General features: G+C 37.4%; 1 non-coding gene across 1 annotated transcript; it reads right to left on the reverse strand.

The window, feature by feature from the left end:
* Positions 1–485: 485 nt before the first annotated feature.
* TRNAK-CUU lies at positions 486–558 on the reverse strand. The gene has a single exon. It is a non-coding gene; the product is annotated as a tRNA-Lys (tRNA).
* Positions 559–72,089: the final 71,531 nt, after the last annotated feature.

Raw genomic sequence — 72,089 nt, forward strand, 5'->3', positions numbered from 1 at the left:
GAGAAAATGTATGTCAAGTTTGTCTGTGCTTATCTTGTTTGCATGAAGCTTAGCAGTGCACAAACTAAACTAGTGGCCCACCCAGAAAGCAGACAGAACACCTGCAGAACACCTGCAGACAGGGCATCTGTAAAAGTGCAAAGGTCAAAAATGATACATTGTTGCAATTTATGATTTCCATCATGCAACTTAGTTTAGCAGCATTGTGCGGCAGTTAGCAAGGTTCCCCAACACCTGAAGTCATTGAGCACCTGCAGACAGGACTCAGAAAGCCAATAATTGAAAACAGATGCATTCAATTAATTCTGTTTGGCACTGCACAAACACACTAAGTGGCATTGCACTGTGGTTAACACACAGAACTTCAGAATGATTAGGAAATTATGGAAATGATGGTGAGTCAAATGTTTTTTTTCAGTTTTTTATTGTCTGAGGGAGAGTTCTGAGCTTTGCTTAATGTGGATGGTTTCCCCTTAAAAGGAACATGCCCAACATGGGTCTTGAACCCATGACCCTGAGATTAAGAGTCTCATGTTCTACTGACTGAGCTAGCCAGGCTATGGCTAGCTCAGTCATGTAACTAGTCCTGTGGCAGCAGGTGTAAGTGTAGGGCTGCAGTACAGATGATCCTGGGTTTTAGTGCAGGTTGTGCAACCTATTTTTACAGTCGTGACAGTGTAGTTTATATCAATGAACTGAAAAATAGATGTGTTATTTCAACATTCTTGTGGCAACAGGTGTAAGTGTCAGATTCCCATATACATGGTCCCAGGTTATAATACAGGATATCCCAGATATTTTTACTGTTGTTCCACTTCCCTTTATATTCACTTTCACTTATAACACTTTAGATAGTGGAGCTAATATGAATTATATGTATGAAGGGATAAGACACCCTTATTGTGTTTTCAGATCTATGATAGAGAGTATACTGTCTACTATAGTTAAGTATAATTCTGCTATCTGGACTTGCATGGCCTTCACAATTACATAACACACATGTACAACTGGCACTATATACAAGAACCTTATCAGGTCAGACACATACATGTGTAACACTTCAAATTGTCACCTGTATTTATGAATGATTCCTGACTATGTCTGAGCAGCACTTCATCTGTGGCAAAGATGAAAATTCAATGCTGTGGAAGAAAATGTTTTGCCCCTTATGTCTAGATTTGAATCCCACACTTTAAAAATCAATTTTATCTGTGTATAAAGCCAAAAACAAATGTTTCAGATCATGACATTTATGACCCAGTTACCTTCAAATTTTCAGTACATATTTCCAAGCTACATCCCCAGACACTCCTCAAACTAAGACCAAGTGTCAGATTAACCTTCCAGTTTCAAGGATTTATTTTCTCCCTACTTGGCACTGCTGTACTCTGCTTACCATCTGGCAAATGTGGTTGGTATCACTTCTTGGGTTTGGGCACTACCAGTAAATGCGATAACTGGAATTGGCAGGAAAGTATCAGCTGCCATTGCTCTAGTTTGGGTGTTAGACATGTCTGGCATTAGAGGGGAAGGTGCTCAATTTAGGGCACAGAGCTGGGTTGTCCAGGAGTCCAGTATATTTTATTGGACTCTTGGTAAAGCACCACAGCCAACGGTTTATGCAGGTGGACTATTCTGGCTCCCACTACAAGTCTGAAGCATGGAATAGTTTGGCTCAGGCTGTATCCAGTGCTATTGAAATCCCACACACTGGAGAGCAGTGTATGCATCATTTTAATAACCTACAGAGGCACAAAAGGGATACCCTCAACTATTGTTTGATTGAATTTGAGACTGTGGACAACCCACAGCTGTGTAAGTATGATAATAAGAGAGTACTTGTACTAGTTAGAAAGCTAAACATAGGCAAGACTGGTATACATAATGCTCTTCTGTTCTTTTCTGTTCTTTTCCCAGCTAATACCAAACTTGAGTTCAATAGACAGGCTCATGCTGCTTGAGTGGAGTGACTTAGGGAAGAAAGTGATATGTATGCAGCACAAGGAAAGTGTTACTGTAGCTTTAAAAGATAGATTTTTGTTTTTTATAGAGTTGTAGCAAATTAAGCATGCATATCCTAACTGTAAAACCAAGAATGCATCCATTACTGTGTAGCACAAACCAACTTTAGGAGTCAAATATTAGACTGTAGCCAGATATTGTGGGTTCAACTACCACAAATCACAACTATACAATACTGAATTTCTTTAGTAATATTTACATTAAATTAAACTCTATACAAATTGCACAAATGCCCTGCTGTTAACCAAAAGCATATGTGTAATATATGCACATTTCAATGATTACTGTCAGCAATCTGTAGTTATAGTGTGAATTTGTTAGGACGTATACTTAAATGTCATACTTCAGATAAAATAGTTGTATAATTATGTTATGCATTGTATGTCACATATGATGGTGCTAATTTTATTTCTTTTTTTTCTCTTACCCCAACCTTTACCTATCTTTTTATTTTCTGTTATGTGTATTCAAAATGTCTCCATGTCATCCATATGTACCACATCACTAAGTGCTACATAGCACAGCAAGGTAGAAATGCCTCAGTGGATCATCCTGCCCCCACTCCACTGGCTCCAGCACCAATGCCCAGCACATCTGAAACCCAGCCTGGCAGCACTGCCTCTGCTGTCTTGCAATACGTGCACCCTCAGGTAGTACTGCCTCAGCAGCTGGTGCAGTGGTTCCCTCTGGGAGCAGTGTGGGAGGTGGGGATTTCATCACCTGCCAAGAGATGCCAGGGGGTGGTACGTATGGTCATGCACCACATCATTGGTGTACAGCTATGCCAGATGGAGAAGCTGCTCTCCCTCATGGTACATAGGAGGAGAAGGCATCAAGCACTATAGCTGTGAGTGGAGTAAGGGGACAGTGATGACAGTCCAGTGGGTGAGGACTTGATTTGTCACTGTCTCCAAGTTTGATGGGCATGAGCCTGTGCTGTCCTCTTCCTCACCCCAATCATGTTTTTTCCAACTTTTTGTGACTTTCGCCATCTCTCTCTTTTGTCTTGTTTGTTTGCATTTCCTTCCTCACCTACTCAGCTTACCTGACCCAGACATACCTACATGCCTTACACAGCATTCCTCTCTTACTGAATTAAAGGATACTTGTCCCACAAAGAAAAAAAATTGTCCCATACATAGCTCTCCATTTTGCACACATGTCTTCTTGACACACTTGATTCAGTCTAATTGGCTATACAACATGATTATGTTGTTGTCACCCCTCTCTCTAGAGATGACAGTCCAAATTCAGCTAATATTCTACATATATTATCAGTTTTTACTACTGAAGAAATGAATAGTTATGGTTCTTTCCTACCTCCCTCCTGCACATTCCTATACTGCTTTCCATTTAATCATCCCCTGCTTCTTCCCATTTCTCCACTTTCCTAGCTACCTGATTTTAACCCCTATATTGTGGTCAAAAAAATAGAATCACATACAACACACATAAGTACCAGAAAAAGCAATGGATCCCTTTACTTTTTGGCCTCTGTGTTTGTGAAGAGTTTGGCAATGTGCACCAATGCCAAGTGATGGTGAGCAACTCTACAGTGATGCAAAGCAAAGCCACTTAACCCTGCAGTGCTATGCTAACACACACACAATGACATATGCTGAATGTACTATAAAGAGTAATGTCATTGCATTATCAGTGTTTATTTAAAAGCATTATATACACCTGGATTTGAGCCCAGTATCATATGGGCTCAACAGGAAATGTGTCAGTTCATTTACACCTGCTGCCACAGAATCAGCTAAGCAGTTGGTGCGTTTCATAGACTCAATACTAACTCTCAGACTTTTAGTAATGCGGCTAACATTTGCACACAGCTTAACTGTGCAAACAAGGAAATTAATTTAAATGTGTATCTTGCATGCGCAAACACTTTGCCAACCATTGCACAAACCTGCTACTTGCTGCGCTATGCAAAGTCACTATTAGCATGTATTAATGCTGTTTACTGTCCATTTACTCTTTATGCCATGAAACTACATGTGGAAACATAACAAACTGAAGGCCCTAACAGTATGTCACATATTTACAATTTAGCCATGTGTTGCCTCCCCCCATGTAGTGCAACCCTCATGTCTTAGTACTTTTTCACACATATATCAACTATACTACATAAATTAATATCAAATGTTGTGTGATATGTAATGCATATCAATCTGGTAACATGCAGAACTAGAACTATCTTCACAGTTGAACATGCCTACACATCCATCAACTGGCCCTGGGAACTATTGACCCATAAGCCTAACCAGCCTTATTTGCAAGGCTATGGAAATCACCATCATAGACATCATCGACAGGGACATAGATGACCTTCAACACACTTGACCTGACCCATTTTGATTTTGTCAAGGGTAAATCTTGCTTATTAAATCTAGTTTACTTATTTGATAATGTCCCTAAAGCCCTGGATGAGGGATAACAGGACATACTTTCACTGTTGATCCTTTGACACAATCCCCCCTTCAGATATCATAGAAAAAATCTCACATCTGGGGATTAACCTATACATTACTAGATGGAAAGTCAGCTGGTTCATTGACAGAACTCACACTGTCAAAGTTGAGGAATCCCTCTCCACCAGTAGACCAGTTACCAGAGGAATGCCACAAGGATCTGTGCTGGACCGTCATCTGTTTGGAAACTATTTTTCTCAAGTCCAGGTGAAAGTAGATGGCCTGTGGCTTACCAGGTTTGCAGATGACTGTCAACTGGGCACAATCATATTCAGTCCCTCAACAATGTTAACATATTACAGAAAGGGCTGACACAAATAATTGATGACAAACTCACAGACTGAAGCTTAAAGCAAAAAATGCCTCACTGTCCCCTTTGGCAAACAACTACCCCTGCTAATTATGATATAAATAGCACCCCTCTAAGCTCAAACTCAGTTGGTGAGACTTGGAAACACATGTTGATAGCAATCTAATCTTCAATCACTATGTGTCTATAGTGGTAAGACATGCATTCTACATTGCACACTTCATAAATAATGACATTGCATCCAAGACCAGGGAGGTCATAGATCCACTATAATTAATCTTTTTCAGACCATTAATTAATACAATGCTCCCTTCTCTATGTACCTCACCAGACACCTGCAGCAACTGGAGAAAACACAGAGGTTTCTGACCAGTAGAATACAGGGCCTCCAAACCATGACCTACATGGAAAGACTGAAAGAACTGTTACTATACTCAGTATCATGCAGGTTTCTGAGAAACAATCTATTTCTGGCCTACAAAGCAGTCTCAGACCCTGCCCTACTGAAATGATGGACATTTGCAAATCAAATGGGACAAGACTAACTTGCTCCTGGGATCTCAAACTAGTCTGTGGTATAAACAGAATATACTGGAAAGACAGCTAAATCTCCCAGTGATGACCATTTCTCTGTAATAGGCTCCCACTGCATGTGAAGCATTATTCCTCAATTACCTTATTCAAGTGCAACCTTGACATCTGGATGGGTGATTGTAAATTCACCCCGAGGTCGCACCTACCTCCCTCATGGACAGGAGCAGTAAGTGCTGATCACAAAATCTCTTGGCTAACAAAGACCATCTAACTATGGTCAATAAGGGTACTTGGTGTTTACACAGCTAGGCTTGTAAATGACCTAGGGCCATTAGCCTAGTAACCTCCTATGAACCTATGAAGCTATGAACCTTTGCAGGCCTCCCAACATCTTCTATCCAACATGCACTGCTGATGTCATTAACTATAAGTTGTCCTGCAGCCTTGTAAAAGTCATACTTGTGCTGTGGTGCTGGCATAAAGTATTGAGCTCTGTAGTCTTTATACCTAGATAAGTAGGAGTTCTGTTCTTACTGTAGTCAAGTGTGTGTGTGTGTGTGTGTGTGTGTGTGTGTGTGTGTGTGTGTGTGTGTGTGTGTGTGTGTGTGTGTGTGTGTGTCTAACCAGAAGAGCATAGGTGTGTGTCTTAGAGTTATTTATTTTTTATTTTATTTTACATGTATTTACTGGGAAAGTCTGACTGGACACAGGTCCTTTTTCAGCAGAGGCCCAGGGAGAAAAGCTCTAGTAATACATAATACATAGAACTTGCAAGGACATTACATGAGCATACAAATAGCATTTATACATTGATGGGAAATACAGCTCAATAGAGGTAACATCAACATAATATGTGGTACAAAAGGATGACATTTGAGAAGAGTGATTCCCCAGCTGAGTTGATAGGTTTAGTGGTATCCAGAAGGAGTTTGTTACTGGAACAGAGGACTCTGAAAGTGGAATATGGTTATATAAGATTTTGGAGAGCATGGACTTTATCAGGTTGATGTAGGATTTTGTGGGTAAAGTTTAATTGTTTATAGTAGAGGGTTGAGGAAGTTCTAGCCAATTTAGTTGTTTAAGAGCTGCACAGTGGTGAGACCTATGTGTGGCATCAGTGGCAAATTTGGCAATTTTATTGTAGCAGGATTCCATCTTGGTTAGATCAGTTTTACAGAGGATGGCAAGAACTGAAGAGGCATTCAGGAGAGCTGAAAAGAGGTGTATGTGGGAGATGGTAGCTTTTGTGGTTCTAATAAGAAATTGTTTCTGTGAAGTAGACCTAGTTTCTTATGAACTTTCTTAGTGGTCTGAGCAATGTGAATGTCAAATTTCAAGTAGTTGTGAATTTCAATGCCTAGCAGTTTCGTATGAGTTATTGAGGTGATAACAGTTTTGTTTTTGGGTTCCCTATTAAAAGCTAGGTAGGATGAGGGGGATCTTATAGGGTGGAAGACAATGAGCTTAGTTTTGTTGGGGATTCAGAATGAGTTGGGAATTGGTGAACCATGTTTCTAAAGATAGAAATGACTCCTGAGTTATGGTGTTGATGTGTTTTAGGGAGGGGGTTGCACATATTAGCATAGAGTAGTCTGCATATTGTATAAAAGATGCATGAAAAGTGGAGGTGTGTAGTTGATTAGTGAATAGATAGAAAAGTAGAGGCCCAAGGATGGAACCTTGTGGGACCCCTAAGGCAACTGAGAGAAGAGTGGAAATGTGGTGTTGCCACTGTATGGCCTGCTAGCATTCTGATAGCTAGCTTTGGAAGCAGGTGATAAAGGAGCTACTAAGATTAAAGGGAGAGCACATTGATGAGTTTATTGTGATTTACCATATCAAAGGCTGTAGACAAGTCCAGAAATATGGAAGATACATATTGTCCATGGTTTCTAAAGTGGTTAACTGTATTTGTAAAGACCATTAGGGCTGTGGTGGTGCTGTGATAGTGGCAAAAACTGTGTTGTGTATTTGATAATAGTTTATGTGTCTGAAGGTAGTCCATGAGGTGGGTATAGATGGCTCTTTCTAGGATTTTAGACAAGAGTGACAGGTTGGCAATTAGATGATAATTAGTAAATTTGGTGGAATTGCCTCATTTGTGTAAAGTAATAATGTGGGAGATATTTCTAATAGTAGGTATTAAGCACTCAGATATTGATCTATCTATGGGTATAACTACTGGGTATGCAGTTGCATCTGCTGCAATTTTCAGAAAGTTGGCCAGGAGGTTGTCAGCAGCTAGGGTGGTTGGTTTAAGTTTTGGGGTAGTTTTATGGTATCTACAGACACTAGCTGTAGTGTAAATTGGTTGGGGCTATTTTCTAAGGTGTTGCTGTCCTGGGGTGCAAGAGGGACAGTGCTGTTGGAGATGTTCTGAGAATTGGCAAGGGCTTAGATAGTATCTGTAAAGTATTTATTAAATTGTGTTGCTATATTATCAGAGGAGCTGGTTGAGGTTGGAGTGGGGGTAGTTGATTTTCCTGGTAGAACTATATTATTAACTGCAGGTGAGAATTTTTGAGGGGCATTTTGGTGTTTCTTTTGAATATTGTGGTAGTAGTTGATTTTGTCCAATTGTAGCTTTGTTTCTGAGTTCTAAGAATGTTTGTCTTGTGATTTGGTTCTTGTTTTTGTGAAATAGTTCCCAGGCCTTATCTCCAGCTTTCAGTAAGGGTCTACATTCTTTACTTAGCCAGGGTGCAAAGTTAGATTTCACTCTAATTGTTCTGGGGAGTGCATGACAGTTTAATAAGTCTAAGAAAGTGGTGTTAAAGGAGTTTACAGACTCTTCAATTGGTAGCTCTGTGAGTGGCTCCCAGTTACAGCTTCTTAGAGCAGAGATGAATCTATTTTTGCTAAAGCATTTTTATTTCTGATTTTATGGTAGGTGTGTTATTTTTTATTGACTATGGGTTTGAAGAAGAAAGGCAGGCTGATGACCATTAGGAAGACAACCTGCTTGAGATGAAAGGGAGGGCTTATTATTTAGAATCCAGTGAAGGATAAACTGACATTTGGAAGATTTGTCGGTCCTTGTGGGATATGATGAGTTGGGTGAACCCATGTAGGTTAACACTGGCTGTTGGATTTACCACTCCACTCCATTCCCATGAATTGACAGTATTTTGATGGCACTTGCACATGCCTACACATCCATTTCATGCAGGCTTCCCATCTTCTCTCCAACATGCACTGCTGATGTTATCCACTATAAATTGTTCCACAATGTTGTAAAAGTCAGACTTGTGCTGTGTGCTTGTGTAAAGTACTTAGCTCTGTAGTCTGTGTACTTAGATAGGCAGGGGTTTGTTCTCACTGCAGTCAACTGTGTGTGTGTTCGTAGCCAGAAGAGCATAAGCATGTATCCTAGAGTTATCACTCCAATCCCATGAAGTGACAGTATTTTCACACTTGCACATGCCTACAAATGGATTTCATGCAGGCTTTCCAACATTCAATGCTGATGTCATCCACTATAAATTGTCCTACAGCCTTATAAAAGTCAGACTTGTGCTATGGTGCTTGTGTAAAGTACTAAGCTCTGTATTCTGTATAATTAGATAGGCATGGGTTCTATTCTCACAGCAGCCAGCTGGGATTTGTGCTTATCCTCTTGCTTAACATTACAGAGAGCCTTTTGCACCAGCATGTGGGACACTGTTATTACCATATTCTCATAACTAGACACTGCTAATGTCATCAGCTATAAAGTGTTGTCTGGGACCCTCCAAGTCAGACGTGAGCTGTGGCACTTGCCTTAAATGCAGAGTTCTGTAGTCTGTATACCTAGAGAGATAGGGGTTCTATTCTCACTGTTGTCAACTGGTGTGTGTGTGTGTGTGTGTGTGTGTGTGTGTGTGTGTGTGTGTGTGTGTGTGTGTGTGTGTGTGTGTGTGCGTGTGTTTGTGCTCTTGACATGAGCCTTTTATACCAGGATGTGGGACACTGTTATTACTATATTCTCCTCACCAGACACTGCTGCTGTCATCTACTATATCTGATTTGTGGATGTGCACTATTCCCACCAGAGCAGGGTCAGAGACTGGCCTGGAGGCCATGCAGAGGTCACCTCATTGTAAATGATACAGATTACAGTGACATGGCTTTCAGTCTATCCACATACATTGTGGCATGGTTTGTAGGCTCTGTTTTTTCATGTTGAGATCCCCTGTGGTCTCTCCAGCTAATGCATGTGTCTGGTGAGGTACATGCAAAAGAGAGCATTATATTCTATTAGTGTTCTGATGAGGTTTGAGTACAGTGTTGTAATATAATCCTCAGATCTGAATATGATGGCATGATGTATGATGTACAACATAGGTTTGCAATGCCAGTGTGAACACTTGGTGATTGAATTTCAGATTGATATCTATGTGTATTCTCAGTGCTTGTATCACTGAGTTTCAGCACAGTGGGACTGTTGTCAATGCTGTAATTAGCAGGAAATTACCACTTTTCAGAAGGACAACATAAAGACACATTTTTACATTCATTTGTAGACCATGTGGCTTTGCCACCAATCATTTGTCTGTATTAGCCCTCCTGTGGTATGTTATCATCATAGGTGGACTCAATGATTGCACCCAGTATGCAAAAATCAGCCAAAGGCTGTATACTTTAGTCTAAACTGTCGAGAAATAGATTTGGCAGTATGTGTTCTGTCAGTGAGCCAATTAGTTACTCATCTAATGATGTAATGGTTAATCCCCAGCTGGGAGAGTTTCTGCATGATACCTGCACTGGGAATTGTGTCCAAACCCTTGGCCAGATCAGGATAGCCAGTATGCACTGTTTTACCTTTACCCAGGCCTATCACATGGAATCAATGGGCTGTGACAACATCACAGATCACATATCATGTGACTCAGCACATACACCTATGTACCTGTAGAATGGTGTACAATTGAACATCAACATGCATCCATATGAGTTGGGGAGACAGCATCCAATGTATGCATGCATAGATGCATGCTGACTCTCCTCATCTGTGAGGTAGGCCAACATGTCATCATGGATCTTTTCTAAATAGACACTAGTAATATCCTGGCTGTGTACAACAGACCTGTGTAAGTTGTTAATGCTACATCATGTCTGTTACATGTATTAGATATCCTCAAAGATATCACTGAGAGCATGCATGACAACAACACTATCATCCTTTTGAACTTGACAAGCCCAAGGCATTTGATACAAGTATTCACTGAACACTGTGTGTTTGTTTAACTGACATAAGAAATCCCCCCGTCGTTTTGTGTCATTGACTGTGTTGTCATGGCTGTGGCATCTAAATATGTTGAAATGTGTGAAGTGAACTATATCTCAGGTCCAGTGATCAGGTCCATACATCAGGGCTGTCTCCTAAGCCCTTTCCTGTCCTATATCACCAAGTGGGGAGAGAACCATATCACATATGTGGCATCTAAATATGTTGAAATGTGTGAAAAGAACTATATCTCAGGTCTAGTGATCAGGCCCGTACATCAGGGCTGTCTGCTAAGCCCTTTCCTGTCCATTATTTAAGTCACAAACATCATGAATGACATACACATCCTGTGTCCAAACAGCCGGCTGAAGGACTACAGATTGTGGACAATCATTGACTCCTGCTGTAACATTAGTATAATACAGACAGTATCAACACACACCAAAGATTGCTGCCACAGCCATGACAACACAGTCAATGACACAAAATGATGGGGGGATTTGTTATGTCAATTAAACAAACACACAACCCAAGTATAATATAGACATCACACCCTATAATCAGGCCAATAGGTATGTGATCTGTGTCCTGGGGTAGATGGTATGTGGAACGTCCACCAACATGTGGCTACAGTGCTGGCTACTCCCTTGTATGTAACTGAGTTTGTGAAGGACATCCACATCACAGGCCATAATGCTCCATATTTCACAGCCTTCATCACACCAAATAACAGCACAATGCACCCTTCTTCATGTATCTCACTACACATCTTCCAGTGATGTGTAACTAAAGTGTACCACCTTTGCCAGACTGAGCTGTCACACATCTTATTGGCCATACCTAGGTATTCTTTTGTGACATAAACATTACTGTCTGATGGTTGTTGCACCAGATGCATACGTGTGATACCCTTTCCAGTGATGCACACAGTGCATACAAAGCTGTTTGACAACATTAATGGCATGGGTAACATTTGTGACAGTGAGGATTGTGCTCTCTCTCTCTCTCTCTCTATATATATATATATATATATATATATATATATATATATATGTATCTATCTATATATATATATATATATATATATATATATATATATATATATATATATATATATATATATACCATGGACAACAGTTAACTAGCTTGTATTGATCATAATGTCGCATACAGATATAGCAGTGTCCCTCCTAACACATCCACCAGACCTTACAATGTCAGGACAGTGCATGTGATTGCCCTCATAGAGTGCAGACATATCATTATAGTGGTACAAGTGTGTTTGTGACTTTGTGCAGAACCATCCCTGATCACTCTTAATTATATATGTTATGTCAGAGACATGGGATTACTGGTGCTATTATACTGATATTGTCCATAACTGTGCATGCTTCTTTTAATCTTGTCCATGAGCTTTTACCTGTGTCCCACTTGCTGGAGACCTCTGCTGAGATTACACTTATAGACAAATCAGTTTGCACAGCTTCACAATAAGCATCCTACCCCAGTTGTATATAACATTTGTGATAGATGTGTTCTGCATTGTTCATGTAAGGATCCTTATCTCACATGGCCACCTTCCCTATTGTTATGTTACTTTATGTGACAGTCCCTACTGTACCATCTTGATATGTGATTGGTGTTGCTGCTGAAAAGTTTCCATTGACATACCGTTATCTGTTACACATTAGGTTTCACCTGTCCTCTTTCCATGTGGTCATTCCTACAATTCATCTGTGTGTCCCTATTCAAAAGACACACCTCCTGAGTGTTTATTTTACATGGCGGTCCATATACCCCTACAGATCATTTACATTGGTAGAGAATGAGATTTCACAATACTCTGCACTGTATGCACTGTCCTGTACTGTGTTTTGACCATATACATAACTATTATACCTCTCAACTGTCCAGATTTTTGTATTATGCCCAGAATTTTGACATATCTTTTGGGCTGTTCCTTATAAAATTTGTGATTTTCTACCATATCACTGGAATGATCTCAAGGGTGATGTCACTAAATAATTACATACTTTTGAGTTTTAGACTTCAAATCCTTCAGAAAATGTATCTTAACACAAACCATTTGTTATTCTAGCACATTTCTAAAGAGCAAATATGTCAGATCTGTCCCTCTTTCTGATTCATTGTCCCCCTATTATGTTGGGCTTTTTCTAGATTTCTTGCACTAAGAGACTGAGAGCTATGAGACCTATATATGTAAAGCCCTAGTAATCATTGTAGAATTCCACACAAACACTCTAACCAGCTGTGCCCTAATGTAAACAGGATTGCTATTCATGTTGCTTTACACAGTTTCCTGGCTGGCACTACTGTTGCCAACTGTTAAGCCATGCTTTTTCACGTTTAAACGTGGTACGCATCATGAATATGTAATAAGTGCTACTGCTCACAGCACATCACCATGCAAACATGTAAATTCTGTGTAGGCATCATGTGAAGCCTACATGGAGTATACTGAATCCCAGTGATTGTCATTTTGAACTTGGAAAGTCTTACTCTAGAATAAGATATATACACTGAGAGCAATTCTTTTGGAATCTGGTCCATGGTATGAACATTTTCCTGAAGGAAAACAATAAACAGTTTTAATTTAGTATGATATGTATGTAGCAATTTTGATTTATATGATTACAAGTTTATCCATGTATTACATTATGTCTACACTTAAGCATTTTAATTTGACAGTGCTGAAGATGAATTTATCATTGATGCTTTTCTGCTTCTAATTGTTGATGAAGTGTTTAAACAAGAATTAGATTATTTTAGAAACATTATTTATTCTTAGAGAATATGAACTGGTGAAGCATAAAGTCATGTTAGCAAAAAAAAAAAAAAAAACTAGATCTCAGCCTATACTTGGAAATAGTTCAGTACTTAATTTTGAGATTATGGAAGAGAAAGGTAAAAAATAGGAGCATTGATAGTTATTCCATTTGGCCCTGAAGATAATTCTATTAGACAGTTAGTAAATAAAGTGTGCAACACAACATTTTCAGCAGAAATAAAGATTATTTGGGTAATAAACCTTTAATGTTTTAAGGAAGAAAATGAATAAGAAGCATTTTTTGAAAGGAAATAGGATAGCGTATTTTTAGACAAAAGAGCAATGACAAAATGTAGTAGGTGCCATTTTTGTAGATACATTTTAGATCTACTGAATTTAATATTAGACAGTTATGAAAAGACCATACCTTATACAGAAAAAAGTAATTGTGAAACACAGAAAGTAGTTTATATAGCAACTGTCTTTCCTGTACAGCTTTTTACATTGGAAAGCTAGAATGAAAACTAAAGGAACAGGTAGCTCAACATTGTTATGATATGAGAATTAAAATGTAAATAATGCATTGTACAAATACTCTGAGATACAAATTTCAAGAAATTTTTAATTTTTATAGTGAATAAAGTAGAGGAAGATATTAAGGGTGAAGAGTGGGACTCTAGATTAGAATATAAGGAACTCAAATGGCAATTGATATTAAATCCAGCAACACTCCTGGATACATATCGATGAACATTGTATTGCAAATGAGAGCTTCTAAATTATGAATTTTAAGTAGGGTATATTAACTGATTAAGGATTTATATATAACATTCATGATTACATTGGATTTTTATGGTTAATGTAAGACAAACAGAGTCAGTGCTTACTTGTTACTGATTGGTTAAGATGTAGCATGTGATTAATAACATTACTTTCTGTTGGGTTATGTAAGAGATGAGCTTTTAGAACATTTTTATTTGAAAAAGTCTTGCAAAAATAAACGTGAAAGCACTCAAGTAATATATTCTAAATATACTTATTCGTGTCACTGTTTTTCAGCTTTTGGCTGTTGTTAAGGCTGGAATATACTGAGCGTTTTTAAGGGTTTCTAATTGTTCATTAATAATATGTCAGCTAATAGCATATGGAAGCAAATAAGAACATGACTCACTGAGCTGTTTGGGACTTTCAAATCAAAATTTGAAACTTAAAAGATAGATATTAGTGGAAATAATGCATGCTTTATTATTAGATAAATAGATTGTAAATCAAAATCAGAAAGATCTAAATGGGAGGTATACCTGCTGATAGTTTAAAAATTCAAACTGAGTTTTAAAGGAGTCAGTAAATTATTATGTAAATATCACAATGTTCTGTTTAATTATATGTGTTGTTGTATTCCAGTATTCTCCTGGTGGCTCCTTCATAGTACACTGATTTATGTTTGCTCACAATAAGTGAATACAAGATATTGTATTAAGTGTAACTAAAAATCTTAGAACATCCCATACAAGATCAGTGAAATATAAAACATCACATACATATTTGGAGTTAAAATTCATATTTGATAGATATCCAAAATAAATGAGGTGTGAAAAAAGGTGCCTATAGATCTATTCTACTCTTTTCCAGATATTTCTAGTCACTTTGCTCAAGTATGGATTTTAATAAACTGTTATTCAATGAAAATAAGTAAAGAACTGAAACAGTTCTTTTTTTCCAACATTTCCTCCAAAACTGGAAGAATGCACTATCTGAACAATTATATATTGTATCTTAGTGGTATTATTTACTGCTAAGTTTTTGAATAGCTGAGCAATATATTTATAAACATTAAGAAGAAATAGCCATTGCATAACAAATATTTTTTGTGTACAGATTTATTGCAAACTTAAAATATAGGACATATGACCCATACACAAATAATCTGTTTCTTGTGCACTTATAAACTGAATGATATAATGTTACTGTTGGAATGGCATGCTGTGGCATGGGCAGAAAGGTTAACAAAAAATGTGTGACTGTCCCATATGTAACATGGAAAGTCACCACCATCTTGTCTATATCAGGAAAATGTATCTATAAAGTCTACAAGCATGCAATATGCATCTCAACAAAGAGTACATTCACACAAAATACCACTGAAATACTACTAAATCAATTGATCCAAACTAATTACATTCAGTATTTACAGTAATAGAAACATGATGTAAAAACACCTTGGTGACCAAAACAACAGCTCCACCCAGAACATGGAAAATATTTACTGCACATCACTGTAAAAGTACAGGAAACCATCTAAGATTCATTAAAATCAGCAAATGTGGTATAGTACATCATATAATACATCATATAGCATATACTGCAAAATGTAAATAAATAAGCACACTTATTCCAGAAACACTGAACCAAGAGCATAGTCATGAAACCAAAACATAGAGGAAATTTATTCACCCAAACACAGGAAAAAAAATAACCACCCAATAAATGAAGGAATGAATATCATGGATGGTCTACTAGTCAGTGATGTACAAGTGGCCATACAACTCAGTCCCCAAAGTGCGTTGAGCAAGGAGTACATACAGTCAAGACACAATCCATTATGCACTGCATGAAAAAGAATAAGAGGTAATAAAGAAAAGAATGAGGGGGTACAAGAAAAAGAAACAGTATATATATATATATATATATATATATATATATATATATATATATATTACATAGCAGTAAAATGGGGATTTAGGGAAGTGAATGAGAACAGGATGTGAGACCAGTCTACATTCACTCTCAGAATTCCTGCAAAATTAGAACATGAGGTTTGAAACAAATATTTGTTCTGCATAAATAGTGTGCTTGTCTGGCACATTAGTGAGGACTACAGTCACTAACTAATGATTAATGACAAAGATGTGTGCTGCATAATACAACATTTTTAGTACCTCAAGCTAATGCACAAGTATTTCTATCACAGCAACAGACAGACAATGTCCCTGATTCTGGAACTTTCTTCCCCAGTACATTTGTCTGTTACTTTCATCCTGCACTATGATGTTGAGAGAATGTTGTGGATCATCATGAAAAGTGCACTACTCCAGTGATCCAACATACATAAAGAAATATATACACAATGGGAAAGTACAACAATTGCATGGAAGCCACTTTCATAGCTCCCAGCCTCCCATCTCTTCATTGTGCAACACTATTCCATGTAATGTGGAAAAAATGGACAAAATTCACAACATTGAATAGCATGTATGGTCATAGACCTCAACTGTCCAAATTTCTCAGAATGTCCCTGATTTTGCCTGGTATGTTTGATCTGTTCCTTGTGCAAGTTGTGTTTTTCTGTCAGGTTGTTCAGGATTGCCATTACTAAGTAATGACAGATTTTGAGTGTTTGATTTTACATGCTACAGATAATGCATGTTAATGTGAGACCTGTTATTCTGTAAACCATCTAAGCATGTAAGAACAACATTTAATATTTGTCCCTGAATGTCCCTTTGTCCCCCACTCTGTGTGCACAATACATTCTGTTGCGAAAGTACTGTGCTTCAATGACATCAAAGATGTTTGATAAACAATATGTTCATATTGAAGGTGTAACATGTCTGATTTCTTAGTGAGTAGCATGGTTACTTCATTCTGCACCTGCTTCTACCTCAACATATATATGATATGTTGCTTTCCTTTACATAGTCTACCACAGGTTATGCTGTGGTTCATCTTTCTTCCTCAGGGGAGAAAGATTCATCACTACCTTCTGTCTTGGTTATCTAGGTTCATATACTGTCTCCTGTACTTAGTGTAGGTCAGTGGATGGAGAGAGAAGTACGGAGCCATGGTGTATACACCTCTCTGGTGTAGGAGGCATGGCCTTACAGAACACAACACCTTCATCAATGCTATAACCTATGATTAGGCACCTCTTCATCAGTACTTTTGCAGTGTGGGGAATGCAGACTGTGTTCTTAACATGTGGACATGCAAAGGGGATTTGCTTTGGCAACTAGGAAGAGAACAGAATATTACACCTTTAAAAAGTCCTCACACAGAGTGAAAAATAGCCCTCTCAACATTATAAATGCAGATCTGAAAAAAAAAAACAAAGGAGAAAATGGTTCAAAAACATAAGTCATATATACATGCAGCATAATGCATAATGCATAAAATTCATCATCTCCCTAAACCCTAATGGAGGAAACCACTGCCAGAGATTAAAAAATAATAATTTAACCTGCTTGCATAAAAAAAAAAATTCATGTACATTTGAAAACAAAGCAGAAATACCCCTCAAAGTCCATCATGATTCTCTAAACACCCACCAAACTGACTATAAATAGCATTATTTACTGAATGCACAGAAAACCCAGTGGTACTCACTGAACCACCAGTACCTGTCACATACACACACACACACACACACACACGCACACACACGCACACACGCACACACACACACACACACACACACACACACACACACACACACACACACACACAACAGACCCTTAGACTGTACAGTAATTACCAACCCCTACCCTAAACAAACAATATGGTGGGAGTCCAAAGTATGGGGTAACATTGTGGAACACCTCTGCCGTGTTCCAGTGCTGCCTGAAACACCATATTCAAGTGTAACTCTGGAATAACATTATACTTGAAGGTGGAGTTTGCATAGGAGACTCAGGCTGATATACCAGAAATGCCTTTCTCTACAAGAACTGCTAAATCATTTGTGGATAATGGAATTCATAATCATTCTATGCCAATCAACCCACTACCTACATATGGGGTACTTTAATTCTGCATAAGCATGCCACACAGTTCCAATGATCCCTAAATGCACCTGAACTCCACAGCTCCATCTGTATGTCAGCCATGACACTACATACATGACAGGTAAATCTCTGTCATGCATTCATGATTATGCCAAGAAATAATAAATATAGTAGTGGTATGTTATGAAGCTGAGCTACTGAAGGTAACTGGGATTTCAAAAAGTAAGATTTGAATTGTCCCTCCTGCAAAATAGAGATGACTCATAAAACAGAATACCACACATGCAGGCATGCCCTCAACCTACTCACAGCCTGCACCCAGGACGATCACTGCTCAGAGAGCATGTAGTTTGGGTACTGGGCAGCATGGCTGGTTAGGTTAGCAGATTACACAAAGTAAGCACCATTCCCTTGTTTGGTTACAAACACCCTCCACTCTTGTCCCTTGCAAATACACATTAGGACTTGTAATTATGGATGGGCACTTTCCTGTTATCTCTGCATCCAGCATGGTGGACATGGTCATCCTGAGGCAATGTAGCAATCGCCTTATGTACACTGACAACCACTTAATTCTTAAACAGACAAATACAGTACATGAGAGATGTAGTTGCACATTAACACTGGAGGCAAGACTCACATATAAACACAAAAATCAGCAGGCACCCACAAAGCATCTCACACATAGACCCTCATATGTGGAGGTGCTCCCATGTAACTTACCCAAACATTAAAGGCCTTTCATGCACAGTCCTCAGAAGCACTGCATGCACACAAACAAGACAATTATCATCACAGCACATAAAGCCACATCTTATTGTGCCTCAACTACCAAGCCCATAATGTGAAACATTCCGCAACCTGATATTCTAGTCACAGGTGACTCCATTGTGAGACACACTGATTCCTCTCTTACCAGGCTGGATAAGAGGAAGGTTACAGTTGGTTGCCTTTCAGGGGCTAGGATCTGCCAGATCATGCAAGCACTCAGGTCATAGTTCATGTGGATGTGAATGACCTGAGATGTACCCCCTTGGAATATATGAAGGGAAACATGACTGAGCTCTCAGAGTATGTGCCACAGAGAGGTATGAGCCTAGCAATGAGCAGCATTCTATCATCACCAGCAGAAAATGGTTGACTTTAACAATTGGCTTAGCTACTGGTGTCATTCCAAAGAGGTCCTGTACTTGTTAGCCTGGGAGGACTTGGTTGATAGGCCATGCTGCTTTGATGAGGATGGTCTTCACTCGTCACCTCTAGGCTTTCAGATATTGACCAAAACATTATATATACATATAGTGCCTTTTTTAGGCATTGAAAAACAGACAAGCATTCCAACATAACAAAAGCTACTCAGGACAAGCTAAAGGTGTTACTGCACAATGCTTGGATTCTCAACAAGAAACTGCACTCTAGAAGGTCTCCTCACCCTGGAGAAAGCTGATGTCTGCAGTTACTGAAAAATGCTTCAAAGCCATGGAAATCACTCTGGCAGTGCATGGCTATAATGACTTTCATATGTTCTGACCACCCACTGAACATGAAAGAACAAAAGGCAGTGGTGTATGTATCTATATAAAGGATAAGCACACCTCAAGGCTGGTCAAACATTATGACATGCTTGGCTACTCCATGTCCAACTAACCATGGGAAAAATCCACTACCATATTCTTGCTAGTTACAGGTCCCCTACCATGAACCAGGAAACTCATTCATCATAGCTGAAGTTACTAGAATCACTCACCATCAAGCCCAATACTATACTCATGTGTGATTTTAGCAACCTTTCCATTAATTGGGAGGAATACACAACCACTAATGTGCATGCCTAAAGAGTTCTTGATTTTGTAAATTCAAATGCCCTGGACAGCTAGCCTGCTCTCCAACTAAGGGAACAAATATCCCCAGCTTTGGCACTCGCAAATATGGGAAAATGCTGCACAACCCCCAGTGTGATGTCCTCACTGGTAAGATTAGATCACAAAGTGGTCTCCCTTGAAATAAATGTAAAACTAGACCCCTGTCTAACCCCAATAATTTTATGAACTTCTCTTAGGTAAATTACCCCCTATTAAGGGACAGCACAGCTAGTTTCCAAGTTCCCCCAAATCCAGAAACACAGATAATTTTGCAGAGGCATATACAAAAGCCCTGTATGACCATGTAAACAACTGCATAGAAACAGCAGTACCAGACTGATATAAACCCAGGTCAATCCATAAAACCAAGCCACCCTTGTGGATCCTTGGTGTTAATATATTGTACAACAAATTAATGAAAATCCTGTTGAGAAGTAAGAGGAAATGTGTACAACAGAGCAAGAAGTCCCTCATTAGTCTAAAGTGAATCAGGGAACTAATCAAGTCTCTGAATGTAGACTTTGAGGTAAAAATAGTCTCCAAAGCTAAGAATAACCATATAAGGCATTTTTTCAGTTATGTCTGCAACCTTATGGGCAACACCCAACAATGTGCAGAATTAGTTGTAGATGGTATCATCTATACTTAGCTAGAAGATATAGCAAATCTGCTGGCTGACAAATGTAGCTCAAAGTTTACCTTCCCATCCCCTCAGTTCTCCCCAAGAAATACTATCTACCACTCCACTGCTAATTATCACCAAAAAACAGGTTGCCACTGTGGTCTTTAAAGCTAAATACAGAGTTTCAATGGGGCCTGACAATATATCAGGTTACCTCTTAATGTCCATTTTCTCTTTTGGTGTTTGCAACTAATGCAGTGCTCTGTAGATTGTGTAACTAGATATTTAAGAGGTTCAAGGCCCAACATGGGAAGCTAGTGTGTATGTGTATTTGTGCATGTCAGATTGTGTGTAGCACTTGATGCTGTATCTACTGTCCCTGAGAAGAATACATTTAACTCTTCACATAGCTACCTTATCCCACTTTTGGATGAAACATCCTCTGTGAAACACACTAATAAGGTCATCCTGACAAAAAGCATAAGATTTCTCCTGTGGAGCTTGCAATTAATATAGTACCCTTTAGATTGTGTAACTAGATAGGTAGTAGGTTTGATGCCCAACATGGAAGATGTGTGTGTGTGTGTGTGTGTGTGTGTGTGTGTGTGTGTGTGTGTGTGTGTGTGTGTGTGTGTGTGTGTGTGTGTGTGTGTGTGTGTGTACTGTGTGTAATACTTGGTGCTGTACCCACTTCCCCTGAGAAGAACATCATCAATGGATCATAGGAAGCTACTATGCTAATGGCCCTAGGGCCCTTACAAACCTAGCCAAGTTCTAACTTTATTTCCACAATCAGCACTTATTGCCCCTGTCCAAGAGGGACACAGGTGGAACCCCTGGGGTGAATTTATGGTTACCCATTCAATCATCCAGACTGTGTTTGAAGAGGGCCAATGAGGTGCTATTTTGACATTAAGTGGGAGTCTATTCCAAAGCTGTAGTAACCTCTGGGAGACAAATCTATCCCTCCAGCAGGTTCTATTAATGTCACATATCATGTTAAGGTCTTTAGAATGAGTAACCCATGTACCATTTGACTTGCAGATATGCAGCATTTCCAATAAAGCAGGGTCCAAGATTGCCTTATATGCAAGGCAAAGATTGCCTCTGAGTAGTCTGTATGAAACAGAATAAAGTGACAGTGATTTCAGATGATCTACATAGGACAGACACTGAGGATCTTGAATTTTCCTTGAGAGGAACCTTTGTGATCTCTCCAATTGCTGCAGGTACTTGGAAAGGTACGTACCAAAAGGGGCATTGTACTCGATTATTTGCTTGATAAGGGAAGAGTACAGGGAGGTTATAACTTCTTTTCTTTCTAGAGGTAATGCCCTTCTTACCACTGTAAAGACATGGTGTTTAAAAGTAAGATTGTTGTCAACCTGTGTGCCCAGGTCACTCACCTCTGAGTATGTACTTAGGGTGTTGCTATTAATGTGGTAGTTAGCAGGAACATTGCTCTTACTGAAAGGGATGATAATACATTTTTTTGCATTGAGTTTAAGGCCATAACTTTGGCACCAATCATTTGTTTGTGTAAGACCCTCTTGTAGGATGTTGACATCATTTGCAGATTCTATAACTGCTCCCAGTTTGCAGTCATCAGCAAACTTTGTTAGCCACAGGCCTTTAGTTTTTGCTTGTACTTTGGTGAAATAGATTCCAAATTAGAGGTCCCAGGACCCATCCCTGTGGAACACCACTGGTTACAGGTCTGCTGTTGGAGGTGAATTCCCCTATTTTGACTACATATGTTCTATCAGTGAGCCAGTTAGTGACCCATCTAATGATATAAGGGTTGATACCTAGCTGGGTGAGTTTGTCAATGATGTCTCATTGGAGGATAATGTCAAAAGCCTTGGCTAAGTCTAGGTAGGCTGTATGCACAGATTTCCCCTCATCCAGGGCCTTGGTGACTGTCTCAAAGAAGTACACCAGGTTTAACAGACATGATCTCCCTTTGACAAATCCAAACTGAGTAGGGTCAGGTGTTTGTAGATTACCTATATCTTTGTTGGTGAGGACCATGAAGATCCGCTCCATGGCCTTGCAGATAAGGCTAGTTAGGCTAATAGGTCTATAATTTCTGGGGTCAGTGGAAGCACCACCTTTGTGCAAGGAATAGCAATGGCCATTTTCCATTCAGCATGGAATGAAGCTGGTGCTTAGACTATGAAAAGAGCACTCAATAGTGTTGCTAATTCTTGTTGGAGCCTATGTAGGACACAGCCTGGGATGTTACGAGGTCCCATAGATGCTGTGTTTTTGGCCTTAGAGAGGGCATTAATGACCTACTCTTTAGAGATACAAGGTAGGAGACAGGTGGTGGGGATGTCATGGGGTACATGTGGTGGAGACAGGGGAGTGATTTTTTCACAGAACCTGTTGGCCAACAGGTTAGATGTGTCCACAGGCCCTGTATATGTAGTATCATTAATTACCAATTTGGCACAAATCTGGGCCTTTCCTTTTAGGTTATGAATGCAACTAAAGAATGTCTTATGGTTGTCCTTTAGTTGAAGAAGCTAATTTGGATTCATAATTTGCTTTGGAGGACTTCACAAAAAGTCTTTTTGCTTGTTTAAGCTGAGGAGGGAGTTTTTCCAGTTTAGGGCACACTCTCTCTTAGTGTTACACAGCAATTTCTTCCTCTTATTGTAAATCCTGTTAATAGCAGTTGTCCACCAGGCAGGTTTGCTCTTACTTGAGGAGCTTGTTTTGGTCCTATCAGGTATGGTTAAGTCAATGCAGTTATACAGGTGTTTGTATAAAGCACTGGTGTAGAATTTGGCATAGCTGCCAGTTTCATCTGAGTTTGGAGGTGAAGTGAAGCTATTTATACCATCCTGTAAGAGATTATAATCTGCTTTGGATAATTTTTTTAGTTTAGTTGCTGCTGAGGGGGGTCAGGTGTGAATAGTTATTTCTAATGAGACTGAATTTGGTCAGATCTCACCAGGGAGGACCGTGGGGGTGCTACAGTGGTCCCTTATATTGGTAAGCACCAGATCTAGTATGTTGGGACCCCATGTGGAGGTGTCAACCAGCTGGTCCAGGGCATTGGAGTTAATGAAGTTGAGGAATCTTTGGGCAAGTGAGTTTTAGTATGAGTAATTTACTCATACAGTGAGTGGATGGGTAGTTAAAGTTGCCCAAAACCATGGTGTGCAGATGTATCTTGATAGACTCAAGTAGATCCAAATAGGCAGAGTGGGTGTCCTGATTGATGGAGAGAGTCCTGTAGCTGGAAATTACTTGAATAGGTGTCTCATCAACAGTTAATTGCACCTGAAGTATCTCCAGGGAATCATACTATTTAACCACTCTGGAGGTATATACATATATATATATATATATATATATATATATATATATATATATATATATAAAATGAATACTGATACACCACCTCCTTTAGTTTTCAGATCTTCAGTTTTTTGTGGTCTGAAAGTGTGGAAGGAGGTGTAACCTGGTATGGTCAAGTTGCTCTCCACAGCCTTGAAGTAGGTCTCTGTGACTGCACAAATGTCTGGGTCTTCCAAGGTAAGGACTGCTTCCAGTGAGTGCAGTCTCATGTTAAGACACCTAGTGTTTAGCAGCATAAATTTTAGGATGTTTTTAGAAGGGATTTTTACATTGGGAATTTTGTCCTTGAGACACTGCCTAAAAAGGCACTATGGGAGTGACAAGAGCATTAGCCAATAGCCAAAATCCCAGGGGTGACAGATGAAGACCATCTCTGGCAAAGCATTGAGGTCTGTTGATCATGTCATCCCAGGCTGACAGATACTGTATCCCCCTAGAATGACATCAGAACCTAAGCCAATTATTGAAGTCAGTCATTTTCTGTTTGTACTGAGGCACCATCCTAAGTGAAGGTAAAATGCTGCTTAAGGCTAGGGACATATCTGCCTGAGACACATAGTCCGAGAGCTCAGTCATATCTCTCTTCATAGAGTCCAGAGAGGTATGTCTCAAATTGTTCACACCAACATGGACTATGACAGAGTCAAAACAGTACCTGTTGTTGAGAGACTTGAATGCATGTATGATATGGTGGATCCTGGCACCTAACAGACAGCTGACAGTGACCTTTTCCTACCTTTTCCTATATATTTAACTGTTCTCATGGATCCCGTATCCCACTTTTGGATGAAACATCCTCTCTGAAGCATAGTGACGAGGTCATCCTGACAAAAATGCACTCTCTCCTCTTAAGAGTCATTCTTCTCCTGTGGTGCTTGCAACTACTATATTGCTCTCTAGACTGTGTATCTAAATAGATAGGAAGCTCAGTACTCAACATGGGACATTTGTGGGTGCTATTCATGTATCCACTTCCTGTGAAGAGAATGCATTTAATGTGCACACAGTTCCCTTATCTCATTTTTACAGAAACATCCTCTATGAAACACACTGAAGAGAAAAGTGCACTCTCTACCCTTAAGAGTCAGACTTCTTCTGTGGCACTTGTGATTAATACAGTGTTTTATACATTGTGTAACTAGATAAGTAGGAATTTATTGCTCAATATGGGGAACATGTGTACATGAGTGGGTGTATTTACAGTTAGGTCAGCATGTGTTCAATCAACTTTTACTCTGGATAAATGTTTTAAACTGCTACATGACTCCACCATCCACTAATCCTGGCTTTCATATCCACAACTTCTTTGCAACAGAATGGTGTAGCTATGCATACTGTTAGTACAGTTTTCTAGATATTACTTAAAGAAAGCATGGCTTTTTAGTCCATGCTCTCTCCACAGAACTGTAAACTAATTCTTACAATAAGAGGGCCATAGAGTCCAAAAATATAGAGGGAAAGATATGCAAATATTTGTTAAGTGGGGGTGAGGATCAATGTTTCCATTTTTCAAATGACAGCTGTTTTTTGTTTTGTAGGGCAACAATAAGAGCACACAGTTGCAAAAGTATATTGTCTGCCTACACCCATGGTGCAACACATTGATGAGGTCATTCTTTCGCAAGTGAACTGTTGCTATTTAAAGGTCTAACTTCTCCTGTGGTGCTTGCTCATCTTACACTATTTTCCAAAGTGTGTAGATAGATAGGAGGTTGAAATACAAAAAATGTTTAACTTCTGCAAGTGTGACTACAAATAAATTCAGGACTGTTTTACACACATTTGCAGTGGGATCTTTTACAACCCCAGATGGCTGTAAAACTCATTTTACCACACACATCTCATTGAAAATGCACTGCTGATGACATCCCTTCATAGATGTTTATGTCTCCCTTGTACTCAGTATTCTCCTGTGGTGCTGGCTCCTGATAATGTGCTGTATAGATGGTTTTAGTGGATATGTAGGTTGTGAAGGTCAAACACTGCCTAAATAGAGTGTGTGTGATTACTGTCCTATACTGCCAGCCACCTCACAATTCCCTTTATGTATACTGTGAATTATAAGATGGATTTACAATGGCACTCTGTGACACCAGCAAATTCAAGCATCCATAGGGAAAATAACTTTTTTGCCACACAGTGATTGCATAATGCTAACATACCTGCAGTATGTCACATTTGGAGTGCAAATTTTCCTGTGTTGTGTGACTTTGATACTGTACTTTGTACATTGTGTAACTATATAATGTTTGAGGCTAGCTGTGTGTGTCTTTCACTGTCATACTGTGCATACTGCTCTTCAAAGACATGTATGATGTGTAACTGTACAGTGTTACTGTGCTCTTCAACCACTTTTTAACACACATTCAGCTAATAAACAGTGGTGCTATCATCCATTTAACTGTGAATTTTGCCATTTGTTCCCCTATATGTCATATGGGTCTTGCCATTCAGGCACTAATCCTTAGCTTGTGATCTTGGGTAGTTAGTTTAAATACAACCATTACTGCTCAGACTACATTTTGTCATTCTTATTGTTTCTGTCCATGTTGTTAACAATGTTGTCAAACACATTTGCTTTGTACATCTATAGATGTTGATCCCTCTTACAGCTATGATAATTTGATACATAGCAATGCTTTTATGCAGAGTAAAGATGACATGTGATTGCATTTTCCTTACATAACATATGTAGGAAGTGTTATTATCAGGCATGAGAGAATGAGACAACATGCTGTATGTTGTTGACTTAGTACAGCAATTACAGGTATACATATTTCTTGCAGCAATAGCATGATGTAATACCTTCACATACTAACATATCTCACAATTGTAGTGAAACTTTTAACATGTTTCATGTACAATATCCAGTATTTTCTGTTATTAAATGCTCATGTGTTCAGCATCCACCTTCAGTGCCTGTTAGCATTGTTGGGCCATATACTGTAACGCATGAATGGCATGCACCTCAGCTATAATGTGTCTACTAACAGTGGAAGAGATCACCACTATTCCTTTTATCTCAGAGATTGTTTACCGCACATAAATCTGATGTAATAAGTTAGCATATGTGGAGTGTCACAACAGTGTTAAGACTTCCACTGTGGTTCTTGTGGTTGAGCCACATACTATTAACCAGTAGAATCATATAGCTTGCTGTTCAATTACTGAAAAGGCCAACATTATATAAATGTACTTATGCTACATAAACACCATTGTATCTAGTTATTCTTATCCATTTTTTGTTGGGCAATGATATATCATCCCATGTTGTGATTGTATGGCAGGGATATGGTTATTTGGGGCATGTCTTGGTGTGAATGCTCCTGTGGTACATTCACTGAGTACTGGTTTATACAGCATACCTACATGAATAGACTGTGGTTCATTCATTTTGGGGACAGTGTGCATCCTACATGATGGATACAGCTTCCTTGTCAAAGAAACATTCATATAATAATGCGCACTGTTGTGTAGAGAGTAATATGTCTAGCTCCTTTCCAGCTGTTTGACTAAATCTTATTGTTCATATTCTATTTTTAATGCATTTAATTCATTTATTTGTGACAGCCTGTAGGTCATCCATACACTGTATATGATAGGAAAGTGCTGTAAGCCCTTCAAGGGTGTATTTCATGACATGAACGATATGCATATTTCTATATCATCAATGACTGCTATGCATCTCACTGATATCTGTCCTGGCATGTGTTTGAAAATGACTTGATATAAATGTTTCTTATGTCATTCATTGCTCACGTGCATTACCTATTCACAAGATAATTATTTTCTGCATTATATGTATTCATCCGTACATGTCTTTATTACTGCAATTGCTTTTGTCACACTATACAGCTTAATGCCAGGTGAGGGATTCCATAAATATTTCTTACTGTATGACATGCTGCCTGACTATATGAAGCTGTGATTATTCCTCCATTACAACACTTACTATTGTGCTGCTGCTATTGAAATGCTGTTATATTACTATTCACCTAAATTCCATGTCAGCATGCTCAGTATTACAATGTTGGAGATGTTTGCAAATCACCAGTGGAAAAACTAGACTTATGCATAATACTCCCTATAAACATATTCAGAACCATTACAATACTATACAACAAAACAACAAAAATCAACATGCTCTTGAAACCTTCATCCATCTCTATTTTACTATTACTACTTCTTAAACTTTCATATCTTCACTACCTCACCCAACTCTGTACCCCCCACCACACACAATTCTATCACATAACTAACCATCTTAGTTCCCCTCTAACACATTCACACTCTTCTATTTCTCCCCATCTTTACCCTATAAAACATCTCCTATTCTTCTCATACAAACTGCTCACCACTCAGAAAAACCTCATTCCCATAGCGACCAAGAACCCCTTTTCAACCACAATAAAACACAATCCTTTTATTAAACTACTACATTACCTTTCCAACCCTATCTTTCATCTGATTACCAGTCTTTTATCAGGTGATATCCATCCCAACCCAGGCCCCTCTACCCCCACCTCCACACACAAACCTATATTACTTACTGCTATAAACTCCCAAAGCATAGTCAACAAAGTCGCAACCCTCCATGCCTGGCTCACGCATAACAAACCTGACATCCTAGCTATCTCAGAAACATGGCTAAAACCCTCTATAAAAGACTCTGAAATAGTTCCAGCTAACTACTCTATTCTTAGAAAAGACAGGTCCCACAAGAAAGGAGGTGGAGTAGCCCTCCTATATTCATCTTCCTTACTAATTACTCCCTACAACAAACCTATCCCACAATTTAACAACGCTGAATTACCCATAACTCTCCTACAAGTTAATAAGCATAAAAACATATGTGTAGTATCCCTTTACATCCCCCCAGGAGAAAATATCTCCACACTTGAAGATATCCTCTCCTGGCTCTCTAACAACATCAGCAATGAAACCATAATCTTAGGAGATGTAAATATTAACTGGGCCTCCATCCAGTCACCAACTACCCCCTTAACATCAACCTATATAATTTCTCCCAGCTTATCAACTCTGTTACACACCCATCAAAAAAACTCTCTAGTGGCAGCATTCTAGATTGGATTCTAGTGTCACATCCCCATAATTTCTCAGACAGTGGTACTCTTCCCGACCCTCTAGGTGATCACATGCCCACCTTCACTCACCGACTTCCCTGTATCATACACCACACCCACAATTACATTACTACCCGTAACCACAAAAACTTTAACTCAACAACCTTTTTAAATTCTCTAAAAGCAGTAAACTGGAACAATCTACGGACACTAGCCTTAGATGATGCAGTTGCTTACTTCAACTCAACATTCTTAGAAATACTAGACTCCCAAGCCCCCCATGCGGACAAAGAGAATAAAAAATAATTCTGCCCCCTGGCTTACCAAAAACACACTATCAACCATGCGCCTCAGAGGTAAAGCCTGGGGACTATATCAGAAAAACAAAACCCCTGAACACCATATTGAGTACAAAACACTTCGAAATAAAGTAAAGAAGTTTATTATCTCTGATAGACAAAAATACTTTTTTACACTCCAAAACAATAATAAAACAAATTCTCAAAAGTTTTGGAAAGGAATTTCTACCCTCCTTAATCCCAGTAAACCACACACCCCTACCCCAGACCCAAATGTCCCTGATTTAGACTTAGCTACTCAATTCAACTACTTTTTCATTGAATCTATTAGCAAACTAACTTCCTCCTTCCTTAGTCCCACCTCACCATCTAATTCACCCCACCCTCTCCTGCAAACTCTCCGCCTTTTACTATCACTCCTCCCTCCTTACCATCTACTCACAGTCTATCCTCCAGCTCTTCTCCTACCCCAACTTCCATATCATCCTTACCTTCCTCCAACTCTCTTTCTCCACACTCAGCTCTATTTTCACTAAAACCAATACCCACTTCTACTATAAAGAAACTCCTTCAGAAATTGAAGCCATGTACAAATGCACCTGATAACATTCTCTCTTACTTCCTAAGTATAGCTGCTGAAGCAATTGCCTATCCTATAAGCATTCTAATTAACCATTCCATCCATGAATGTACAGTGCCCCAACTCTGGAAACAAGCCTTCATCATTCCTCTGCATAAAGGAGGTAACAACTGTAACGTCAACAATTTCCATCCCATTGCTATCCTGTCCCCCATTTCTAAACTCCTAGAAAAATGTGTCCAACTCCAACTCTTACCACATCTCTTAGATAATAACCTTCTAACCCCTACTCAACACGGGTTCAGACCAAATCATAGCACTATGACAGCCCTACTCTCCTATCTTGAGACTGTTAATAAAGCACGTGACTCTGGCCAAATTGTCTCCACCCTACTACTTGACCTCTCTAAAGCCTTCGATACTATCTCACACAGCCTACTCTTAACTAAACTTTCACAACTTCACCTCTCTCCCTCCTCCGTGAACTGGTTCTCTAGCTATTTATCAAACAGATTCCAAGCTGTAAAATGGAAAAGGCCACTTCCTCCTTTCTTAGTACCCCTACCGGAGTTCCCAAGGCTCCATTCTTGGTCCCCTTCTTTTCAATATATTTATAAATGACTTCCGAAATCCATTCCATTCTCTAACATCATCCAATATGCAGATGATTCTACCATTATCTGCTCAGATACATCTCCCTCTATGCTCCAAAATCTTACACAAGAAGCTTTTTCAATTACTGAACATTGGATGAAAATAAACCACCTAGCTCTCAATGCCTCCAAAACTAAACTAATGGTATTTACCCCCTCAAAAACTACCCCTTTCGATATGAACACATTCTCTATTACTAGCGAAAATAACTCATCCTTGGAACTGGTGTCTGAAACCAAGTTACTTGGTGTCCAAATTGATAACCAGTTTAACTTCAACTCCCATCTACAACTAAATATAAAAAAAAAACATCAAAAACTAGGCATGCTCTATCGTCAAAATCAATTCCTCACATGCTCCTCTAAAATCACTCTCTCCTCTTCTTTTCTTATCCCCTCCCTTCTCTATGGAGCTCCTCTGCTAACCAATCTTCAGTCCTCTCTAAAAAAAAACAACTTTCTTCATGCTATAACAAAATCGCTAAGTTCGCAAACGGCCACAGGTCCTCCACCCACCACTGCACCTCTCTCCAAAAACTAAACTGGCTTGAGTTACCTAATCAACTCAACTACACTCAGTTAACTTTAGCCCACAAGCTCATTCTCAACCCATCTCTGTCCCTCCCTGTCCTCCGCCTTCAGGATGCACCTACCCAATAGGGCTTTAAGGTCTAACAATCAAAACCTATTAGAAGTACACAAACCAACTCGTTTTCCAGGCAAAAACTTACTATCCTTTAACCTAGCTCGTCTCTGGAACTCACTCCCACCATCGATTCGCACTACTCTCAATCATAACATGTTTAAAAAATCTCTTCATATGTATCTAAGGTCCCAGTGGGAATGCTCTTGCTCCCACCCCTCATAAAAGGCCAAATGGGAATGCTCTTGCTCCCACCCCTCATAAAAATATGGTATTTACATCTTCCTTCACACTCATGTTACCTGATTGTACCTTATAAGCTTTTGTTCCTTACAAAATAACCACTCTGTATGTGTAAAGCAACATCACTCTTCTCTAAATAGTATTGTTTGAATTCCTAAAGTTTGAGTTTATTTTTTTAAATATTTTGAGTATTGTTTGTTTGTTTCCTGAAGATTCAACTCATATGTTTGTATCTTGTACTATTGTATTTATCATGATACTGTTTGTACCTAGTTTGTTATTGCTTTTTGGAGCTTTTCTCCCCAGGACTCCATTGAAAACGGGTTCTTTTTGACCCAATGGACTATCCTGGTAAACCAACTGCAAATAAATAAAATAAATAAATAAATGCCATTTCACCCAATCTGTCTTGCCATTTGCCACTTATGTATGTTGTGTGTTATTAGATTACTATTTAGCATTTACATAACTGTACAACAATTGCTTGTCTATTACATGCTCATAGGTGATGAACTCCTTTCCTATGGGTGCCACTGACATTTCTTTGCAAAAACATGTCCATTTCAAATGCACCTCAGATTACAGTTGTAAGTCCTTTTGTTTTTGTTTATAGATGCTAAGGTGGGGAATACAGCAGTCGTATCAACTTGCATACATAAATTCTCTGTATATACATCTCATTTGCAATAACTGCAGTCTATGCATTTATCCCATAATGTATCTTCTGTCCTTGTTGTTATCTCAACTCAGCATTTAATTAACAACTATATCACATTTTCATTCCTCTTTCTTATACTGCAGCTTTATGTCCCTATCACATCCTTTATTAGCATGTCCATTTTTTACTTTATGTGCATAACTGCAGGATGTCATTGACATTAATTATCATTATATCAATACTGCAGGATTATGCCAGAAATGCTGCTTATACACTTTGTCACATTTGCATGCGGTATATGCATACTCTTTAAACATTTCTCCTTCAACATTAATTTATTTTGCAGTATAAAATAATTTGTGTACAATTCCCCCATTTCACTTCCACTCCTTCTGTATTCTTTCCCTGTACTTGCCCTTAATATGTCTGGGCTACAGTGTGTGCTCATATGTGAGCATACCTATATGCAACCCATTTTGTTTACATTCTGTGCTCAAGCTTGCAAGCACCTTTCCATAGCTGGAAACACTATTGCTTGCCTTTTAAAGGTTCTTGCAAATGTGTTGGTGCAATGAGCAGCATGCATATTTAATTAGCATTACTGCTTTTCACACTAACACTTTTACATCATGTAGGCTTAGTGCAGCCCCTACACGATTGTTAATGAATCCCAGGGATAGATGTCTAAAACATACAACTGAGGATTGAGTAGTAGGTAGCAGAAGAGAGGGGTGGGGCTATAGCAACTGGAAGAAGAGAAGTAGTAAACAGAAACTAGCAGAAGATAATGAAGAAGATGAAAGCAGAAGATGCAAACCACATGCCTGCTATCATTGTTTATGGTTCTGATCTAAGTGCAGCAACAGAATATACACTGATGCCTTCCTAATGGTATCTTAAGAACAACAGAAGATAATTTGTTATTTGGTAAAGGATATGGGAAAGGAGTGGAATTAAAAACTGAAGGCACACAGGATAACACTGAGTAGAGATAAGACAGTTGTAATGGCAGCAAGTTGGGGAAATCAGAAAAAGCTGCAAAATGAGATAGAAGGTAAAATAGCTGAACATGTTAACAGCTTCAGGGACTTGGGGTGGGGGATTGAGGAGAAGAGAAGTTTGAATGAGGAGGTCACGGGTAGAATTACAGGGGCTGCAGCCAAAAGGCACAGAGTGTCAGGGGTACTGTATGACAGAAGAATGCCAAAAAAGCTGACAAGTAAGGTATATGAAACAGTGGTGTGACCAGTACTGCTGTATGATACAGAAAACTGGGCAATGAAGGCAGAGACAGAGGTTATGGAGATGAAGTGTCTGACACATGGTAGGATGCACACTGTGGGACAGATAAAGAAATGAGGACATCAGAGCAGAAGCCCAAGTAGCTCCAATTGTACAGAAAGTCAAAGAAAAGAGATTACAGTAGTTCAGACACATGTTCAGGAAAGCAGAAGACAATCTGATGTAGGCAAGAGAAAACGAGGGCATCCAGCAAAGAGATGGGTGAATGGATTGTCTGAGGGAAAACCTGCATCAGTCAGGCATGAGTGCTGAAGCAGGTAGGAGCATGGTATTTAATCATGAGAGATGGTGACAGGTGATGTAACACACCAAGCCCCATGTAGAAAAATGGGAAAAGGAGGCTGTTGATAATGATGATGTTGTTGTTGATTAATTTATTAGTGTTTAGAATGCAAACTTGGGTTATTTGACTGAAATAATTTTGTCTCTTTACCAGCTAGATCCAATAAAAGGAATGCTTTCCATAAAAAAGTGACAATGTTAAGTAACTTGATTAGGGACACATAGTATGTTTACACTGGCTGCTAAGGTCTCCAGCTTAGCAGACCTGCATCTTAATCACTTCACCATTCTAAGTTTGTGTTTATACACTTGATGGTGGGAAACAAAGCGTGAGTAGCAGAGGGTGCCGTATGCATACAATCTTCTCTGGTCTTTTGCAGATGACCTAAAATAGTACCTTTTGTTAATACCTGTAGCCCAACATCTTGTCTCTCAAGATTCTAGCATATTAGAAAGTACCTTTGCTTTCATAGGTTTCTCAGATTATACCAAAAACTGTATTCCAGTATTAAGTCAAACAGTGGATATCAAGACATCTTATAGAATAAGCTATCACAATGAAAGTGAAAGTGTTTTGTGAGCTTTTAGACAGAAAGAGGGACATTTAATAATGGGTTACTTTTATTGTTTTTCTTTAAATATTTTCAAACATGAATATTTCCATAATTTTTAATATAATTACTGCTAAATTCATATTTCTTGCAGATACACTTTCATCAGCAATACATAACCCATTTACACTAACACTGCATTATGCCACTGATTTATAAAGCAAGTCCTCATTAATATTTTTTATCTATCTATCTATCTATCTATCTATCTATCTATCTATCTATCTATCTATCTATCCATCTATCTATCCTCTGTTGACTGGGTTAGTCCCTCTTTTCGGGGAAGACTAGAGGTGGTATTTATTTGCTCATTACTTGCTTATTTGTTTTTATGTTTATTATGCTGTTTGCATTGTTCCTAGAAAACATCATCCTTCAAAGTAACAAAGGAACAATGCTTACTAGGAGCACCTAATACACTATACACAATGCTGCATAAATGGCTATAATTTACATATAGCAGACACACAGATATAACAGTCAGTATTATATAGCCTTGTCATGCACCGTGAAGCTTGTACAGACAAGAATTTACTGCCAAGTAAGAAACAAAGTGAAGTAAAGCATAGCTCATAGCCTTCACATAACTATCAGACTTCAGATGTGGAATAATGACCCCAAGATGTGGAGCAAACAGGCAAAATACATGTCAGATACTAATGGCTTAACGCATGGTTAAACTGTGCCGCTTTCAACTTTGTGGACAGAGCAGTATGACTCTCTCATCACTGACCAATGATTTTTGTTTAAAAAATCTGAACAATGAATGTGAAATGTGCCCTGAAAATTAGGAAAAGTGAATTTTTGTGAAGTAAAATGAGGGATACATACCTATGCATAACAGGCACAAGTTCAAATGGGCTTTCAATCAGAAAGCAGCCAAAAGTCCATTTAACAAAGTTTGTAAAACTGCCATTTTGAGGGAAGTGTCCTTATAGCATCACTCTTAATATAATCATCTGTAAGAACTGTGCAACTTAAGAATAAGGCAGCATCCCTTTACAGTGTCATCCATTTAATGCTGGGTTCACTGTACTGGCTGAAAAATCATATAAGTGCAAACTATTTTTCGACAGTTAAGTTACTCCCACAAAATAAGGAACTGTTCTGAAGTATGATGTACAGCTGAGGCAGAAGAGAACAGCCAAGGTAAAGGGTAAGTTATTATAATTTCTCTGTATGTATACTTCTTACAGCATTGATTGGGGAATATAGAATCACCTTAAATATCCAAATTTCCACATTAACTATAGTATGACCTATATGTTTAACATAATGCTCTATGCAAACTTCCTTTTCGAAGATACTTATCTCTTCACTTCTTGTTTTCTAGCTGAATCGTATATTGAAAAGATTTATCACAGCTCCCTATCTGGGCAGCAGACAGACACTTCATACAAAGGGATTCTTGCTGAACTCTTATTTAAAGCTGATCTCCCAAAGGATCACATTAAAGCTAATATAATAGAATTTATGGCTGGTGGAAGTGAAATGATAACCACTTTGAAATGTATTGCTTTGCCTCATACCTTAAAGTGCCTTATGTTGAATATCTGTATGCAATCACATATTTATCTCAGTGCTTTACAGTTATAAAACTGTCATTAATAGATTGTAAACAATTACAGCTGATCTGATGCTACAGAAGAAATAGCTCCTGGGAATTGCTATGAGAAGTTGTGAGACTCTTACCTCCAATTCATGCACAAAACTGGCTAATATATTAGAAAATGTCTTTGCTTTCATAGATTTCAAAATTCTTCGTACTATGTTATTGAAAAATATAATACACAGAATTTAGGGCATGCTGGCACTTAGTAAGGGAAATATTTGCATTCATGTTTCATTTGCTGTGACTTAGACCACTGACATCTTGTTACAGAATTAAGGACTTTTTTGTTGATAGTACTTGTACAAGAGACATTAGTGTAAAATACCATGGAGTATTGAAATAGCATTGTTTATACCACCTATATCACACTCAAGCATAGCTATAGCAAAGTGGATTGGAATATTATCATCTATATAAAAAACTAACACATGACATGATGCAATACTTAACTTGTATTTTATTCATTATATCATTTCATATTTATTTATTTTTATTTACAAAATGGGCCCCAAACACTAAACTCTGTCAATAGCTAACTCTAAGTATATCACTATAACAGCAAAAAACCCAAAGGAAAATATTTTCAAATCCTCATGCCTAATCAAAAACATCAATTTGTTGGAAAGATGAAATAAGCTGAAAGAAAAAGCTGTCAACCTTCTTGTTTCATTTTCTACTGACAATTTGTGACATCACTTCTGCAATGAAAGCAAAAGGATGGGTAACTGCTTTTTTCCTAGGCCTTCCCGAGTTTACTTCAGAATTTGCTTTCTGGACCCTAGTTATCAGCTACTTATTTGTTGTGTTGGTAACAGATTTCTTATTGCAGTACTGAAGTTAATCTTTACAGTCATGTATAGTCACGTTGTAAAACTTTTCTGAAATGTAGTTCTTCGGTTCTTGGGTGTTCTGACTGTGAACAGTTGGAATTGTGGAACATCCTGCCTGTAAATAATATGCACATGCATGTCTCTCTGTCATTATCCCTCTCTCTCTCTGTATATATATATATATATATATATATATATATATATATATATATATATATATATATGGGCACTTTAGAGACAGAAGTTTGACAGTGAAAAAGGATTTTACTGGCACATTGCATTTGCACACTTTTGCAGCTTAGATAAAAGATGCATTTGATCCCAGTTTAACTTCTGTCATCCCTGACATTTTCCTTGAGTCATCCATGATAACACTGACTGAGGTGTCAGTAATGTTGTGCAGTGAGCCCATATAGCTAATACAATACATTATTATACACAGCGGCTATGAGCGTATGTTTACAGATCAAGTGCTTACTAGCTGGGCTGACTGCAGTGAGATAGTATTTGTAGCATGGAGAACCACCTTTTGACTATGTCCATAGCTACATACATGAACATTTAAGTTGATAGATATTGTTTTCATATTAAACAAGTCATCCCAGGCTTGGACATCCTTTAATCTAGGAAAGCTTTTTTTCCATTTTAATTTTTGAGACATTAGCTGTTATAAGATGTCATCCAGATTTTTTTTCTCACAAACAAAAAATCAAATGCTGTCATGTGATTATGCATTCAGGTTGTACTGTCCTAAAGTTGCACAAGATAATCCTGGATGATTTTAGCAATCTTAACAATGTGTGGCAAATGTGTTGGCTAGGTGCCAGGTGTCAGTTTGTGATAGCACTACATCACACTTTTCATGAATTGGCACTCAGATGAGGTACTTGAAAATCTGGGTCTAGATATTTCAAAGACACAGTTTGTCCTACTAAAATACAGGTTTATATATTTAACTAAAGGCAATATTCAGTGAGCATTTTATTGTAGTTTTAGATGGTATGAGAGATCTGTGTGACATCTGTTTTGCTCCCGGGATCATTTCTTGGCTAGAATAGCTTATATACCACCTTTGCGTGATCTTTGCATTTGCTTTGGTTTCTATGGTTTAATTCTACATTTCAAAGACAGTCTAATTGTGAATGTAACCAGTTAAATTTGCTCATTGTGTATGTTAATGAACGTCTGTGCCTTACAGCTCTCATCTGTGGATAGTTCCAAAATTCTACCCATCAGTTACTTGTAGAATTAAAAATTCTACCCATCAGTTACTTGTAGAATTAAAAAAGATACTTTAGAAACTGGACTATCAAGAGACCAAAAGTGTATAAAGATAGCAGGACTTCATGTAATACATTTCATATAAATAAAAGGCACAGATATATAAAAAAATACAAGGACATATTTTATTCATAAATAGCTTTAAAACAAAATTAACTAAAATAGCACAAACACACACACCAGAACCATCTTATACATACAATATCCAGTTTATAAGTCGAATAAAACACTTTGATGTGTGCCTTATAATCATGATCTTAAAACAGTATGCCTATGGTGATAAGGACACTCAAGGCAAGTACTTTTAAGTCTTATTGCAAAGCAGAGGCCATACTATTATCAGAACATAAAACCACACTTTGGTTGACATTCATAGTTAAACTACAAGCACTATTCACCAAAAGGACTTCAATAACTGATGTTAAACTTAAAAGAACATGGTAGAAATCCACAGAGCTTTGATTAAAATATAACTTTTTTCCAGAAACATGGAAGAAACTAGTGCTTCTGCTAATAAGCCTTCTAGGTTTCCCAGTGCTGATAGTTAACTTTACAACAGTGCAACTCACACTGCTCAGGTAGGGTGCTTTGCATTGCTCTAAGTGGAAGAGAGTCATACACATGCACAGCCTGTAGCATGCCTCTCAACCTTTTAGTGGAAGTATTGTAGACAAAGCCAAAACCATGGGGGGATGCCCAAAATCAGAGACAGATTTTAAATATTGCTATTATAATCTCAGAAACTTGATAATGATATGAAATCTGACACTCAAACATCTGTCATTAGTTAGTGACATCAATCCTCAAGAGATTTCTCAGAAAACCACAAATTTTGTGAAAAACAGACCAAAAATATGAGCAAAAATCTGGACAGTCTGTCATATTCTGGGTATTTGAAAGATGTTGGTATGGCACTAAATCACATTAATAACTAATTTACAGAAGTAATAATCGCTAAGTTGAGCAAGTCAAAACAAACAAGCAAACTCCCAGACAAACACAGACATACACATGTATACATACAGATACAAACAGACACAAGCACACACACACACACACACACACACACACACACACACACACACACACACACACACACACACATGTACATACACAATTACACAGACAAGATTACACAAAATACTTGCTCAAGCACTTATCTAGTGAGGAAGGCAAAGTATAACAGAATCAATATAGTTCACAGCTCTGCTCTACCTAGCCTCCTCTGTCAAAGAGTATAGATGTAATTTTGTATACACGCAGAGAGAGGCACACAGCCATACACATACATACTGTTATAACAAGTAATAACAATCCCACTAAACACTCACACAGTCGTAGTATCCACATGCACAAAGATGTAATGATGCATTCACATGTAATTTGTCTCACAGATAGATAAATAAACACACACACACACACACACACACACACACACACACACACACACACACACATTCCACTGCACTATGTAACTAGAATGAAGCAAAGTAGCTTGGGAGTGCTCAGATTCTGTTAGAATGTAAAGGTCAATGCAGCTAGCAGTTATGTACACTTGCACATTTTGTGCATTGCACAGCATGGATCATGCATACTGTGTATGTCTATGAATTGTTGTACTACACAAGAATATTTTCAGAGTAGTGCACCGCAATGTCTATAAGTGTAATATGAGAATGATGTCAGTGTGCCACGTTCGGTGCCACCTTGTGTGATAGAGTAGGAGCAGTGGACACAAATATAGAGTTATCATATTCTTACCTCTGCAGAAGTTGTGGCCACAGATTTCAGACTGTATTGATAGAAATTGCATGGAGTATAGGTGACCAGCTAGCTTTTTCCCTTTTACAAGTATGAATGTTATTTATGTGGTTGAATGGTGTGTGTGTGTGTGTGTGTGTGTGTGTGTGTGTGTGTGTGTGTGTGTGTGTGTGTGTGTGTGTGTGTGTGTGTGTGTGTGGGCATATGACAGTGTCTATACATTTTTGGCTGTGTGTGTGTGTGTGTGTGTGTGTGTGTGTGTGTGTGTGTGTGTGTGTGTGTGTGTATATTTGTTCATTGGTTATGCATGTCCTTTTTTATGTCTGTGGGCAGATACAAATGAAATTGTTGCTATTGGAAGGTCATATTTTAACTTGGAGATGATGTATCCTTTGACTATAGCCTCCCTAATTGCCGGATTCAGGAATTAATAGCTGTTGTACTTTGATTCAAGCTGTTGCCAGATCTTTCTGGAGACCCAATGAATATGGTGTTTTAGGATCATGACAGAAATTAAGAAGAGTTTAGACAATTTAATTTACCTATTTTCTTAAGCTGCTTATATTCTGATCCAGCAATTATTCAGTTGTTCTCATAAGTGCAGTGAGCTTAACCTGAATTTCAGATCTGACTCTCGTTTGTCATCATTGTTGTCATCCTCAGCCCCAGCTTCCCCTTTTCACATGAGTTTGAAGTGTCAGATCAACATTAGTCAATGTGTCCAAATCATAATTTATGGATCTCATACTAGTGATACATACTGGCAAAACCTTTCAGCTTTTGTTTTCATCCTCTCACAGTATTAGTAAAAGGATCAAAACAGTACTATATCACCATCCATCAAAAAAGATTAAAGCATGGACACATGGGGACTTCTGATGTCTTAAATGATATTGTTTCGAATGACTGTGAAATCCTGTAGGTCAAGTGCTGATTTTTGAAGGAGGTATTATTTTGAATAGAGAGGAGATTAATTGATCACCATAATTCAAAACATTCTACCAGAGAAGTAGTTTCTGAACATAATACACTGGTCTATCAGTAATGAGAGTGTGCTGGGGTCTGTCATTAAGCATATGACAGTTAACTTAATCAAAGGCCTTAGCCCAAATCACAAAGACTGCTTGAGCATAAATTTGGCATGCACACTACACAATATGGTATCTCAGACACTGACATGGCAGTCATAGTACCAAAGCTGGTCCCATGGTAGAAATATATGCAGTATGTTTGGCAGAATTTGCAGCTAATTAATTAATCAATCGATTAATTAATTAATTAATGTTTTCTTGATTAAATTGCCTAACGAAGTGAAGCGCATTTACAGCAATGGCCTGGAGGAAAAGCTCCATGCAAATTACAAAACATACAGCAGATAGTAAAATTCAGAGACGACAGACAAATGTACGATGTACCTGAATGAAAAAGTACATATGGTGCAAAATCCATATGCAGCTAGTCTTTATACAGACAATAAAATTGTCACTTTGATGGCAAACATGTGTTGGACCCTTTCTAAATACAAGGAAAATCATTTTGATTTGATTACTGTTTTAGATTAGATCATGTATTCCACACCTTGTAGAAGCTAAGAAAAGTAGATGATATATTAATAATATATTCCTAAAGGCTTTGTTACTTGTATTTGGCAGGCAAGAAATTCTAAATTTTTAAACATTCAGTTGAAAAAATGCATGGCCAAATTTTTTGTGATCCCTGCCTTTTCATGAGCCAAGCATTCAATGAGGGAAGATTTCTACAAGGGATATACTAATTCAGATGTACTTGAGCTGCTTGGGTGGAACCTTACCAACTACATATTTAGATGCAGAGAGAGAGAGAGAGAGAGAGAGGTAATAATGAAATAAGTTGTTAACCAAGCTAGACTGAGCCACCCCTTTGGAGACAAGCATAACCAGTCCATGCTTCCACACTTCAAAAATAGCAGCAAAGGGCAGAGAAACTGTAACAAGAGTGAAGAGTGTGTGATAGCTAATGTTTCTACTTGAAGTTTTAGGAATCTTGGATTTAGGATCTCAAACCTAGAGGTTCAACAGAGAGAGACTATTTATAGATAGCCATCTGGAAGAAAGAGGGTGAGCCACTCACATCTATATGATGAGACAGTAGGTAATTTCCATGCTACTCCTGCCCATGAATGTTAGCCAAATCCCTACCTTGGCTGGCAAACTTGAGTTGTCTGAAGGGTTACAAACAGCATTTGGTTGTGACGGTGTTTTAAAATTCTCTGATGCTGAGATGTCTATTATGTTTAATTTTCAGCACAGTTAGTAATTTCCTTAAGAACTACATGGGAATGTGAACATGATTGAATTGCTTCCACTGTGTCTCCCCAAACTTCAAATGGCTGAATCTTCATTGAGACAAACAACTGGTCAAAGCATGTCTATCATAAGGACTGCAAAAACATTTTTGGAGGGGTGAGGCAAGTTCACATGCACATCCACTTTAACATTACTTAATACATTAACTCCACAGTAACACAACCATGGAGAAAATGGAAAAGACCACACACTTCACATCACTACTGGTACATGAATACAGCTCACACTTGCATTGCTTTTTTTTTGCAAACAATATTTCCAGAGATGAATATCAGTGAATTAAAATGAATGAGGTGAAATCTTATCCAGTGAAGCATCAGTCACTAGTAGGGTAATGGACTTGATTTGTAATTCATGAAGGCATTAAGTCATTTTGTCTTCAATTTGCTTTTATTCATTTATTTCTGAGAATAATGGATCTTGTCTTTGTTTTGCCCATGTTAACCCTTTTTAGTGGAGGCCTGGGGAGAACAGATCCATCCAGACAACGCAAACAGAAATACAAACATATATACAATATTTTCAAACAGCATCATATATAACATATAATATATTTCAGAATCAAACAAAATAGAGTACAAATGTCCCATGAATACATAAAAAGACAGTATAATACTTCATTCAAAAGGTACAGCATCACCCTTGATACACAGTTAGCAATACTAAGTGTAGAAATTAATATTTTAGCCAGGAGTGTAGCAGCAGCATAACTGAGAGTCATGAAGAAACTGTTATATTTGTTTCGATTTGAGGCTATGTGAGTTGTCAATGAATTTGACTAGGAGTGGAATGGAGTTACATGACTTGGAGATATGGCTGGAACACAGAGCATCACCAGCTCTGTTGTTGGACTTCTGTACCATGAGGCAATGTTTATTGTTAAAGTGGAGTGGTCAGCAGGGAGTGGGTGTACAGTTGTAGCATTGTGCCAATAGCAGGGCATCTTTTTGGGTGATATACTAGATTATGTACTATTTGTGGAAAGTGAGGTAATGAGGTGGTTCTAACTAGTTGAAGTGTTTAATATTGATGTATGATGAGAGGAATATGGTTTATTGGATGCAAATTTAGCTATTTATTGTAATACTGTTCCAGTTTGTTCTATGTGTAGACTGCAGATTGATGAAAATTGGAGAAGCAAATAGGAGTGTGTGAAGTAGATAGGTAGAGGCATGGGCTATTCTGCTGCTTTCACTGAGGCAGTATTTTGCTTTGTATAGTAGATAGTTTCTAGAGAATGTTTTGATTGCATGCTGAATATTAAAGTTAAGTTTCATATTATTGCCAATTGTGACACCCAGTAATCCAGTGTTTGAGACTAACTTAATTATTGTGTTATATGAGGAGGTGATGTTGCAGGCAGTATGGGTCTTAGGACTGAAAATGAGTAGTGTTGCCTTTCTTGGATTTAGCTTCCTAAGTTTTAGTCAAATAATATGAAGTCAACCAGCAAATAAGAGTGCAAGTATTATCAATCGTGTTAAGAAAATTTTCAAATCATCGGCAGTAGAACATCGAGTGAAATGAATGTTAGCAACACACCATCCACAAGAACTAAAACCGTATTTCTCAGCTGTCGACATTTTCGCAGAATGATCATATTTTTGTCTCATATTTTTGGTATGTGAATAATTAAATAATAAAATAAAATAATGTATGAATACTTTCACAGTAAAAGTCTACCACAAAAAAGTCAAAGTCCCTTGCACAGCGATCATTTTATTGATTGGGTCCAACTGTCTATATAACTGAAATAATGAAAAACAATGTAGATGACAGCAGGATTCTAACCTCAGGTACATTAGACTACTTCTGCATCTACTATACCAACAAGCAGCTTAGTAGTAGCATCTGCACAGGTCTTCCTTAACCTTTGTAAGTACAGACTCTCTGGTGCCACTGTGCTACTTTTTGTGATATAGCATTTGATGTTCTGCTGCCGTTGATTTGAATGTTCTTTTAACAGAATGATCAACCATGTTTGCTCACTTATTTGCCACTTGTCGTCATATTACTTGGCTAAAACTTAGGAATCTCTTGGATTTATGATGAGGGTGAATTTGGATACCAGGTTTCAGTGGAGATAAAAGAACCCTGTGTGAGTTATTGTTCAGTAGAATTTTGGGCTGAGCATATAACAGTAGAATCATCAACATACTGGATTAGATTGGCATCTTTTAAAGCAGAGTGCAAGTTGTTAATAAATATGTTGAACAGGAGTGACCCAAGCATAGATCCTTGGGGAACCCTGACAGAGACTGCTAGGAAGGTAGAGTTGCTTAATTTCCATTTAACTGCTTGTGATATGTCTGACAAATAGCTTTGGAACCAGGAAAATATGGAGTGGGATAGGCCAATGCTAGTCAATTGATACAGTAGCTTATCATGGGAAACTATGTCAAAGGCAATACATCTAGGAATAGTGAAGATACGCTATTGTATGTGTTCTGACTTTCACTGATGGTATTTATAAAATTTAGTAGAGCAGTTGTAATGCTATGGTTCGGTATGAAACTGTGCTGTTTAGGGGAGAAAAGGTTGTTGTCAAGGATATGTTTAAGTAATTCCATATGGATGCACTTCTCAAGAATTTTGAATATTGGGGGAAAATATGGTTATTGGTCTATAGCTAGTGAGTTCATTGGTATTTTTGCCTTTTTGAAGAGGTAGATATTTTCTTTCTTTCAAAAGCTGGTGACATAGGATTCTTGAAGAGATCTACCTATGATAACAGAGATGGAGTAGGCTATGTCATCAGCAGACATTTTCAGTTTTTCAGACAGATAGCTGTTTGGTAAGTTATCACTAGTTAAAGTGATAGGTTTTAATTTGAAGAGATATTTCTTTATTGTGGAGGTTGGGATGAAGTGAGGAAGAAAGCACTGGGATCATGGATGGGTTGGTAGTTATTACATAGTGTGTTGCTGTTATTATTAGTATTATTATAAGGGCAGCCATGGTGGTGCAGTGGTTAGCAGTAAGCAGCAGCAAAGAGGTTCTCGGTTTGAGTTTGATTTGTGTGCCTTGTGTGTGAGTGGTCTGAGTGTCCTCTGTCCCCAGTGGGATTTCCTCTGAGTTGGGTGCTTTCTCCTCCCACATCCCAAAAAGACATGCAGTAGGGTGATTGGACACTCTGGCCTCACAGCAAGCTCGAAGAGGTTGGTTCTCAGTCTCGATTGCTGCGCTGTGGGTTCTCTCATGTCCTCCTGTGGTCCTCCTGTGGCTCATGGGATTTCTCTGGGTGCTTTCCTCATCCCTCCCAAAAAAGGGACAGGTGGATTGTGGATTGGAAATTGGCCCTAGGTGTGGGGTGTGTGGTGTGTGTGTGCCTTGTGTGAAGTTTGCCGGGCTGGCAACTCAACACCGTAAAACTCCACAGCCAATCATGAGTTGACAGATGATCCACTGTGGTGACCCCTAACCGGGAAAAAGCCGAAAGAAGAAGAAGTTGCTGTTATTATTATTATTCAGTTTTGAATTTATGGTGTTTATGAAGTGTGATTTGAGTAGTGCGGCTATAATTTATAGTTGCTGATCAGGGCAGGGCCTAGGTTGTTGAAATCTACCTGGGTTTAAGAGTTTTGTAGTGGGGCCCCAGAACTTGTAGAGAGGAGTTGTGGTGAATGGTTTGTGAGTTCTAGTAGAAAGTCATTTTGTCTGTTTTGACTATATTTTTAATAAGATTCCAAAGGTATGTAAAGTTTTAATGTTGTTGCTAGGTGTGTGTTTTTTTGACAGGTTTTCCATGCCTTGTCCTTTTTATGCATGATTATTTTGGTGTCAGGAGATAGCCAGTGGGCAATATTTCACTTGGCCCCCTTTCTTCTAAGTGGCTGATAATTGTTTAGTGTATTAGGGAAGGTCATATTAAAAAGAAATACTGCATTGTCCAATGGAATTGTTTTGAATATGTACCAGTTGAAGATTTTAGGGTAGATATGAATATATTGGAATGAAAGCTGGTTAGATTATATCCATCAATAAAGCATTTTTTGGTATATGGGCATTACTTCAAATTGGAAAGAAGAAGTGATCACTGAGTCTGTTGGGTTAGATTCCTAATGATGAAATGTTGTTTGGGTTGGAGGTCAGTGTCCAGTCTAGTAAGAATTGTTTGCTGTTATTAAGCTTGTTAAATCTATTTAGGGTTTGGATCATTTGTGAGAAACCAAAACAGATTTAATGACACGGGAGAGGAATAAGTGGTTAGAGAGAGAGAGTTTATATCTGAGTCTCTGAAAATCAGTGTTGCCTGTTATCCAGTAGAGAATATCTTCCACAGTGGATATGTTGTCTCCCAATGGGATGTGTAAGGCAACTATACATAAGTTTATTTGTGTCTTTAATTTGAGGAGAGATATGAGGAATTTGGCTTTGCTAAAGGTATGGATGTTGCAAGAGATTAAAGTCAGAGTTCAAGCATGTTGGAATTTATTTTGGCAATGTCTCCTTCCTTCTTAGATGTACGATCAAGTCTATACATGTTAATTCCAGAACCAGAACACAACAGTGAGGAAACAAGCAGCTAGAAACAAACAGCTTTATTGAAAATACGTCTTTCCTTTAATGATAAGGGACTTCTTCAGTACATGTACAAAAACACAATCCCAGCCTTAAATAATAAATCAATAACACTAACTGGTATAATAAATTAATTATAGTAATTATGCTTAAAAAGACATGCCATATTTAAAAACATATATTATAAATAAGAACCTATGCCATAATTATCATATAAATATGTAAAAAGGTTTTTAAAATATATCATTAATAGCATAAATTACAAATATAAAAGTGTATATGTAATGTTGAAATGTTGAAAGCAGATGCTAAACCTAATAGGGCAATAAATTATCCAAAAATATTTTTTAGCTTTAAAATGCTGGATATACTAATAGCTTCATTTGTACCTGGGTACCGTGGCATCAAGTCTCAACTGCCATCTCAACTCACATACATCTAAATGTACATGTAGGAATCTATCTTGTGGGTCTTTGATTAACTGTTGAATCACAAAAAATCAGAAGACATGATTCCTATATTCATTAATATGTCTAGCAAGTGCATTTGTATGTCTACCATGTCGTATGTCCAATAAATGTTCACTTATCCTATTCTTAAAAGACCTAGCAGTTTTGCCTACATAAAAAATAGGGAAATCAAGACACTTAGCCACATATACTACATTTGGGGTGCTACAATTATAATGCCCATTAATCCTTAGTGTTTTCCCATTCAGAACAAATTTCTCCCGTTTCCAAAATATAGGGACAAAACTTACATCAATTACATTTGAAGTTGCCCTTACTTCTATTTGTAGTATTCTCACCATTATACTTGCACACTTCCATTATGTTCTTGAAGGACCTATCTTTTTTAAAAATAATTTTAGGTTTACCCCCAACTTTTTGCCCCATGTTAAAATCAAATTGTAATATATCCCAGTTGTTGAAAATTATATCAACAATATTCCATGCATCCTGGTTAAAGGATGTAATAAAACATAAATTAAAATTTGTCTCAATGTTATGATTATTTTCATTAATAGCATTTTTGCCATATTTTAAAATCGATTTATATATACCATTTTGCCATTTATATATCACTTCTTTACTGATTTCATCAAGTAAAACTTCAGGGTATCCCCTAGCTTTGAACATTTTTAAAATAAATTTTAATTCTTCTGAAAAAACAATGTAAGAGCTCATCATCCTGGTGGCTCAAACCAATTGTCCCTTAACTATAGACTTTTTTTGGAAATAGGGATGTGCGCTGGTAAATTCTAAATAAGAGTTTGAGAATGTTGGTTATCTATTTATTGTAGATTCCATCTTATTCTCACTGTTGATAACTAACTCCACATCTAAATATGAAATAATATCTCTACTATGTGGATGTGTAAATTTTAAAAAACTAGCTGTGTGGTTGATGTATTCATAGAACTGATCCAATTCCAACTCACTGCCCTTTCACAAGATGAATAAGTTATCCAAACACCTTGTATGAAATAAAATATTGGAATGGAAAGCGCCTTGAATTACATACTGTTGTTTCCAAAAGGACATGACGTAGTTAGCAAAAACAGGGGCACAGGCGGTGCCCATAGCAATCCCCGTTTTTTGCTTGTAATACTGACCTTCAAAATAAAGGTAATTATTCTGGTGCACCACTCCCATAAGTGTTACATATAAACTAATATTATCCTGGTCGTATAGACTGTTTGTAAGTAACTGGGTCTCCAGCCAAGCTAATCCTTCCTCATGGGGTATAACTGTGAACAAACTGACCATATCAATGGTAATCATAATCACATTCTTATCTGTACATATCTTCCCAACCTCATCCAAAAATTGCCAGGAGTCTTTACATATGTGTGAAAATGTATTTAAACCTACCTGCAATTTTTGATCCAAATATTTGCTTATAAAGCAAGTTTTTGATTGTTTTCCATCAACAATAGGCCTAAATTGCAGATCCCTTAGTCCCTTGTGGACCTTAGGAATTCCGAATATATTAGGTACCATGGGAAATTTAATGTTCATGTATGCATACTCATCCTCATTAATTCTATACATGTTAATGCCTGTGGTAATGTTTTCTGCATCTTTGATTTCTGGCTTCAAACAGGTTTCGGGGATGGTAAGAATATCTGGTGAATATATGGCTGTGGGCCTATAGTCTAAGAAATGTACGAGATTCATGAAATGCTAAGTATGATTCGATAACAGTGTGCCTCTGGGGATGACGACTTGCAGCATCATGACTTCTAGCAGCAGTTACATCCTGTTGCATATACACATTTGTTAAAACTGTAGCTAGCCCTGACATCATTTTGCTATTCCCCTGCTATAACAACAGGATTTTACAGCAGTCAAGTTTACTATAGGTGTCACTTCCAGTCACAGACTTTATAAGTTTCTGATTTGCTCTGCCATAATCTTTTTCCTCATTCATATATTCCAAGTTCCATATTAATGTTGCTCATTACCATGTCATTGTGCCATCATTAGCACATACTTCTAGCATGTTGCTTGGCCTCCTGTGCTCATGTTCATTGCGTCTGTGAATTGTACACTTGTGGTCACTTGTCATGCACTATTATCAACAGCAGTGCAGACAATGTTTCTGAATCCCCACCTGTATCTTCTTTTATTGCACCTTGACAATTTTTTTTTTTACTCATCTGCTGTGATAACAGGTGTCTTTGCCTTTCCCTTATAATCATTAATGTGTGTGTGTGTGTGTGTGTGTGTGTGTGTGTGTGTGTGTGTGTGTGTGTGTGTGTGTGTGTGTGTGTGTGTGTATTTATATATATATCTATATATGTACGCAATGTGGTAGAAGAGTCAATTGACCATGTGGAGGTCATTTTGATAGAATAAGTAACTAGTCCAATTTTACCTTGAGTGCAGTGAGCAGTATTGGGCCACTTATAAGAAATGAATTTGTCACCTAGAAATGGTATAAAGAATTGAACCAGTATGAATCAAGAAATATAAGCTATATAAAACTGATTATAGGAGCACATGTTGAACTGAAGATAAAAGAGCAAAGAATGCTCGATTGTTGCCTTCATAAGGCAAAGTTAACTTTGGTCTTTTCAGCTTTACAGTTGTGAAGACAACTATAGGAACTATATCAAGTTAGGGAAGGGGGTTCATGCCTCCTTCCTCAACTTCCTCTTGCCTTAAGCTGGCAGCACTAATCTCATTAACAATGGCTGGAGTAAAGGTATGTCTTCAACTGTATCTGTCACTAACTAGATACTCATATGAGCTTCTCTTGATGTGCTATCATGGCTTAAGACACTTAAGAAAAAACAAGACTCTTTTCCTCAGCAATCTAAATACTCACTGATACACTCTAAGAAAACAATCAAATCCATCATCCCTGAGCTTGCTGTATTTGCTCAAATTAGTACTCTTTTCACTTGATCTAATAACTGTTTCTAAAATTGTTATCAGCTGGACTAGGTTATTTCTACAGTCTGAAGCACATTAAATCAGTTGGAACTATGGTTGATGCATCATTCAAAGGCAGTATATACCTACATCTCCTCTGAAATAGGCTATTGCTGTGAGTTCACTCCTAACCAAGTTCCTCTGTTTAGCTGACTGGTTGCCCAGTGACACCCTAGCTTCACCAGATGCTAACTTATGCTATGTTAACTCAGGGTGCTCAGCTATGCTTCTTCTTTAAGAACTCAGAGTAAAAGTTTTTATGAGTGGCCCTATAGACTATCAATAATTATCAACTCATGTCAATCTTCTTTCTGTTGGTGATTATTCCTGAAAAGTGTTACTCAGTTTTGAATTTATGGTGTTTATGAAGTGGGATTTGAGTAGTGTAGCTATAATGTATGGTTGCTGATCAGGGAAGGGGCTAGGTTGTTGAAATCTACCTGGGTTTAAGAGTTTTGTGGTGGGGCCCCAGAATTTATAGAGAGGGGTTGTGAGTTCCAGTAGAAACTCATTTTGTCTGTTTTGACTATATTTTTAATAAGATTCCAAAGGTATGTAAAATTTTGATGTTGTTGCTAGGTTTGTGTTTTTTGCCAAGTTTTCGATGCCTTGTCCTTTTCATGCATGATTATTTTGGTGTCAGGAGATAGCCAGTGGGCAATGTTTCACTTGGTCCTCTTTCTTTTGAGTGGTGCATAATTGTTTAGTGTATTAGGGAAGGTCATGTTAAAAAGAAGTACTGCATTATCCAATAGAATTGTTTTGAATATGTACCAGTTGAAGATTTTAGGGTAGATATGAATATATTGAGATGAAAGCTGGTTAGATTATATCCATCAATAAAGTATTTTTTGGCATATGGGCATTACTTCAAATTGGAAAGGAGAAATGATCACTGAGTCTGTTGGGTTAGATTCCTAATGATGAAATGTTGTTTGGGTTGGAGGTCAGTGTCCAGTCTAGTAAGAATTGTTTGCTGTTATTAAGCTTGTTAAATCTATTTAGGGTTTGGATCATTTGTGAGAAACCAAAACAGATTTAATGACACGGGAGAGGAATAAGTGGTTAGAGAGAGAGAGAGAGAGAGTTTATATCTGAGTCTCTGAAAATCAGTGTTGCCTGTTATCCAGTAGAGAATATCTTCCACAGTGGACATGTTGTCTCCCAATGGGATGTGTAAGGCAACCATACATAAGTTTCTTTGTGTCTTTAATTTGAGGAGAGATATGAGGAATTTGGCTTTGCTAAAGGCAGGGATGTCACGAGAGATTAAAGACAAAGTTCGAGGATGTTGGAGTTTATTTTGGCTATGTCTCCTCCCTTCTTAGATGTATGATCAAGTCTATAGATGTTAATGCCTGTGGTAATGATTTCTGCATATTTGATTTCTGGCTTCAAACAGGTTTCGGAGATGGTAAGAATATCTGGTGAATGTATGGCTGTGGGCCTATTGTCTAGGAAATGTACGAGATTCATGAAATGCTAAGTGTGGTTCGATGACAGTGTACCTCTGAGGGTGACAACTCACAATATCATGACTTCTAGCAGCAGTTACATCCTGTTACATATACACATTTGTTAAAACTGTAGCTAACCCTGACATCATTTTGCTATTCCCCTGCAGTAACAACAGGATTTTACAGCAGTCAAGTTCACGATAGGTGTCACTTCCAGTCACAGACTTTATAAGTTTCTGATTTGCTCTGCCATAATGTTTTCCCTCATTCATATATTCCAAGTCCCATATTAATGTCGCTCATTATCATATCATTATACCATCATTAGCATATACTGCTAGCATGTTGCTTGGCCTCCTGTGCTCATGTTCGTATGTCTGTGAATTGTACACACCCTGCAAGTGGCCACTCATCATGCACAATTATGAACAGCAATGCAGACAATGTTTCTGAATCCCCACCTGTATCTTCCTTTATTGCACCTTGACAATTTTTTTTTTTTACTCACCTGCTGTGATAACAAATGTCTTTGCCTTTCCAGTATAATCATTAATGTGTGTGTGTGTGTGTGTGTGTGTGTGTGTGTGTGTGTGTGTGTGTGTGTGTGTGTGTGTGTGTGTGTGTGTGTGTGTGTGTGTGTGTGTGTGTGTGTGTGTATATATATATATATATATATATGTGTGTGTGTGTGTGTGTGTGTGTGTGTGTGTGTGTGTGTGTGTGTGTGTGTGTGTCTGTGTACACAATTTGGTAGAAGAGTCAGTTGACCAAGTACAGGCCATTTTGATAGAATAAGTAACTAGTTTGATTTTACCTTGAGTGCAGTGAGCAGTATGGGGCCACATATAAGAAATGAGTGTAAAGTAATGTCTTTTGACTTTTCCTGGTTAGGGGTCGACACAGTGGAACTCCAGTCTGCTAATGATTGGCAGTGGATTTTTACGTTGCCAGCCTGATGTCCAACCTTCAAAGAAGGCACACCCATTCATGCTCGCACCTACCTGCATGTCTTTAACGTCAGTTGACCACGGGGAGGACATGCAGACTTCACACAGAAGGTGCTCCAGCCGAGAATCGAATGGGAGAACCTCTTGCTGTGAGGGGACAACACTAACCGCTGCACCACCATGGTCCTAATTGAGTCTATCAGCTAGAAATGGTATAAAGAATTGAACCCATATGACTCAAGAAATATAAGCTATATAAAAACTGATTATAGGAGCACATGCTCAACTGAAGATAAAAGAGCAAAGAATGCTTGATTGTTGCCTTTATAAGGCAAAGTTAACTTTGGTCTTTTCAACCATATCAAGTTAGAGAAGGGGGTTCATGCCTCCCCAGTCCACTTCATCTTGCCTTAAGCTGGCAGCACTGATCTCATTAACAATGGATGGAGGTAATGGTATGTCCTCAACTGTATCTGTCACTAACTAGAGTACTCATATGATCTTCTGTTGATATGCTATCATGGCTTAAGACTCTTAAGAAAAAACACGGCTCTTCTCAGCAATCTAAATACTCGGTGACACACTCAAAGAAAATGGTGACACACTCAACGAAAACAATCAAATCCATCATCCCTGAGCTTGCTATATTTGCTCAAATTAGTATTAGTATTCTTTTCACTTGATCTAATAACTGTTTCTAAAATTGTTAGCTGGACTAGGTCATTTCTACAGTGTGAAGCACATTAAATCAGTTGGAACTATGGGTGATGCATCATTCAAAGGCAGTATATACCTACATCTCCTCTGAAATAGGCTATTGCAGTGAGTTCACTCCAAACCAAGTTCCTCTGTTTAGCTAACTGGTCGCAATGACACACTAAATTCACCAGATGCTAACTTATGCTATGTTAACTTAGTGTACTCAGCTATGCTGCTTCTTTAAGAACTCAGAGTAAAAGTTTTTATGAGTGGTCCTATAGACTATCAATAATTACTCATGTCCATCTTCTTTCTGTTGGTGATTATCCCTGAAAAGTTAATTCTTCCTCATTTACCAGAGTTACTGAATTTTAGGAACTTCTTAGTGATTATGTGCACAGACTCATAGAAAGACATTGAGTAGATGTTGTATCCAGGAAATAGCATGAGTGCACTTCTTGACCTGTCAAAAACCTTTGACAATATATGTCACTCAAAACTTAACAGCCACTGAACATCCCATGCTGCATTTTAAACGGACTTCAGAACAAACTGGCTCCCCTCCTAAGTACCATGTTCAATCATAGCCTCACTTCAGGCTCTGTGCCCACTGAATGACGCACAGCAACAGTTATCCCACTCCACAAAGGGGAGCCACCACAGACCCCAGGAACTATCGCCCTATTAGCCTGATGAGCCTGGTCTGCAAGGCCATGGAATGTATCATTATGGAACTTATAAACAAAGACATTGGTAACCTCCAAACTCTGGACCCCACCCAGTTCAGGTTTGTGAAGGGCAGATCATGTCTCCTGAGCCTGACTAATTTCTTTGAAGCAGTCACCAAAACCGTAGATGAGGGTAAGGTGGTTCACACAGCCTATCTTGACCTCACCAAGGCCTTCGACACCATCCCATGTTCTGGAATTACAGATAAGCTCAATGCCAAAAAGTGCATTGTCATCTCCTTTGGTAAAATCTCTGTACCCATGAACTACCACATAACTAGGTATAAATCCCTATGTCACAAGATGGGTTGCCAACTGGCTCACTGACAGAACCCACACTGCAAAAGCTGCTGACTCCAAATCTGACTTCAAAACAGTGACAAGTGGAGTACCACAGGGTTCAGTAATGGGTCCTCTCCTGTTTGGTATCTACTTCTCTGAAGTACAGGCTAACACAGAAGGTCTCTGGGTTATGAAGTTCACAGATGACTGCAAACTAGGAGCCATAATCGAGACCCCAGATGATGTGGACATCCTAAAGAAAGGCCTCACTGAGACAGATGCCTGGTGTCAGAGCCATAGCCTCAAGCTCAATGCCAAAAAGTGCATTGTCATCTCCTTTGGTAAAATCTCTGTACCCATGAACTACCACATAAGTGGCAGTCTACTCAATACCAAAAGTGTGATAAGAGACCTCGGGACCCAGGTGGACATTCGTCTCTCCTTTGATAATAACATCACTACAGTGGTCAGGAAATCCTCATCACAAAAGGGTTCTCATCCAGGAAAAAAGAGGTCATTGTTCCCCTCTACTCATCACTCATTAGACCCATTATAGAGTACAACGTCCCTTTTGGAATGTACCTCACAAGACATCTACAACAGCTGGATAGGCGGCAGAAGTACCTCACAAAGAGGATTACCAGCCTCAAAGAGATGCCCTATGCTGACCATCTCAAAAAACTCCAGCTTTACTCCAAGATATCATCTGCGAATAACTGAATTTTGCAACAGTAGCTTCCATCTATTGAAAATCAATTAATTTTATTGTTAGATCTAATGAAGCTGGCAAAAGGTTCAATAGCTAAAGCAAATAATACAGGGGGCAAAGGACATCCTTCTTTTGTACCTTTTAAAGTTTTCAAAAAGCTAAAAAGAAAATAACCAATTTTAACAAACAATAATGAGTTACTGTAAAGATCTGCTATAAGATTTATAAATTCTATTGAAAATGTATATTCTTTGAGTACTTTAAATAGATAATGCCAACTAATAAAGTTAAAAGCCTTACCTAAATCTAAACTTATTATAGTTAATTTTTTGGTTTTTATTAGCTAAATCTATTAGAGTATTAAGTCTAATTACATTATCCTGAACCTTTCTATGTGATATAAAACCAGTCTGATCATCATTTATTAATCTTGGCATAATAAGATTTACTCTTTTGGGAAGAAAAGACATACACGTTTTGTAATGAACATTTAGTAATGAAATAGGTTGATAGGAAGAACATAATTTAGAATTTTTATTTTGTTTCAGGATAGGAGATAGAAGAGAATACCTCCAGGAAAATGGAATATTTGAAGTAAGTTTGACTTGTTCAAAAATTTTAGTAAGATATATTATCTGGAAGTAATTTACATAATTCTGGAATTATACCATCAAGACCAGGGACCTTGTTTGATTTAAGATTATTAATTTGATCTTTTAATGCTTTAAAAGAAATGATTTATCAGTTCTGGATTTTTGTTCTTTAGTTAACTCCAACTGCATAATATCTTTCAGAAAACTAGCAGCTATGTTATTAGTTTCAAAATCTATCTTCTTATTATTAAGTTCTTCATAACATTTTCTAAAGCATTCCAATATGTCTTTTAAATCAATCACCTTTTTAATTATATCCCCTTACTTAAATGTTATTTCTTTAATGTGATTAGTATTTTTTAGATCTAGTAGCCAATCTGTGTAAACTTTTTGGGTTTATCGAATAAGACTGTAATTTCAATTTTTCCAAATGTATTGATATTATATGATGAAGTATATCAAGATATTTCTGATTTAATATTTTAACTCAGCATTGTCATATGGTTTTAAAATTGATTTCAATGTATCTATATTAGATTGCAAAGAATGTAATTCCTTATCACACTCCTTCTTACATAAATACCAACTTTTAATTCTTCCATATAAATAAGCTTTTAATGAATCCCATAGAATAACTTCTGAAACTCTGCCATTATTATTAATCTCAATAAATTGATCTAATTCTTTCAGAAACCATTTTTAAACCCTTTTAATTTTACTATATATGTAGGAAATCTCTGATAATAAATCAATGTTGATGTAAAAGAAATAGCATTATGGTCAGATAAAAGACATGAAGTTATCAACACATCATCAATTTTGGTACTAGAAGAGAAAATGTTGTCAATATTGGTTTGAGTACCAAATGTATGTGAATAATGTGTATAGCTAAGAGAATTTGCTGATTTTATATAAAAATATATTGTATATGTAGAGAATGAATAAAATGATCTAAGTGTTTAGCAACTGAGGATAATTTGGGTTTTCTACCCTTAGTAGTACCCTTACTAGAAAGAATACAGTTGAAATCTCCTGCAATACTCAATTCACCCTTTGCATATAAGGTTATATCTAAATTCTTCTTAGCAACTTTAGTTCTAATCCCAGGTATCCAGTAAGTATTCACAAAAGTATAATGTTTTTTGTTAATTTCTACTACTACTAATCCCAACATGCCATTCTTATTGGAAAAGATGTTTAATACTTTAGGCATAGGTAATGAATTTATCCAAAAATGAGAATGCATCTTCTTTTTCATTTAAAATGAGAGCTCACAAGTGTTGAATAGTCCTGCAGCAATGATCTGCCTACATCTTCAGATAATAAATGCATTTCTTGTAAGAAAATTGTGAGATTTATTTATTTTTAAGTATTTATTTAAACTACTCTTCTTCAAAGGGCTATTAAGTCCATTAATATTTTATGAGAGACATTTATATATCAACACATAACATGATATAAAATTATTTAGTATAAAGAATAATAAGCAAATACTAATAATGTTTGTTACGGACAAATGTAAAAAGACTAAAAGCAAATTCCAAACTTATGAACATTTAAACACATTATCATGGAATACAAATTCTCTGATTTGATGATACAATCATACAAATCACTCACTAACAAACCCATCCCACTATTAACAAACTAAACAGTTGCAACCACTTTTTAACTTTAAAACAATAGTATTAGAAAATAAATAATTAAAGCTCACTCAAATCATAGTAAAAGGAAAAAAATATAAAGTACTAGTCAGTAAAATATATTAATCATAGTCATAGATATATATGAAGTTCAAAGTTTTAAGTAATAAAGAAACCATATTATATGTCAATAAATATATCAAAACTACCTCCAAAATAATGTAATTGAAATCTCTCCACAAATCAATAACAATCTTATATAACATCATTTATTGTAATTGATACAATATAAATATTTTGGATACTCTAGTAATTAATACATTTATAAAATGGAAATATACTAAACTGGCTTATATTTACAACACAGTAACCTATGCACATCATAATATATAACACATGTCAAAGTATGATATCATAAAACTTTAAAACTTATTAGGTAAAATTAGAGAGGAGAGAAAGTAAGAGTCAGGCTATCAAAGAGTTAAGAAAAAGTGTTATATTTTAAAATTAAATATGTATGTGTGTAGTACGCACTTATATGATTATATTATAATTGCATGTATGTGCATACATATGTCCATATGCATGTGTGCTATGCATGAGTAATTACATGTATGAACATTTATATATGTGAGTGTGAAAGCATTATATATACTTATGTATGAGTATACATGTACGAGCATGAGTGTGTTATAGGTGTGCAACTGTGCATGTCATGTATGTGTATGCAAGTGTGATTATGTTCCAGAGCTACTACATATCAAGAAAACTGGGCAACAAACAATTTAAGGCTTAGGTAGTAGATATAAAGCAGCAAGAGATAGGAAAGAAAAAAATTATTGATAAAAATGTTGGTTCTATGGCACATAGCAAAGCACATCAAATATAAAAACACACTAGTACTAGAAAACATAGCTGTGAAAAATAAATGTATTAAACAGTTTTTACAGATCTAGCATAAACAATACATATAGCTGCGTATATCAAAGTCAATACAACATATAGAAACGGAAAAATTCAAGTGTATACTGTCACTAACTATGTTTTATTTAATCATACTATCTAGTCAATAAAAACATGTAAAAAGCTTTTGCTTACTTTATATTTCACCCTTTACCCTTAACAGTCTTTATGTGATACATAATAAGTAACTATACAGTTGCATAGCGTGTTACAGTATAACAGCATTATTCAAAAAGAGAACAAGAACATGTTAACTATTCTTTTCATTTGTGCTTAGAAATGTTTTTGCATTTAAATATAAACAAAAAACATAAATGGCTGTTTTAAAGTTAGAGCCTACTGAAATGATTCCAAAACTCCTGTTCTTGAATTCCTGCTGTTCATCTGAGCATTCCAAAGAGTCACTTTCTGGAAGTGCAGGGTCAAGGTTCAAAATACACTTCCTTCAGTAAAGACAGCATGAAGATGGAACCTGAATGATTGTAATTAGAAAAAAACAGCTTGAGGTACTGAACAAAACATTCTGTTAAAAGTGAACTTGCTCTGGGTGACAGTTATTTTAGAAAATGGCTCATGATCATGTTTAAAAAAACGTGAATAAAAAAAAGCCATTTGAGCCATTTTCAGTATGAACAAGCAGCATATCATCAAAATGAATGTAAGGCAGAATCACTAACAAAAGCAATTTATAACAAAAGCACATCTGAGCAACTCACGAGAAGCTTAACAAAGGCAAACACCATACAAAGCAAACCTACCAAAACAAAAAATACCAGAGTAATATAAAATACAAATACACACAGTTACTATTCTCCTACTCTGTAGTCTAGATCACCCAACACTGCACCCAGAAAAGAAAGAGAACATCAGAAACAACCACATCTAAAATACAAAAGATTTAGAAATTAAAGACACACTACCCAAAAAGATAATAAATGAAATGCATTAAAAAGATAGAAATGAGGCAGATAATCATTTTAACACATACCCCCTCACTATAAAGAGAATAAATAATAATAAATAAGTATTAAAATAGTAAAATAAATTATGAGTATTAATAAAATTAATATTTATAGAATATTTCAGATAGCATAAAAAGAAGTATTTTGATAAATATTTTTTGTTTTACCATATATTTGATGATGGAATTTAAGAGCTGACTAAATGAAATACCTGAGGGTAAGCTATTTAGACAAAATAGAGCTGTGGTAACTACAGAGGGATTAAATTGATCAGTCACAGCATAAAGTTATGGGAAAGAGTAGTGGAAGCTAGGTTAAGAAGAGAGGTGATGATCAGTGATCAGCAGTATGGTTTCATGCCAGGCAAAAGCACTACAGATGCAATGTTTGCTTTGAGAGTGTTGATGGAGAAGTACAGAGAAGGTCAGAAAGAGTTGCATTGTGTCTTTGTGGATTTAGAGAAAGCATATGACAGGGTGCCTAGAGAAGAGTTGTGGTATTGTATGAGGAAGTCGGGAGTGTCAGAGAAGTATGTAAGAGTGGTACAGGATATGTCCGAGGGTAGTGTGACAGTGTTGAGGTCTGCAGTGGGAGTGATGGATGCATTTAAGGTGGAGGTGGGATTACATCAAGGATCAGCTCTGAGCCCTTTCTTATTTGTAATAGTGATGGACAGGTTGACAGATGAGATCAGACAGAAGTCCCCATGGACTATGATGTTTGCAGATGACATTGTGATCTGTAGTGAGAGTAGGGAACAGGTGGAGGAGACCCTGGAGAGGTGGAGATATGGTCTAGAGAGAAGAGGAATGAAGATCAGCAGGACTAAGATAGAATATATGTGTGTGAATGAGAGGGAGGATAGAGGAATTGTGAGGATGCAGGGAGTAGAGGTGATGAAGGTGGATGAGTTTAAATACTTGGGATCAACAGTTCAGAGTAATGATGAGTGTGGAAGAGAGGTGAAGAAGAGAGTACAGGCAGGATGGAGTGCGTGGAAAAGAGTGTCAGGAGTGATTTGTGACAGATCAGTACCAGTAAGAGTGAAAGGTAAGGTCTACAAGAGGGTAGTGAGACCAGCTATGTTATATGGGTTGGAGACAGTGGCATTGACAAAAAGGCAGGAGTCAGAGCTTGATGTGGCAGAGTTGAAGATGTTAAGATTTGCACTGGGTGTGATGAGGATGGACAGAATTAGTAATAAGTATATTAGAGGATCAGCCCAGGTTGGAAGGTTTGGAGACAAAGCCAGAGAGGCAAGATTACGTTGGTTTGGACATGTGCTGAAGAGGGATGCAGAGTATATTGGGAAAAAGATGCTAAGGATGAAGTTGCCAGGTAACAAGAAAGGAGGATGCCCAAGATAAGGTTCATGGATGTGGTGAGAGAGGACATGCAGGTGGTTGGTGTGACGGAGCAAGATGCAGAGGACAGGAAGAAGTGGAAACAGTTGATCTGCTGTGGCGACCCCTGACGGGAACAGCCAAAAGAAGAAGAAGAAGGAAAATTGAAAAAGTGTTACTTTTCTTTAAGTTTTTTAGCATTTTGGTCCTTAGGTGACCATTTCTTATTGATTGTCTCTTTATACTAATAAGAGACCAATCTATATCTTCAGCTTGATGCAAAAGTTTATTTTTCTGAGAAAACTCTACAGCATCTTCGAGTGTATTAAAAGTCTTTTGTCACTCAGGTAAAAGAAAATCTTAATTCTGACTGGAAAGATTAATTGAGTTTTAATATTTAGTTTATTTAAGCTTTTTATAAATGTAATACATATAGGGTTACCACCTGTCCCACTTTGTGAGGGACAGTCCTTCTTTGGGCAGTTGTGTCCTGCAAAAAAATTGAAAGAATGGCAAATGTCCTGAAATTTTAGGACAAAAATATTTCTTATATTTTATGTAATAGTTGCATAAAACAGTTATTCTGTATCTGAAACACCTAAATGTTATAAGAAACATAATAAGCAACTAAAATGCTACAAGAATAAGCTTTTATTTAGGCAAAAAAGTGAAGTTCTGTCCTTTGTACTGGAGGTGGGTATGTTTTGCTCTGCAAAATCTGATGTTTGCACCAAAAATGTCCCACTTTGGTCATTTGTAAAGGTGGCAACCCTAAATACATACTTTCCTTTTGGTCATAAGAGATGTGGTGTAGTCAAAAATGCAAAAAAACACTGTAAACTCAGAACTGAAACAAAAGCAGTTCACAGACTCCACTGGCAGCAAACTAGGTTAAAGAACAAACCTAGAAGGTTGAATTTGAATTTGTCACATAAAATCCTTTATTTGCTGAAAATAAAAAATCAGGTTAGCGCTTTTGTTTAAACCATATGTTAAACTTCATCAGACAGTTGGCAGTTTTGAAATCACTTCCTATATAGACTTCCTGAAACATTGATTGGTGAATCAACTCATGAATATTAATAACATTTAAATACTTCATCTCATGAATATAAAACACAAATTCTAAAAAGCACCTGCCTGCCACTCTATTGCTATCAAGCTAATAGTGAGCTGTAAATAGAATTCTTATCTTCTTTTATATATATATATATATATATATATATATATATATATATATATATATACACACACAGTAAAAGACCACTACTAGAACATTTTTATATAATAACATCCTTCTAAAAAGTATATGTTCTATACTCAATAAAAACAAACTATACATAGCTCTGAACAACTTCATGTCTGATTAAAGAAGTGCTGCTTAGGTCACTACACCAATATCAAACGTGCACTCTTTTTTATATGTAAAAAATAAATGCATATAAATATATATTAAATAAGCTAAATATTGAATAAATATGTAAAAGTGTAAAAAATAAATATATGTATAAAACATATATATATATATATATATATATATATATATATATATATATATATATATATATCCATGTAAATTATGTAGGGGAAAATGTCTTTGTTAAAAAAAAAAATATATATATATATATATATATATATATATATATATATATATCAAAATGTGGATAAAAGGCAATAACTTTTATTCATTTAGATGTTGCTATCTTAACATTTTTCCTTTCAAGAACTTTCAACTTCAACACTGGGGCAATGGAGCTCTGCTCATTCAGTCCTGCCAATTTGCCACTTTAGTTCTTTTATTTCTAAAATGAGCCACCATAGGTTCATAGGTTCATAGGTAGGTACTAGGCTATCTGCCAGAAAGCATTTATAAGCCTAGCCAGAATGTGCTGGCTTTTGCCGCCCCCTTAGATTAGTTCCCTGTGCCTCTGTCCAGCAGAGCCACTGAAGTGATCCCCGAGGTAAACTTTCTGTTTCCCATCCACTCGTCAAGATTTCTTTTGAAGAGTGTTAGTGAGGAGCTCTGCCTAATGTAGATTGGGATCTTGTTCCAAAGCATGGGAAGTCTCTGGGACTGGAATCTATCTCTCCAGCACGTCCTGTTTATTGTTGTGGTGAGGTTTAGGTCCCTAGAGCGCATGGCTCACGGGGATAAGGTTTTCTTTAGGTGGAGCATGTCCACCAGTTCTGAGTTGGACATGGCCTTGTATGTCAGGCAGAGATTACCTCTGAGTAGGCGGTATGCAACCGAGTACAGCTGTAATTTCTTCAGTCAAGCTGCATAGGGCATCTGTTTGAGGCCAGTGATCCTCTTGGTGAGGTACTTCTGTGGTCTTTCCAGCTGTTGCAGGTGTCTTGTAAGGTACATCCCAAATGGGGTGTGGTACTCTATGATGGGTCTGATGAGTGGTGAGTAGAAGGGCACAATGACCTCTTTTGATCTGGATGCGAACCCTTTTGTGATTAGGTGGGCCACGTAGAAGGATTTTCTAACCACTTTGACAATGTGATTATCAAAGGTGAGATTACTATCTACTTGGGTCCCCAGATTCCTTATTACGTCTTCCGTATTTAGGGGACTACCACCTATGTGGTAGTTTGTGGGTACTTTGTTTTTTCCAAAGGGGATGACTATGCACTTTTTGGCATTTAGCTTGAGGCCATGATTTTGACACCAGGTATCCGTCTCAGTGAGACCCTTTTGGAGGATGTCTGTGTCAGCCAGAGAGTCATTTATAGCCCCTAGTTTGCAGTCGTCTGCAAACTTGGTCAGCCATAGTCCTCCTGTGCTTGCCTGTACCTCTGAGAAGTAAATGCCGAACAGGAGGGTTCCTAGGACTGAGCCCTGGGGAACTCCACTTGTAACCAATTTAGAGTCAGACCTAGCTCCTGCAACTCTCACCATGTGGGTTCTGTCCATGAGCCAGTTGGCAACCCATCTTGTGAAGTTGGGGTTTATGTTCAGGCTGGTGAGCTTGTCTATAATACCAGAATGGGGAATGGTGTCAAAGGCCTTTGTGAGGCCTAGGTAGGCTGTGTGTACCACCTTTCCCTCATCTATAGCCTTGGTAACTGTCTCAAAGAAGTCCACCAGGTTTAGGAGACATGATCTGCCTTAACAAAGCCGAACTGGGTAGGGTCCAGTGTTTGGAGGTTCCCAATGTTTCTGTTAATGAGTTCCATGATGATGCACTCTATAGCCTTGCAGACCAAGCTAGTCAGGCTTATAGGGTGATAGTTCCCGGGGTCTGTTGTGGCTCCACCTTTGTGGAGTGGAATAGCCACTGCTGTGTGCCACTCTATGGGTACATAGCCTGTGGAGAGGCTGAGTTTGAATGGCTTGCTGTCTTGTATACACACTGAATCTATGGCCATAAAACTGAATTTGTGATCAGTATTGCAATTAATGTGCCTAGCCTAAAGCATTATTTAAATTTTGTTTCTTTACAGCATAATCGTGTTCATAAATCCTCTGCCAAAATTTTCTCTCCTTTTTACCAACGTAGAAGCAAGGGGAGGAAGTGCAAAATGCCATGTAAACCACTGATTTAGAAGAACAAGAATATTTACTGTTCACATGATATGTGGTATTTCTCACTGTAAAGCTGTTGGCTACTTGGACTTTATGACACCATGAATATGTTCCACAGTTAGTCATTCCCTGTCTAGTTTGTATTTTGGTTACTTGTTTCGTTTTAAGTAAATCTTTAAGGTTAAGCCCTTCCCTATATATAATCATGGGTTTATCTCCCACATTTTGTCTCATATAAGAATCTTCTAGCAATATAGGCCAATTTTTCTCAAAGATGGATCTTAAGGCATGAGCTTCCTTGCTATAAGTAATAACAAGTGCCTTAGAGAAGTCCGATGAAACCTCTTTTGTTCCACTCAGACAAATATTCTGGAGGTTAGTCTCACCAACATTTACCTCTCTGTGGGAATCAGTCAGTTCTAAAATTGTATGCTGCTTGTCCAATATTGGTTTGAAATGGCCATTCAGTCTCTTTGTTTTAACTTCTTCTATCAATTCATTAACAAGTTGGCCTGGGTATGCCCTTCTAAGAAACATGGAACTTAAGAAATCGCACTCATCTAAAAAATCCTCAAAAGTGGTGGTCACCCGAGCTGCTGGAACCAGTTGCTATGGAATATAAGTTCAATCCATAACCCCCTCCACTCCAAGCTTGTCTTGTATGAGTAACTATGTGAATTAGACCTTAAGAGCTTGCAGATACACAGAAATGGACATCTCACAAATAATTTGAAAGTAAGTGAGTTAGCCATTCTAGAATCACTGTAAAGATAAAAAAATAAGGGTCATGAAGCCTGACAAGGGGGGGGTGGGGTGGTAATTATGGACATAGACATGTACCAGAAAAAGATGCAGGATGCTGACACATACAAAAAAGTCTCATTAAATGAATTGAATGGTGCATATAGGAAGATTCACTCACAACTGAGCGACATTTTCATTGAAAGGAGAATTGACATTCACCTTTAAAATTATTTAAATATTATTACACCTAGAGTATCTGTGTTCTTTGGCATCCCAAAAATTCACAAGAGCCTCTCTAACCCTCCCATGAGACTTCTTGTTGATGATAGGGATTCAATCACTTCATCCTGTGCACAATATTTGGATTCCGAACTAAAGAAAATTATAGAGAAGGAACAACAGATATGCAACGATTCATGGAGCTTTTTAGCACACGTTTATTAAATTCCCTATGATGCCAATGACACTCCAGTAACTATTGATGTTAAAGATCTTTATACCGTCATCCCACAAGACATTGGCTTGGAGTGGGTGAACAAAATGCTGTTAGATCACAAGGTAGCTCATGACACTATCACTTTAATTTTAGAACTCTTAGAATTGGTTCTCAGTAACAACTCTATCTCTTTTGACAACAGCTACTACCTGTAGAGTAGAAGGATGGCCATGGGGTCACTATGTGGTGGAGCTTTCGCCAATATTGTAATTGCATATTGGGAGAAAAGGTTTGTGTTCCAGTCTAGATATTACCCAAACATCAGATTATATCTCCGATTCCAAGATGATATATGTGTAATTTGGAAAGGTACAAACAGTGAATTGGAGAATTTTTTGAAACACGTTAATGAAGCCACCACTTTCCTTCAATTTACATGGAAATATAGCACTCAATCTATTGATTATCTGGATGTTCTTTATGTAAAGATCATGTTAACAACAGGTACGTGGCCAGAATTTTTAGGAAGGAAACCTATTCAAATTCCTTCTTTCATTTCAGTAGCTCACATCCTTTTCACCAAAAGAGGTCAGTCGTCAAGGGGCAACTGGTTCTAGCAGCCCAGATGACCACCACTTTTGAGGATTTTTTAGATGAGTGCGATTTCTTAAGTTCCATGTTTCTTAGAAGGGCATACCCAGGCCAACTTTTTGATGAATTAGTAGAAGAAGTTAAAACAAAGAGACTGAATGGCCATTTCAAGCCAAAATTATAAAGATCCCCAACACCCTCCTTTGAGACCCATAGTGTCAGGTAGGAATTGGGTGACTAAGCCCTTATCAATTTACATAGAATATTTTTTAAGACCTATAGTTGACAGTAGATCTCAGATCTTAAAAGATAGTAAGCAGTTCTTAACTGATTTTTATGATTATTTAAAACCTTTGGCTCATGATACATCTTTTTATTTTGTGACTTTGGATGTTACGAGTCTTTTTACCATTATACCGAATGAAGATGGTATAAGGAATGTACATAATTATTTAGTGGAACATTCAGATATGAACTCTAAACAGATGGATTTATTATGCCTTTTTCTAGAAACAGTATTAGAGAACAATATTTTTATGTTTGAAAATGTTATTTACTCCCAACGTGATGGCGTAGCCATGGGAACACCATGTGCTAATAGCTACGCCAATATTGTTATGGCTTGTTGGGAGGAGAATGAGTTATTTACACTTGATAGTTTTAAAGGAAATGTAGGTTTCTATAGAAGATTTGTAGATGACTTGTTTTTTGTGTGGAATGGTAGTGAAGAATCATTGGTTAGATTTTATGAACAGGTTAATGTTTTATCCACCTATTTAAAGTTTACTATCAGCTATTCAACATGTAATATTTCTTTCCTTGATATAAATATAGAAAGGTTTGAAAATGGACTAGTTAATACTGGGATACATAGGAAAGCATGCTTCCGCAATACCCTACTTCACAGAACTAGTATGCACCCCAGACATGTTTTTAGGAATGTTGTTAAAGGGCAGACTATGAGGGCTTCCAGACTTAATCCACTGGAAGCAGGATATAATCAAGAGCTGAGAGATCTAAAATGTAGACTTTTGAATAGAGGTTATAATGCTAAAGAAATTGAAGAAGCAATCTCTATAACTAGAACCCTCAGATTGACGACAGCCAGTCCTTATTTTTCTGATCACTCTATTGAGTCTATGAATAGTGTAACCAATTGTCGCAATAATCCCATTGTCAAGGTTCCGATGTATTTTAGTTCTGATATTGATCTAATAATTGATATCTTTAGGAAACACTGGGGTATATTATTACTAGATGAGAATATAAGGGACATTGTAGGTGAAGAACCTAAATTTATTTTTAAAAATAAGAGAAATCTTAAACAGATACTTTGTCATTATAAATCAGTTTATAATCTTAATGGTGACAGATTATGTACTGGCACGATACCTTGCCTGAGGTGCAACCAATGTGAGTTTATTGATAGTACGAGGATATTTGTACATCCGGTTACTCAACACGTTTACCCTCTTACAGCTACGGCTGATTGTCAGACACAGAATGTGATATATTTAGCTCGATGCACAATGTGCACTACATTTTACATAGGGAAAACAAATAGAAGATTAAGAGAAAGAAATAGGGAGCATGATTATTACATGAGGTTAAGAAATGAACATAATGCTTTAGCTAGGCATGTTTCTTCTACAGATTCCACAAATCAGTTTAAATTTTCAGTGTTACAAGTCATTTACCCCAACGCTCGTGGAGGTAATATTAATAATTTCACTGAGCGTTGTGAGATAAAATGGATAATTAAATTTAGAGCTGATAGAAAACCTGGTATAAATGACAAAATTCCTTTAAAACCTATTCTAAGTAATAGGAGACTGAAGGTACACAAGAATTAGTGAAAGAAACTTGATTTTAGATTGAATCATATTTCATTATTCTTGTGTATATTGTTCTTATTCATAATATCTAATTTCATTTTTATGTACATATATATTACTTATTTATTTATTGATTGATATTCAGGTTTTTTATACATTATTTTTATGAAGAATATATTCATAAAAGTTGGTAAACATGCACATATAGCTTTGTATTTGTTCTACTCATTTTAATTAACTACAACTTAGCTTTTATGTTACTGAATATGTTTTGTTTTATAAATTTATGTACCAAGACACCATGGGTTATTAATGTATGCTTTTTAATGAGAATGTTTTAAGGGTTTGGTTTTTAATAGGAGACCATTACAGTTGGAAACATTTTATATTGCATTTTATATTGCATGGTTTTAAGCTGTGATTTATTAATTTACAGGAAGTGATGTCATGTTTTTAATTAACTTGAGAGTATATTAATTGTTATGCTGCATAGTTTTGTAAAGTCTGATGAAGCCTTTGTGGTGAAAGCACTAACTTTGCTTATTAATAAAATCAGAATATACGTTTTATTTCATTCCAGTTATTGATTGAAAAAGTCTATGAGAATTGTTTGGTGTATACATCTTTAGTTTTTGGTTGCTGTGGTGGTCCCGTGGATGTTATATATGTGTTGGACTGTTTTATCTACATGGAATATTTAAAACTCAAAATGAATGTTCTTTATAATGAGGTACAGCTGAGAGGTATGGTGAGACACTCAACTCATAACACAAGTGCATAACCTTAGTGATATGCAATACAGTTCCATTTATTTATATCTTATTCAGATTTATATTCTGTAGGACTGGCCTTGCTGAGGTATGATGGGACGCCATCCTGAAGTGAGATGGTGACAGAATTGTTTGGAAATGGTGGTATTATAAAAGGTCCTAGTAAACATGTGATTTGGTACTTTTGCCAGAGGCTGGATATCAGGGGGAACCTATGAACCAGTGCACTGCATTTTTTAAGAAAAACAACACAGTCTCCCACCCCCATGCAACCTTCATTGCATTTGTCTACTAACTGCCGTTACTGCTTCCACATGCCAACTGAATGACTGAGTGTTGTTAGATTAAAATAAATCTCAAACCCAGAAATATATCCAGAATGTGTAGAGTCAATGCCAGCCAATGTAAATAAAAAAAAAGAGTTCACCAAGGTTTTGAACTGACCAACGTGCTTATTTAAAGCCACTTACTGCTTTTAGGTCCATAGGTTGTTAACTAGGCTAACAACCACAAGGGCCATTACAAGCCTAGCCTTGCACTCCAAACCATTTGGGTCCCAAATATCATATGGGGGTCATGTTAGTAGGCAGGTAGCTAAGGATTTGTAAGGGGGGGTGTTAGTTTGGATAACACTTTCCTTATTGAAGTCCTCTGTCCATGAGGGACATGGAAGCACAACCAAGGATACATTTACAATTTCCCATCCAGTTTTCAAGGTTTTGTTTGAATAAAGTCAGATATGAACTTTGTTTTTCATGGATGGGGAACATATTGCATAGTGTGGGGATCCTTTGGTACTCATATCTGTCTCTTCAGCATGTTCTGTTTATGTCACTAGTGTTTCTGATGCTGTTTGTTTTTCACATGTGCAACAGCTTCATCAGGGTTGGGACTGAGGAAGCCCTGTAAACCAGGCAAATATCCACTCTCAGCAGCCTGTACAAGACTGCATACAGAGAGAGAGAGCCTTTAGGTTGATCAGTGTAGGACAGGGTATTCATGCCCTGAATGCATGCCCTTTTGTTTCTTACAAATGCTGTGACTTCCTTAGAGGACACTTTTATTATAAGTTAAGATGTCCTTAATGTGAAAGTGTTAAATTCATATGACAAATAAACCAATGAGAGCACATTTCACCTAAATGAATGTAATTGTACAATGCATTTTATGTTCATATTGTTATTGATTCCTGGAGCTTTGCAGGCATTAAGCTTGAAGTGCCACTGCAGCTCATATTTTCCCAGACTCGCCTCAAGTTTACCTTCCCTATATTATCAGGAACCCAAAATGTGAGTTGCTTGAAAATTACCAATTGGTTAAATGCCTGTACAGGGTATTACCAGACTACCTGTTATTTCTTGCTAATATATGCCCATTCATTCACTGTAAGAGTCTTCTAGTGTTTTTTACCTACATAGAAGACCTCCCAGCTAGCACATTAAACAATGCAGACAACAATCTGTGAATTACAGTTAAAACAGCTTTTATTTCCTATAGTTTGGTCTAACTATTTTAAAATGATTGTAAACAAGAATTAAAATGAAATACACCAGCTCCACAAGCCAACACGACCCAACTCTTTGGAACAGTAGGCTGTTACCTACTTTTCTGTCAAGAAAAACACATTTTTTACTTTTATAATTAAATTAAGAAGTGTTTTATTTGCAATATACATAAGTGAATTTTTTATGTTTATTTTAGTGGGCAAGTGCACATTAAACTTAGATAAAGTTTTCATCATGTGACTGCTAATTGCATTATTTAAACTTGTGATATATTTCTGATGAAGTCCTGTTTTCTGGACGAAAGTACTTAACCTTATTAAAGCTTTTTATGTCTTTTACTGCATTGTGGATTTCTTGAGAATTGTATTGTGTGGCTTGTGGCACTGGTAGATTTCATTTTGGTTCTTGGTTCTTTGGTACTAGAAGCTTACTTGTGTTTGTGTATGATTGTAAACAATTCATAAATATGTCTACACATTTTACAAAAATGCACTTTTATGTCCCATACTTTCTTAGCTGCTTTCTAATCAAATTGTCATTATGTTCCACAAATGACTTCACATTTCTACGTTTTCTTTGTACAAATTTGGGAGTATTACTGATTATCTGATGCAAATCTTTCCCAGGGATTCAAACAGAACCTTACCGCTTATGTTAAGGGCCGCATCAAAAATGTCCTGTTTCAGCGATGTAGCATTTTGTGATTCAGAAACATATTAGCTGCAATAAGGAAAGACCTTCATTATAGGCTAATTTGCATGTCTCTGAATTGTTATTAATTACCATGAGTGCAAATCAGCACTTCCTGCAGTAGCTAACAGTGGGAGTGGCCGCATTGTGTTAGCACAGACACCCCCACATATTCACTCCCTCACACACAATACATATGTTCAAGTTCATGTTTTGAGCCTTTGTTCCCCTTTATTTAAGGCTTTATCCGGATATCTTGAACTAAGAGGTCGAGAGGTATGCAGACCTCTTAAATGCTACTGTTGCTGCTAGTACTGGATAGGTCTCACTCTTCACTCTTTCTCTCATACACACACACACACACACACACACACACACACACACACACACACACACACACACACACACACACACACACACACACACACACACACACGCACACACACACACACACACACACACACACACACACACACACACACACACACACACACACACACACACACACACACACACACACACACACACACGCACACACACTTACACAGCCACCTTTCCCATACCTCTCCTTGTGTTGTGAGAACATCCTTAATGTCTCCTTTTTACTACCTTATAGATTGCAGATGACTTTAATCAGTTATTAACGCCCAACATTAGAGTTTTACACTTCATATCCTTCAGAAAATCCATAGTAATGCATAATTAAAATCCATTCCTAATTTTGTCCAACCGTTAATTTCATCTTTGTCTTAATGTCTTGCACTACAAGACTGAGAGGTATTCTGTTCCTTGTCCTTCCCCCTCATGCTTCATGAACTGTTGCAGGCATTGAATAATGCCCAAGATCCTCAATAAATGTTTTAAAAAATTGATGCACTAAGTTATTGGTTAGAGTAATAGCTAATGCCAAGGTTTCCTGTAGCAAGGTTGAAGGGTTTGAATTATTCCCCCCTTTTAGCTGACTTATTTTAAACAAATTTTTTCTTCATTACATCCTTGGTGTCTAGTGATGGCACAGATGACTAATATCCTCTGTAAGGTTTTGGAACCTACTAAGTTGGAATCCCTTTTAGTACCTTTAAGGCACAGTACGTATAATAGTATCCCTTGTGTCTAGTGGATCCCTGCAACATTTTTTTTAATTTTAATTAGGTGCCTCTGACTTATGCTATATAGAATAATGCTAATGTCTAGTATTCCCTTGACCCACATCTTCAGTGTTCTCCCTGCTGTCTAGTGTCTTTCTCCCATTCCCATTATTTTTAAATGATGTTATGACACCAGATGTTCTCCTGGTATTTACTGTTTACCCCCTTTTTCTGTTATGTTTAAGTGCCATTATGGTATGCCAAGTTATCCCAGGTGTCTAGTGTCTAGTGTTTTCCCCATCTCCATTATATTTATGTTTTACTATGGCACATGACTTTTTCCTTGGTTCTAGTGTTTTCCCCTCACCCACCTCTGCAGAGTTATCCCTGTGTCTTGTGTTTCCCAGTAACCCACATCTGCAGAGTTATCCCTGCTGTCTAGTGTCCCCCCCCACACAC

This window comes from Protopterus annectens, chromosome 8.part0 (assembly GCF_019279795.1).
Source record: "Protopterus annectens isolate FY-2018-M chromosome 8.part0, PAN1.0, whole genome shotgun sequence".
In the NCBI taxonomy this organism is placed as follows: Eukaryota; Metazoa; Chordata; order Ceratodontiformes; family Protopteridae; genus Protopterus; species Protopterus annectens.